At 41.2% G+C, this 72089-nt stretch overlaps 1 protein-coding gene across 1 annotated transcript; it reads right to left on the bottom strand.

Moving 5' to 3' along the window:
- Nucleotides 1-37591: 37591 nt before the first annotated feature.
- PDCD10 (programmed cell death 10) lies at nt 37592-51398 on the bottom strand. The gene is made up of 8 exons (XM_054385996.1): nt 51302-51398; nt 44755-44969; nt 44090-44143; nt 42632-42749; nt 41890-42016; nt 41466-41544; nt 41085-41167; nt 37592-37921 (listed from the first exon to the last, which is right to left on the bottom strand). Exons 2-8 carry the CDS (start codon nt 44848-44850, stop codon nt 37840-37842), a joined length of 639 nt encoding a protein of 212 aa, XP_054241971.1. The 5' UTR covers nt 44851-44969; nt 51302-51398; the 3' UTR covers nt 37592-37839.
- Between the last annotated feature and the right edge of the window lie 20691 nt (nt 51399-72089).

The raw sequence follows: 72089 nt of genomic DNA, 5'->3' as shown, positions 1-72089 counted from the left end.
TCCTCCAGTGGAGTAGTCGATGTTAGTTCTCATCTTCTGGGCTACAGTTTAGAGTGGGCCATAATTGCAGATTTCCAACTGGCACGTTGATCATTATGTATTAGGAGATAGTCTGTAAAGAATGTCAAACCAATGAAATTTTCTGGTTTTGAGGAGCCTCCAGGGTAGGGCTCTGCAAGAGTCTGTTCCATGAGCAGTTTGTGTTATTTATAGTTGAGAACTAAACAAGGCAGAAATTAAAGGGATGATCCTTGCTGAAGGTAATGGTATGAAAATCCTGATGTAGGTCTGTGACAGTAGACAGGAGCAATAGCCTTGAGAATATATTGAAAGTGTGGAGGTGAACAGAGTGATCATCACCTCAAGGCTCCTTTTTGTCACGCTGACAGGACAGAATCTGCCCCCCAAGCCTACACTCAATTACCAGTAAGTTAGTAGCACCCAGGATATTACATGTGCAGGAAAATATAGCATGGCACCTCCAGATCACAAACAAATCTCTTGGGTAAGTTGCCTTTTTTTCACCTGATTTGGATTGCAGAGGCTTTGGAGGGTTGGCTGAGCAGTAGTGGTGGGATTGCAAGCTCTGGGTGAGTGACTCCCTTGATGATATCAAAACTCTCTTCCAGCTTCAACAATTCTATGGTTCCATTGAAGTGCAGTTTAAGGTAGGCATTTGCCATATTGCTATTCCAAACAACTTTTCCACTATAGTTCCCTGAACTAAGTGACGCTGGCTTTAAATTAATCACCCCGTCTGGAGCCAAACTTGGAGAAAAACAGATTCTTACCAAACCTAATATATGAGGTGGTAGAACACTGGAACAGGTTACCCAGGGAGGTGGTGGAGGCCCCATCCCTGGAAACATTCAATTTCAGGCTTGACAAGGCTCTGAGCAATCTGATCTAACTGGGGATGTCCCTGCTTACTGCGGGGGAATCAGACTAGATAACCTTTGAAGGTCCCTTCCAACATAAACAGTTCCATGGTTCTATGATTCTAATGTATACCTGTGCTACACGAAAGTGCACTTTATAAAGGATAACAGAACTTGAAATCACAGCCTCACAGAATGGTGAGGATTGGAAGGGATCTCTGAAGATCAACCTCTCTGCTATAGGTGCAATGCTGGTCACAGAAGAAAAGAAGAAAAGGAGAGAAAAAAAAGGAAAAAAAGTGATTTTTATTAAGATCAGGCTATTAAAATATTTGCAGAGTTTTTCTAAGGATATGAGAAATGGGTCTTAAGGTCTTTGCTGTTCCCTATGTCACCAGCAACTCCCACTCCCCTACCACTTAACATCCTTGGAAAGGAAGTAGTTTCATTTCAGGTTCTCTCAGAAAGAGACCAGTCTGTCTTATTGAAGGGTAATGTAGAGCTGTGGCATGGATGTGAAGCTCTGCATTATGAGGTTTACCTTTGGGACCATCTCAGAAATGCTCCGTGCTGCCTGTAGACTGTGAACTAGTTTCCTGCCCAGATTGATTCTTTCAGTCTTTGAGATGGGAGGATGGGAGAGATGGTCAGGAGTGAAGCATTTGTCACTGCCCCATCAGGCCAGTAATAAGGTACATTCTCAAGGGCTTTCAGTCCTGCCTCCTTAAAGTCCAGATACGAGCTTTGGCTCATGCCTTCTTTCAGTGCTTGTGTAATTGCCAATTCTATTAGCAAAAAATTGAACTTGCAATCTTTGCTGTCAAAAAAAGCATCTAAATGAAAGACTGCAATGCTTTACCGTCTGTCTCTGCTACCCTGAGCTGCTAAAGAACACACACCAGCTCAGCCAGTGAGTTATTTCAACAGTGATTTAACTATACTGATGCAAAATGAAATCAATGAGGAGTAAAGATTACATAAAGCACTACATCTGAAATCTTTTTGGAACTCTTTGGTGTGTACATTGTACTTTCAAGCAATATTTGCCACATGGAAAATGTTACTTTGATGCCTGTAGGATGATGTGAACCCAACTGTCCTTTGAGTCAGTTGTAAATCACACACATCCAAACACACCTCTGAGGGGAAAAAAAAAAGGCAGCTTATATTTGTAAAACAAACTTGTCCACAGAACACAAACTCACTCTAAACATACATTTGTCCTTGATCTCCAAATGATTCAATTTGGTCACGTCTAGTGACTACAGCTTGGCCAGCAGCCAGCACCTTGGTCCTCCCACACAGTGATAGAAGAACCAGACTGGTGTGATAAGGAGGGCACATTCCCAGCTGATCTATGAGGCAATAAACATTCTGCTATCTGTAACAAGAGTACGTGGCAGCAAAATGCAGCATGGAGGGTACTGATACCAAGCCCCCCCTGCTTCCCCTTCTTCAGCTCACACAGAAAATTCGTTTGCCTTAGCAGGTGGAAGGCTGGAATTACCCTCATAAAAGATGCACAAATAAAGCAGTCACAAACCAAGTAATCTAGTCACACCTTACTATCACAGTGAGGTGCTTGGTCAGGATTGCCTTAAATATGATAATTATTTCTAATAGGTTGAGCTGAATTTTGAACTGCATTGCCATAAAAATACTTTCTGCTGACAAATCAGAGGATAAAGCAGTCCCTCGCAGGATTGAGCACTGCACCCAGCTTGCAGCAATACCAGCCCCATGGGACAGATGTTCCCATCAGCAGAAATGTCAATGCTGGTATGATGGTTACAGAGACCCAAATAGATATACTGTCATAGGAGTATCTCATAACATCTGTCACCAACAAAGCACAGTGACATCCACACCTCAAATCATGTTCAGACCTTCAACATGGGTATGCAGAGCTTACCATCTGAGGAAGGGCTGTGGATGCTTTCCTAATGATCAGTCTTAGGAAGACATCAGAACTTACACAGAATTTTGTGGAAGCCAAGGACATTTCAGTTAAGCATTTCACTGATAAAAATCACAGAATCATTTAGGTTGGAAAAGACCTTTAAGATCATTGAGTCCAACCATTAACTCAGAACTACCAGGTCACCACTAAACCGTGTTCCAAAGTGCTACATCTACACAGATTTTAAATCCCTCCAGGGATGGGGACTCCACCACTTCCCTGGGCAGCCTTTTCCAGAGTCTAATCAACCTTTTAAGCAAAGACAGTTTTCTCAATATCCATCCTGAATCTCCTCTGGCACAACTTGAAATCATTTCCTCTTGTCCTATCACTTGTTACCTGGGAGAAGAGACCAACCCCCACCTCATTCCAACCTACTTTAAGGTAGTTGTAGAGAGCAAGAAGCCTCCTTTTCTCCAGGCTGAACACCACCAGTTCCCTCATCTGCTCCACATCAGACTTGTTCTCCAGACTCTTCACTAGCTTGCTGACCTTCTCTGGACATGCTTCAGCATTTCAATGTCCTTCTTGGGGTGAGAAGCCCAAAACTGAACCCTTTTGATTTCCATTTATCTCTTGATTAAAAAGAGACAAACTGAATCAGACAGCAACATTTCTATCTCCTGAAGGGATCACAACAGCAAGGTTATACAGGTTACAGGTGGCCATGTCAGAGTTATAATCAGGGACATCAGACAGCTGTCCTTGTACCTATGGTAATTTAATAAGACTTTGACAGATAGAACTAGGGAAGTAGAAATAATCAGTCACAATAATCTTCTCTCTATTTCTACTATTTGCTTTAGGAAGAAAAAAACCTGCAAACCAGTCCAGTGATCCCAGATGAGAATTGGCTGGCTCAGAAGACTGGTAGGAAGAAAAGTAGACTGATCTCCCCCAAAATAGAGGCCTTTAGTCCTGTCTCATGTGCAGATTACAAAGAGAAGGTAGTCCATCTGCAACAACATCTCCCCTAGTACAGTGATGCTTGATGCCTGCAGATTAACATTGGCTTTCTACTCACCACACCAAATAAACTTTATTTAAAAGAACTGAAGCCATTGTGGGAAAAACAACTCCTTGAAAGGACACCATAGAATATAAACCAAACTCTTGTCACTCTAATTAGATCCTCATGTGCCTCATGTGCCTGTGGAATCATAGAATGGTTTGGAAGAGACCTTAAAGATCATCTATTTCCAATCCCCCTGCTATGGGCAGGGACAGCTCCCACCAGCCCAGGTTGCTCAAGGCCTCATCCAACCTAGCCTTGAACACCTCCAGGGAGGGGGCATCCACAACCTCCCTGGGCAATCTGTTCCAGTGTCTCACCACCCTCATGGCAGAAATGTCTTACTAATATCCAGTCTAAATCTCCCCTCTTCCAGTTTCAAACCATTCCCTCTTCTCCTATTACTATAAGTCCCTGTAAAAAGTCTATTCTCCAGCTTTCTTGTAAGGCCCCTTCAGGTGCTGGAAGGCTGCTCTAAGGTCTCCCCAGAGCCTTCTCCAGGCTGAACAGCTCCAACTTGCTCCAACCTCCCACAGGGGAGGTTCTGCAACCCTCTGATCATCTTCTTGGCTTCTTCTGGACTTGCTCCAACAGTCCGATGTCTTGTGTTGGGGACCCCAGAACTGGACACTACTCCAGTTGGGGTCCCATGGGAGCAGAGTAGAGGAGGAAAATCACCTCTTATTGTGCTGGTCATACTTCCTTTTGATGCAGCCCAGGATACAGTTGGCTTTCTGGGCTGCATTCTTTTCAAGTAGAAGTCACCTAGGACCTTGCCGCACACCATAAAGCCCAGGAGGACCGACTGGCTGCAGAGAGCTCAGGCAGAAACTCAGTACTCAAATGGTTCCAGAAAATATGCTGATAGCTAATTTGGATTCAGTTCAACATGGTAGTCACCTGTAGCTAAGCCAGTTTCCTAGGCTCTTCAGAGAGGAGTTCATCCCTTCTACGTACACAAGCTAAGAACATAGCCTATGCTGGGTGGAGACAAAACCTACCCTGGCTGGAGAAAAAAGCAAAGAGGAAAAAAACAAAAACCAAGACAAGCATTTAGAGGATTGAATTTGGGTGAGTTTACACCCAGGTGTCAATTGAAAACAATGTCATAACGAGCTTTATTCTTGCTTCATTGCAAACATCACGGACTCAGAGGTTCAAAGGGAGTTTTAGCTACTTAGGAGCCATGATTGCTTTGGAGGCATGTGTGAACAGCAGCAGTATGTTCTCACCTTGCAGCTGGGAGTTACAGCCTGAAAGCTGTAAGCACTGTAAATACACAATGCAAAACAGAGAGAGAGGCAGCCTGCACCCGTGGTACTCAAAGGCATTTTTCCCCATTTCCAGTGCATTGGCAATACATTTTATTGAGCATGCTTCTGCCCATAAATTGCTGGATTTATATCCTAAGAGGCACAGAGAAAGATTTGTTTTGAAAGTGTCAACGGAGAGAAAGACACAGAGGCAATTTATCCCTTTTTATTCCTCATCTCACAGTGAGCAACTGCTGTGTAAGTCACCTCTTTAGCTAAAGCAATGTCTGATTCTTTGAATTCCTGAGTTTACAAATTAAATGTTTCCAAATTTTGTCTCAACATTTTTCTTAATAATAGTAAGAAAATGTAGCAGAGAGCTGCATTTTGTAATTCTGTTTGCTCTGGTGAGACCTTGCCTGGAGTACTGTGTCCAGCTCTGGGGCTCCCAACACAAGAAGGTCATGGACCTGCTGGAGCAGGTCCAGAGGAGGGCCACAAAGATGATCAGAGGGCTAGAAGAGGGCTCTCCTATGATGACAGGCTGAAAGAATTTGGGTTATGCAGACTGGAGAAGAGAAGGCTCCAGGGAGACCTTACAATGTGTCCAGAGAAGAGCAATGAGACTTGTGAAGGGCCTTGAGCACGTCCTAAGAGGAGTGCCTGAGGGAGCTGGGCTTGTTCAGTCTGGAGGAGGCTGAGGGGAGGGCAAGTGACAGGACCAGAGGATTACAAGGGTTACAAACTGTGCCAGGGGAGGTTTAGGCTGGATATTAGGAAGTATTTCTTCACTGAAAGGGTTGCCAAATGTTGGAATGGTCTGCCCAGGGCAGTGGTGGAGTCACCATCCCTGGAGGTGTTTAAGTGGTGTGTGGACCTGGCACCTAGGAACATTGTTTAGTGTTGACCCTTCAGTGCTGGGTCGAAGGTTGGACTGGATGATCTTGATGGTCTCTTCCAACCAGATGTAGTCTGTGATTCTGTGATTTGATTGTGATGTTGACAGGACAAGAGGCAATGGCCTAAAGTTGCACCATGGGAAGTTTAGGTTGGACATTAGGAAAAAATTCTTCCCCAAAAGGTTTGTCAAGCCCTGGAGAAAGCTGACCAGCAAAATGTTGGAGTCACCATGCCTGGAGGGATTTAAAAAGCATGTAGATGTGGTGCTGAGGGAGATGGTTTAGTGGTGGTGACCTGGCAGTGCTGGGCTAATAGTTGAACTCAATCTTAAAGGTCTTTCCAACCAAAATGATTCAATGAGTTATTTTTTCCCCATGTATAATTGCACTAGTCCAACATCCAGCTCCAACCCAAGAAGCTAAGGTCTGTACATTGTCACACACCAATATGTGTTTTCCCTGCACTGATATTCATTAATTTACAGCCTGGCTTCTACAGAGGACAAGAGTTTTTGAAAAGATGCAGTTTGGGGAAATATTGGTAGGGCATCTCATTTTAAAGGCAATGTAAATTGTGCAGTGATCATTTCTATTGAGAGTCATTTCAACTGAGATGTGTTTGCCATTGAAGCTGAAGAACTTTGCATATTTCATGTCAGGAATCTATTTCAAAGGTGTTGCATACCTTCATTTTAAGTAAGTGAGACTCAGGGAGGCTTCACCTTCAATTCCTACTTACAAGATAGGGAAACTGAAATGAGGCATTCCCTTCCTATATCACCCCTGCTGGGACCACAGCCTCAGGACACTCATTTAAAAAACTCTTGACTCTTCTTAAAACTTGGACTTTCCCTGCTTTATTCTTTGAAGAGCACCACCACTACACCTGTTTTGGTTTGGGTTGATTTCCTTGCATATTTTTTTCTTTTCTTATTAGAACTGTTTAAAATAGGGCTCTGGTTTTGTAATGCTACTTCTTGAAAGTCAAACTAGAAGGCAAGGATCATACACAGAAGACCTGATAGTCCTGATGTTCCAAGACAACTTTTGTATTTAGACAAATCCTAATGTAACATTAAGAGGAGCCTCTTTTCCGGTAAATGCCTATTATTATTACTACTTATTAGGGCTTCCCACTTCTCTGTAGTAACCTTTTGTCTGAGAGCACTTCTTCTTAGAGAGAGCCAAGAATTTAATTCACATTAACCTCAGCATCAGCATTCTGGATAATGGGAAAAGGCACAAGGGCATAAGCAGCATCTTTGTTACAAGATCGAGTTCAAGGCAGCAAGAACATAACATTTAAAAGACTTTGCCATTGTACAGAGAAGTTTCTGCCTGTGAGGTACCTCCAGATAGCAGAAATACTTTGAGCAGGTACATTTGGTTTAGACAGCTGTGTTTCCCACAGCTGTACAGCAAACACCCCACTGTCAGTGAGTTTGTGGTAGACTTCAGTCAGTCCTTTTTTAGCAGCAGCATCTGCTGATGTGTGTGATGTGCTTTATTACAGAGCTCTGCTGGGGTGTATCAGTGTGAAATCCCCCACACTGACAATGGGCTTTAACCCCAGCCAGCAACTGAGCACCATGCAGCTGCTTGCTCACTCCTCCTATCTTCCCAGTGGGATGGGAAGGAGCACCCAAAAAAAAAAGGTAAAAGGCATGGGCTGAGAGGTGAACAGTTTAATAAAAACAACAACAAAAAACATAACAACAACAACAACAACAATAAAATATAATAATAGCCAAGCAAAGACAGGTGATGCACAATGCAGTTGCTTACCACCCACTGACTGATGCCTCAGCACTTCCCAGACAGCATTCCCAATTTATATACTGGGGATGACATTCTATGGTGTAAAATATCCCTCTGGCTAGTTCAGGTCAGCTGTCCTGACCATGCTCCCTGCCAGCTTCTTGTGCACCTCTTCACTGTCAGAGCACGAGAAAGTGAGAAGTCCTTAACTTAGGGTAAGCACTAGTTAGCACCAACTCAAAGATCCATGTCATGTCAGCATTATTCATAGAATCATAGAATTGTTTCAGATGGAGAAGACTTCCAAGACCATCTAGTCCAACTCTCAACCTAACACCACCATGCCCACTAAATTATGTCCTGAACCTCCATGTCTACATGGTTTTCTGAACACCTTCAGGGATGGTGACTCCACCACCTCCCTGGGCAGCTTGTTCCAGTGCCTCATCACTCTTTCAGTAAAGAAAATATTCCTGATGTTCAATCTAAACCTCCTGTGGTGCAATTTGAGGCCATTTCCTCTCTTTCTATCACTTGATACTACGGAGAAGAGACTGACCCCCACCTCACTATGACCTCTGTTTAACTAGTTGTAGGGAGCAATGGGGTTTCCCCTTAGTCTCCTGCTCTCTTTTTATGTCTTGTGCTGCCTTGCTTCACCTCTGCTGATGACTCTGAAAGAGCAAGTCTGCTGTTATCCCAGCAGCTTTACTAGTGTGGAAGCAGAAATGTTTTTAATGAATTGAAAAGGGAGTGGGATAAAAAAAATCAGTGCCAAGCGCTTTGCCATTTGCATTTCAGATTTTACTGTAAGTCCAAAGCACACATATATGAGATTATTGTAATGAAGATGTGCATAGCCAGACTTCCTATTTCCTCACAGCTTCTGCTTTCCCCTAGGTAATTAGCTCCAACACAGGATCTACTGTTATCTTCTTGCTGACTGACAGTGGGCAGAAAATCAGACCATTTACTGGTTGTCATGGGGATGCTGAGTTTGAGCAATGTGGCACTGGATGCAAGTGAGATGAGGCTTTTCCCTTGGAACACAAGTGGAATGGTAAAGGCGTAGGGAAGCCCATCCTTCTCCTTTAGCCTCTTGAGGTATTGGCTTCTCTCACAGCTTTACCCAAATACAAAATGTCAAAATGATAGCACGTTGCTTTCACTGCCTTGCTAAGAAAGATGCTGAAGCCATAATGCTGTTAGGGAAAATGGAGTTTGATTTCATTGCTCATCTGAAACCCTCGACGTACACAGAGACCGTGACAAGTAATCCTTGCTTCAAGGACTGTGCAACATATGGTAGAAACCCTGCTTTTCGTATTCAGTTACTTCAAATCAGCTAAATGAAAGAGGCTCTATCAGAAACCTTACAAGGATCTGATCGCAGTAGGTTTTGCTGCCCTTTCATGCATCTTTCTGCATCATCTTTTTGTCCAGAGAAGAGCAATGAAGCTGGTGAAGGATCAAGAGCTCAGGTCTTATGAGGAGCAGCTGAGGGAACTGAGGTTGCTTGTCCTGCAGAAAAGGAGGCAATGGGGAGATCTTCTCACTCTCTACAACTTCCTGAAAGGAGGCTGGAGCAAGATGGGGGTCGGTCTCTTCTCCCAGCTAACAAGCAGTAGGACAAGAGGAAATGCTCTCAAGTTGTACCAGGTGAGGTTTAGGCTGGACATAAGGAAAAATTTCTTCCCCAAAAGGGTTATCAAGGTTGTTTAGGTTGGATATTAGGAAAAATTTCTTTACTGAAAGAGTGGTCAGGCATTGGAACAGGCTGCCCAGGGAGGTGGTGGAAACATTGTTCTTGGAGATGTTAAAAAGTACTCAGGACAGGGTTTAATGGCTTTGGTGGTATTAGATCAACCATCAATGATCTTAGGACTTTACTAACCAAAACACTTCTACACTTCTATGAAAGCCACACCCCAAGGGCTGTGGGGCATAAAGGCTCTGACTAAGACTTGCTCCTGTGCAGACCAAGGGCACTGCCACATCTTGTGCACCACCTTGGGGTACAGGAAGCCATAAGTGGTGCCTGCAGGGACCATCAGACAGGACAGGTGACCCTCAGCTTACCACCAAGCGATTCCATCCCATGGACGGCATGATAAAGGATAAGCAGGGCAAAGCAGAGGGATCACCAGGGTCCAGCCTCTTCTTCAATGGCTGGTGTGCCAGGAGGACTCCTCTGTTGTCTCTTGGATTCTGATCCATGTGTTCCCGAATCCAGTTCCAGAATCCAGCTCCTGAATCCAGTTCCCATCTGCCATTGAGTCCCATCTGGGACTTGCCAGCATTAGTGTTGACAATGGTGATCTCATTGCCATCAGGGTTGGCTTCTATATTGGTTCGTATCTCCTTGTCTCTGTTTGATTGGATTGTTCTCATTTCCATCCCAGCTGGTTTAGTTTCTTTCCCAACCCATCAGCCTCTCTCTCTTCTTCCCTTTCAGGAAGACAGAGGGGTTCACAGAGGGCCTCTGTCACTCCCCTGGTGGCCAGTCCAGCCCCAGCCCTGGACACTTAGAGCATAAACTAATGTTTGGTCTTAACACCTAATATAATACTAACCTACTGCAGCAACAACTGGTCAAAATGATCAGAAATGTTTCCCTCTGTGCTTGTAAGAAAATTTCACCAAATGAAACCCATGTGAAGCTGTCCTTTAGAAGGTCTTATTTAATTACCTAAACCTACTTGAGAAGCAATATGCTTCATAATTTCCAAATTACGAAGGCTACTTCTCCCCTTAAAGACATCTCAAGCAGAACAAAAAGCTAAACTCAAAGTATAACCACATTTCTTTTTTTTTTAGGAAAAATGTTGGTATTTTCTTATGCATTCTAAGACCCCTGATGAGTATTGAAGGATACTGGGAGGATACAGATTGCTCAGAAAGAAAAGGAAGAGAGAAGAAAAAAAGGAGAAATATTATCTCATCCATTTTAAAAATCATGTACTTTCTCAAAAAATATGCTGAAAGGGCAGAACAGATCATGGCTTACCACAGATCACTAATTCCAGAAGGTTTTATATGTAGATGCAGATATATATGTATATAGTGCTTTATGAGCAACTCACAGAATTAAGAGCAGTGAAGAGAACAATCACATAAAAAAAAGGTAAAGGATAAAATAAAATAGATTTTAACATAAAAAGGTTTTAAAAAAATACAAGGCACAAACAGTGAGAAGTAACTTGCCAGTGTCAAAGAGAAGAGGAAAAGCAGGGGAAAAGCTGGACCAGATGATCCCCAGAGGTCCCTTCCAACCCCCACCACTCTGTGATTCTGTGAAAAATATTGGTTCATTAGAGATTAAGATTTTGGCAAAGCCCAAAGTATTCAATGCATTATTTAATTAGCCTTATTAAAGATGTCAGGCAGAGAGTTAACACCAATGACAGAAGGGTAAGAGATCTCCACGAAGCAGCTCTGGTCATAATCAGACAAGACGGATGTTTACCAAGTCTGACCAGTGAACATCCCAGTCTGAACAGTTCCTCACTGAGGAATCATGGAAAAAAGCATGATAGCAGGAAAGTTTAAATGCAGTTTTTCTCCTTGTCTGCTAAAAAGAAAAAGGAGAAAAGATATAAGAAAACAAAGAAAAAACTAAGAGAGCATTACTCCCATCCCATTAAAAAACCAATCAGGACTAATATCATTGCTAAGCAGCAAAGGGTAACAAGAGGTGAGCAGTGGCCACCAGTCACTCCTCAAGAACAAAGCACATCCCACTGCCTTTCACACCACCACTGCAGGAAGCAGCGGTTAATGTCATATGTCTTGGTATTAGGCAGACATTCTCCTCATTAGTTGTCAAGATGAAACTGTTCTAGGAGAGAAACAAAGTGGGTAGATAGTCATTGTGATTCACTGCCTGAGTGGGAGGCTGTGCTGTGTGTCAAAGGTGGGCAGAGGTCTGGCAGCCTTTGGTGGCTTCATTTACCCTTTGGTTGATGGAAAGGATCTGGTGACATGGATCTGGGAGGTTCACTACCTGCCAGGGGACACAGAATTAGAAATCATGATCATTTAGATGGTTATTCTCTTACAAAATGCAGCAGCTACTGATATATTGACCTATCTGCAAGACTTGTGAGGTAGTATCATAAAATCTCCTGGCTGGAAAACACCTTAAAATAATTGAGTCCAACCAGACCCTAACATCTCTCTGTACACAACTGTTAGACCATGTCTGTAAGTATTAGTGAGGCTTCCACCATAACACCAGTCCAGTGCTGAAGTCTAGAAACTATGTGGATCAAGGAAAGCAAATATATGATTATTTTAGCATAGTGGGCCACGAGGATCATCAGAGGGCTGGAGCACTTCCCCTGTGGGGACAGGTTGTGAGAGTTGGGGCTGCTCAGCCTGGAGAAGAGAAGGCTCCAGGGAGACCATATAGTTGCATTCCAGCACCTGAAGGGTGCCCTACAAGAAAGCCAGGAAGAAATTTTTTCACTAGGTCTTGTAGTGATAGGATGAGAGGGAACGGTGTGAAGCTTGAGAAGGGGAGATGTTAGACTGGATGTTAGAAAGCAATTCTTTATGGTGAGGGTGGTGAGACACTGAAACAGGTTGCCTGGGAAAGTCACGGATTCCCCTTCCTGGAGGTGTTCAAGGCCAGGTTGGATGAGGCCTTGAACAACCTGGTTTAGTCCCTGCCCATGGTGGGGGATTGGAACTGGATGATTTTTGAGGTCCCTTCCAGCCCAAACCATTCTATGAATCTATGAATCAAATTATGGGAAGGAAAATCTAATCAGATGTTTTAAAAAGGCTCTTTAAAAGCTTTTCTTTTTACTTTTGCCTTTTTTTTCTTTTCAGGAGAATGTAAGTCTAGGATAAATTATTTGAGGAATTAATGGAGAAGAGCTTCTAATGACATAGGGCATCTTCCAAGACCCCACTTCTCTGTGGCCAGCGTCCAGCAGGCAGAGGCTTATGGTCAGACTCACCCAAGGTAATTTAAACAGGGACTGTGAGAGAGAAGTACCTATCTAGTGATAAAGAAATGGGGGAAAAAGATAAACTGAAAGAACTGACACCAAGAAATGTAAGCTCTGTTGCTGATTATGTCACAGTTGTCAGATAAAAGGCACAACAGACCCAGAAAAGCTGGTTGTACCTCAATAAGAAAGTCAGACAGGTGAAATAGGTATAGGTCTGGGCAGTTATGATTACAGCTCCAGACAACTTCTAGAAACTAAAGTTTCATGGTTGCTCTTGGGAGATTTGATTATAAAAGCTGTAAAATTCAAGATTTACTTGAACCTAACAAGCATTTTGTAGCAAAGTTAGCAGACCAGTTACTTCTCTGAAGGTTTACCTGTCCAAGCTTACCCATGGCCAGTGTGGGAGCAGTGCAGGATGTGATGGCTCAGGCTGCAGAAGGTAGCATTGAATTCAGCATTAAATTCTACACCTCGCTTTCTAGCTTTTGCAAAGACTAATTTTTTTTTTTCCTGGCTGAGAGATTATAAGAGGTTCTTTTCCTCTCTTTGAAACAATTTCAGATAGGTATTTTTATTCATACATTTACTGGTAATTACAGTTTTCAGCATATGGCTGCATAGCTAAATGTTGCCTCTGAAATCAGCTAGAGAATATCCCAACTGTACATGCTGGTGGAAACAGAGCTGATTGCCCGGCTTTGGCTGACCCACCCCATGCACTGGCGTTCTTCCAGCATGATGAGAAATCAACTTTCAGATAACACAATTCTATGTCTATCAATGGATGATGCTGACCATGCCAAACTCAATACTGGAAGACAAACACTGCTCAGTTCAAGAGAATCGGCATCTAAAACTGAATGAGTGGAAGACTAAATAGGAGAGGGGAAAAGAATATGTAGGGCAGGGAATACCAGAGGCCCATCAACCACTGTAAGTGAAGATGTACATTTACAGGCCAGAAAACACACATTTCACAGGTACCTGCCCTGAATATACTTATCATCACATCCAGGCACAGCTCCAGATACTAAAAAGCAAAATTAGCTTTAGTAATAAAACCCACAAGCCACAGGGTGAGAAATTAGGTTTAAATCTAGACACTAATTACTCTAAATATCTGAGGGAAATAAATCTGCAATCTAGATCATAGCCATTTATAGAGGGGAGACAGATTTGCTCTCTGGTAGAGGCTGATTCATCTAAATGGACTACTAGGCTTGCATTTTAAGCTTGTCGGGGAGGATTCTGTTCTCCTTCACATGGGTATTATACTTTATTACAAGTTTTCTTGAAGAAGTGCCTGATTTCAGAAAAATGAACTGATCCATGATGCTCACTGCAGCCAGAGTGAGCTGTGCTATTTAAGCATCTATTCCCAAATCACCATGCAGCAACATCTCACCTTGCTCCTCTGAGCCTTCCCTGTAGTGATGCGAAGTGCTGGATGCCAAAATAATGGAGAGACTAATGAATGGTAGACAGCAAGCAAAAAAAAAAAAAAAAAAAGATTGTTAACAATCACTAACCACCATTTTTTCCCCAACTTCAAATGGTGAATTCTTCAAATGATAAATTTAGGCTTAATTTCACAAGGAAATATTCTTGATAGAAAGCTTGGACTATCTGAGCAGGAGCTGTTGCCATTCCAGGGCAGGATTTTTACCCTGAGTTTTGTATAGAGTGATAATTTGGAACGCTGAAGGAAAAAGTACTCTTTCTCCTGGTGACAGCTCTCCAGCTCTCTGTTACTCTTGCTTTAAGCGTGACACAGATTAAGAGGCCCAAAGAAGCAGATGGTCTAAAGAAGTTGAGATGGAGGACCATTACCCTCAGAAGTGAAAAAAACACTCTCCGAGCTTTGGGTATTTAACTTTTCAGTGTTACACACATCAGAACAAATAGATCATCCAAATTCAGGCATTCATCTCACTTTTGAATATCACTATGAAAAAAATGTTTCTAGATGGTTTTGTCCCCCAGATAAAAGCATCATCCTCTCCTTTTGATTCTGGTTCTGTGGATCACAGAACCTTCGATTTCAACAGCTAAACTGAAAACATATGTACCTGGAAAACAGCCTTCTTCTTGCTAAGTAATGTTTTATTTATAACAAAATTAATTTTATACTTAATATTATAAATCCCCTTGAAGTTTTAATCAGAAAACATCCAGGACTTGGTCCATTGCCCAGAAAACTTTTGCCTCCTCCATGGTAATTGCATCTATATGTTTTACAGTATTAGGGTAGGAAGGAAGAACTCTTGGTCAATTAAAAATGGAATTGGACTTGTACTGCCAAAATACAACAGCCACAACTGAAAACCAGGTACCAATGCTAGAGACTCAGCTTTCTCAGAATCCTCTCCATCCACTGAGTTGGGCTGACCCAGCAGAAATGAAAATCTTTCCCTTCAGTAGCCCAGTTATTCCAGCATCAGATCCAAGTCATGCATGTCCTTCTCTGCTCAAACACCAACTTGATCTGTATATGCCTTCCTCTAAGGTCTCACAGAAGGTTGCCATTACCTCGTCTGGTTCTCAGCCTGCACCATTGCTTTTGTTATGGCATGATGCATCTACCCTGAGCTAGAGACAATTTTCCACTTCCATGCTGGCAAGTGATATTTTGATTCAGCTTCTTGAGACAGGAAAAACTCTCAAACAGTGATTTCGCCTTCGGAGCCTGATCCAAATACAGCTACATTTGAAGATGATAGATTTCAAGTGCACCAAAAGCTATTTGGGAAGGAAAATTCAGCCTACAATTTACCAGCATGAGCTCCAAGGAGTCTAAAAGCTGTTTTAGCACTTAGTGATGGCTGACAAAAACATATTGTGAAGGAATAATTGCTAACCATATAGGCTCCTAAGAAGAGGTTGCATTAGTGTCTCCATTAATGAAACAGCAAAGAAACTTTTGTAAACAGAGTTTAAAACAATCTTAACTTCACTTAAAGCTTTAGGAGACATGTTTAAGGATTTATTTCTGTAACCTGAAATGTCTGTCCAGAGGGAGAGGATTGTGAATTGTGCTTTCAGGCAGGTGGGCACAGATAGATGGCTTTGACAGCAAACTAGATCCCTGGCTGCTTTTCTTTGGGGTATTTTTTTTTCCTTCGTCTTTTAAAATCAAATTGTAGCACTGCTGCCTCGCTGTAAACATTCATCTGCACCAAACAAAGTAATGAAAAAAAGTCCTGATACCCTGTCTCAGAACACAATATGCTCTGAGGTTTGCATCTCAAGCAGTAGATAAAAGATGCTGTTTGGGCTGAGCTCTAGAAAATGTTATCAGAGGCGTTCCCCTCTCTAGCAACCATGGCTCTTCATTGAGATGCAGGTAGTGCTTCAATACCAAAGACTGCAGTGCATCATTAAAGTACTGTGAAGACAAACAACACTCATGCTGCATACCAAGTGGTTTTACATTTAACTGAATTATTTTAGTATGAATACATCCAGGTCTGCCACCCTAAGCCACTTGTGTATAACATGCTGGCAGAAATGGGACTGCACTAATTACATTTCATGCATATTTCAGAATTAACCTCAGGGATACAGAAAGGTGGCAATAAAGAAGATTTTATAACCAAGTTCATTTGCAATTGGCAGCCACATGAAGACTAGTTTTCCTCAGAGATAACCCTAGAACATCTCAGATGAGGAGTTTTATTTCTCTTATGGTTGTTTCGGTGAAGCACAGGACACATGGAGATTTTGTATCTCTTTGAAACACCAAACCTGCATCAGAAACTAAGCCCTTTTCAAAAATGAAAGGCTGGAGGACTTCAGCTAGTGTGCCAGCTCTACTAAAATTCAGGAGAAGCAAAATACTCATATTTCTCACCAGGGAGTGGCACAAAACGTCACAATTAGCCTACATCAATACAAGATAATTTCCTATCCAAAGTAAAAGCTTGTCTCTTTTTCATCCGTCTGAACTTTCCGAAATCTCTTCCAAGGACACACTTTCAAGTTGTTTTTTTTTCACCAGGGAAATGCAGCAAAGTCAGTTTGCCTTTTCCCTTTACCTCTTTCAAGACCAAACTGCACAGGACAAAACACTTTTCCTGCTGCCTCTGACCCTTCTACTAGTTTCTGCTCCATTTCCAGTAATATCAGTTCATTATTAAGCAAGATAAAGGAGCATCTCAGAGCTCTATTAAAACAGAGAGAAAAATGGGATTTCAGATCTTTGGACACATGCCAACAATCTTTTGGATGCACAGCTGATGTTGAATGCCCTAGATCCTCAACACCTAGGAACACAACAGAGAAATCACCAATTATCTCCAGTTTTTGCTTCAGAACAGAGTTCAGAAATGAATAACTTGCACTGCAGAAGGTCTGCCTTGCTTATTATTTTCCTCATCTAACACTAAACACATTTTGCTTTGCTTTGCTTTGCTTTCTAAAGAGTTGTCAACCACCTTTTCCCATTATTATTTGCTTTGTGTCAATAGCCAGGGCCCTGGCGCACTATTATTGCCTCCACAATACAATATGTTCCAGTGATACCCTGATCCTGCCAGGGCATGTTACATTTTGTGGCTTTCACAAAAGCTCTTACATTTGTCAAATAAAGCGGCAGAGAGGTTTGTGACTTGTGATACGCATGGTTGTGAGGACACCTGGAACAAAACATCTAGTGCAGAGGTGCTTGTAATTGCAGGGGCATCATCTTCATGATCCTTGTTAGTCCTTCTAGTCATCTATTTTAAGACAGTCTTTGTCTAGACAGTCTTATCTACTGCATGTTCAAAGGGAAGGGAAAAAAAGAAAAAGCAAACAGGTGATTTATCCAAGGTCATGAAGTAGGTAAAGGGCAGAGTTTGCCATCAGTTCTGTTTCTGATCTCAGCACAATGTCTCAGCTAATGAATCATGCTCGTTTTCTTCTTCACAGCTTATGCCTTTCTCATTTGATGTGTCTGCATTGAAACATATTTGTTTTATAATCAGGCAAATGAGGAGGCAAAGCCATTATGTCTAAAACCTCTTGCTCTTGCACATAAAGAAATTTGAGTTGTCAGAAAAAAAAGCTGAAACATCAGCACTGGCAGAACTACATTTCAGAAGGGTCTCCCAGGATCTGGAAATATTATACATGAGCTCTGCAGCCAGCAAGGTGTGTTAGGTAAAAATCTCTGGTGGAATTGTACAGAGGCTGATGCAATAGACTGGCAGCTTAGACAGAAATATCCTGGCTTGTTGTGCACATAAATGAACAGGCAATTCTAAACCAGTATTGACTTGGTGCCTTGTAAAGGGCTTTCAGTAAGTGCATGGCAGCACCTGTTCCAGATCCTAGGAAACTGCCTATCCTGCAGGGACAACAAGGTGGGGGCGGCCATTCTTTGTAGCACTCCTGAAAATATACAGCTGCACAACATCAATAACCAAATGCAGACATGGCTCCTGCAAAGGGGGTTCACCATGCATTGTCCTTGGATCCCTCTCTGCAAGAGGCACTCCAGGAGAGACAGATTTTAGCTAATGAACGATCCTGTTGCTCAGAAAATTGGTGGATGGCACTAGTTCTCATGCTTCAGTTCAAGACTGCTTACATGTTTAGGTGTGTTTGTGGAGACCCACCAAGGGTTCTTAGCATATATTAGGTGACTCTGTAGAGAGCAGACATGACTTGACAAGGTGCTGGATAATGTACATTTAATCCTGTGAGATACTACACAGAATCACAGGTTGATAGGGGTTGGAAGGGACCTCTGAAGATCATCTGGGCCAATAGCCCTGCTAGAGCAGCTTCACCTAGAGCAGGTTGCACAGGACAGTAATCCAAGCAGAGATAAAGGCTCCACCGCCTCTCTGGGCAGCCTGTTCCAGTGCTCCACCACCCTCATTGTAAAGAAGCTCTTCCTTATGTTTAGATGTAACTTCCTCTGTTCCAGTTTGTGCCTGTTACCTCTTGTCACTGGCCGTGACCCTTACAGGCTCAAAGTTGCAGGAGATCTTCTGTTTCAGAATGGGCCAAGAAAGGAATCTGCTGTGGTGAAACCCTGTGCTGCTGTGTATAATATGTGGATTGTATAGTTAGAATCCATGTAGAAAGTGAATGACTGTGATCCACTACTTCTAAACCATTGCCATTTATTTCTAAACACAGTTCTGAAGTGATTTCTCTTAAGTGATCTCAATTTTGTCCATGCTACTAGGCTATTCATCCTTCACTCAAAGCACAACTGATACCTGATATTTACATTACACTCTAATTGTCCTTCCAGGCTTACTCTCCAATATGGTGATGGGATCAAACCAACTACCTGAGAAATCTCCAAGTTATTTTTTTTTCTAGTTAAAACCCAAATGTATTTTTAATTTTTGCTCTGCAGTCCACACAGAAGGACAGCTGAGGAGATTTCAGAGCTTGATTGCTTCTGAAGGACTTGAATCTGCAAGGTTGCAAATGGCATTCGTGAGAAGTTGTGTTTCACGAGCTTGGTAATTTGCAGTTTGTTATAGAGACATAAACTCATTTCTGACTAAATTGTATTGTAAGTCATGCTCCTCAGAGAATGCCTGACTAAAAGGTGATGTTAAAGTAATTTCCATAACATCAAACTCTACGACAAGCTAAAATCTTCATAGAGGACAGAACTGGGGAAAAGGTGCAGGCTGAGCTGGAGTGAATTGCTTTATGGTGGTGCTCGAAAGGGGAAAAGTCAGAGATTGCTCTGAAAACTGCAATGCTAAATCTGTCTTAAAAAGCACAGCATTTGATTTTCAGCTGTTTGACAGTGACTGATTTCATTCTTAGACATCATTTTTCAGCAGCATCCAGACACTTAAAACCTCCTCCAAGGAGCAGGCTCCTGGCAGGAACACACCAGCACAGCCATAACATGCTTTAGAGTTTCATGGCAGAGGCATCTGGCCCCCAATGCTCTTTACAGATGGCGTTGGGTTGGAAGGGACCCTCAAAAGTCATCTTGTCCAACACCCCTGCTGTCAGCCCAGACACCTCCAAGTAGGTCAGGCTGCCAAGGGCCACATCAAGTCTGATCTTGAATGTCTCCAGGGATGGGGTCTCAGCCACATCTTTGGGCAACCTGTTCCAGTATTTTACCACTGTCATTGTAAAGAACTTCCTCCTTCTGTCCAACCCAAATCTACCCAGATGCAGTTTCGTATCGTTGCCCCTTATCCTATCACTGCGAGCCCTGCTCCAGCCTTTCTGTGGGTCCTCTTCAGATATTGAAATGTAATTACAAGGTCTCCCCAGAGCCTTCTCCTCTTCAGGCTGAACAGCCCCAATTTCAGCCTGTCTTCATAGCAGAGGTGCTCCAGCCCTCTGATCATCTTGGTGGCCCTCCTCTGGACTCACTCTCTTACAATATGCAAGAAATATATCTCTGAATCATAAGATGCTGGGAATTATAACAAGAAAAAAATCCCCTCTCATGTCATTTAGTCCACTTTAAGTAAAGGATTGAACCTGCATGTGCTCCAGCAATCATAACTGCTCACTGCAATAACGTGACATTTGGAAGGGAAAAATATTTGATCATTCAATAAAACAAAAAACCCTGCTTCCTTCCTCTTCTGAAGAACTAACTGATCATTTGAATGAGGAAACCAGAGCAGTGAAGACAATAACTCACTCCTGCCAAAGACCAACCTAACTTTGAAGAGGAGGGGAACAAAAAAAAAAAAAAAAAAAAAAAAAAAAAAAAAAAAAAGAAAGATTATGTCAACCTTGAAATGTCAAATCGAGACGTTTATCAAGGCAGCTGCACCAACTGCAGCATGGAGATCCTGTGCTATTAACAATCCCTGTCTGGCAGGTCTTTAATATCACTGCTGAGGCTATTTTCCTTAATGAGGGAGGAGGGGGTTTTCTTGTGAGAGAGGCCTAGGTGTGTACCACTTGGGTACGTGACAAATAAGGGGGTGACAAACTGAGAGGCAATGAAGGCAGCCAGCATAAATAGAGAAATCCCTGTTTAATACAGTACAGTGATTATAAATGTGAGGAATGGTTATGCAGCAAAGATGAGGGCAATTTATCCCCAGTATTGGAAAGAGCTCCAACAATGAGACTGAATTCATGTTCTGAGCTGTCAAGGCAAGGGACTAAATGACATGAGAGGGGCTTTTTTTTCCTCCTGCAATTTCCACCATCTTATGATTCAGTGATGTATTTCCTTCCTACCTTTGCATTTCATTCAGGGCAGGTATAGAATCACAGAATTGTCAGGGTTGGAAGGGACCTCAAAGATCATCCAATCCCAACCCTCCTGCCATAGGCAGGGACACCTCACACTAAATCAGGTTGCCCAAAAACACAGCCAGCCTGGCCTTAAAAACTTCCAGATACTAGAACAAACCTCCTTAGCCAGTGGGTCAAAACCTGTGGTTCTGTGAGCAAAGTCTTTTCAAAAGCTTCATAGTCTCCCAGTTAAATGCAGTAATGCCAGTTTCTTATTTGATAGTTTGTGTTTTCTTCTTGCAGTTCCCACTGGACAGCTGCACTAAAGCTAGCTGCCCTAATGGTAATTGCATGCCTAAATCATTTGAGGCCAGTTTATAGATGGTCTTGTGCCAGTACTGTCCTTTCACCTGACTTCATCTTTGCTCATCCATTTATTACCTTAAAATATAGATGAATGTCATGGCAACCTCCCTCAGCCAAAAAAAAACCCAAACAAACAAACCCTGTTTACAAAAAGCCACATGCTTTCTGCAAAAGATGATGAAGAGAAGAATGAGGAGCCTGCCTTCTCATTTACTCAGTGAGATACTTCTCATTTGCTCAATGAGATGCTTTCCATTTTAAATTTAATTTAATGTATGGAACTTTTATCCAAATACAATTATGACATTGTGTTTCAAGTGCTAATGAGAGGCTGAACATTAGTACTGCCAAATGTTAGAATGACTTCATGCTGATCATAAGCTCTATATCAAAGCAGTAGCAGTGCTCCTGGACAAGCACTCCTGGACAGTCTGTATTGGGAAGAGTTCTTGATAGAATTTGGGGTAGAGAAGCAAATCTGTTTAGGTAGAAGAGTCACCACAAAGGAAAAAGAAGCATTCAAGAACTTTGTCATGGTTTAACCCCAGCCCCACGTGATTCAGCCCCACGCAGCTGCTCACTTACTGCCCTCCAGTGGGATGGGGATGAGAACTGGAGGATTAAAAGTGAGAAGACTCACAGGTTGAGAGAAGAACAGTTTTACAAGTAAAGCAAAAGCTGCTCTCACAAGCCAAGCAGAACAAGGAATTTATTCACCATTTCCCACAGGCAGGCAGGTGTTCAGCCAGGAGAGCAGAGCTCCATCATGCAGATGGGAAGACAACTATCATCATTCTGAATCTCCTCTTCTTCCTCCTTCTTCCACCAGCTTTATATGCAGAGCATGACATCATATGGTCTGGAACATCCCTTTGGCAACTTGGGGTCAGTTGTCCAAACTGTGCCCCCTCCCAAATTTTTGTGCATGCTTTCTGCTCCCTGGGGGGGTGAGGAGCAGAGAAGTCCTTGACTCTCTGTAAGCACTGCCCAGCAATAAAGAAAACATCCCAGAATTACACCAGCAGTCCTGATCTCTCCACACAAATACTGACAGGCTGTGCCAATGTGAAGTAATGATCCAGTAGAAAAAACAAACAAACAAACAAACAAAGGCACATTTATTTTTGAACCTTAGATGGAATTGATAGTTCTGAAAACTTGCCTGACATAAGTATCCACTGTAAGGGATGAAACATACATGCTACCACTTGCTCTAACCTACAACTGTAGGGACAGGAGTGGATTTCATACACTGTTTACTCACCAAAAAGATAATTCCAATACTTTTCAATTCCCTGGGGATATACAGTGGCATTGCCTTCTCTGTGGGCCAGTCACTCTGCTGAGACTCCACAAGGTGTAAATTAATTCCAGTTCTAAACTTATTTCAGATGATCTATTGAGTAGCTGTCAGGTGATAACGATTTTTGGGTGCTGTGCTCAACCTGATCTGGTGAAATTGGCTGGAAGCTTCTGTATTGTATTAGTAATCTCCCAAGCAATTACCCCTCCTGCACACATTTTACCTTGATTTCTTCAGTGGTCCTCTATTAACAAGAAATACGCACTATGGGCAGGGGGTAAGGGGAGGGCAGTGAAGAATGAATTCAGGAATACAATCCCATCTCTTCCTGGGAAATTCCTGTCCTGTACCAGTAAATACTCTCATTTTGATGTTAAATAAAAATCTGAGAAATAAAAGTAAAATCCAGATTCATAATCCTTGCATAGAAAAAATCATAACTAATTCTTGATTCAATCCTATTAATATTTTCTTACTGCTATTTCTGCTAGTCTGTGTTTGACATTACCATGGTTGTCTAGATTGCAAATGCCACACTTGGAGAAGGACTTAATTTCACTCATGAGAATGAGGATCTCTGCTTTATGAAATGCAAATATACCCTGATTTTCTAAGGGCCTAAGCAATCCATAAGAAATGCTTTGCCAGGAGGTCAGCAAGTGCAAAGAAAGAATAACTCATGTTGTGTCTTGGTAGATGAAATCTGAAGTCAAAAGAAAACAAACCCACAAAAAATCATTTTAGTTGAAAAAGACCTTCAAGATCATCAAGTCCAACCATTCTCTAACTCTGCCAAATCTGGTGTTAAACCATGTCCCTCAGCACCACATCTCTGCATCTTTTAAACACCTCCAGGAACGGGGATTCAACTACCTCCCCAGAGAGCCTGTTCCACTGTTTGAGAAGCCTTTCAGTAAAGAAGTTTCTTCTAACATCCAAACTAAACTCCCCTGGGGCAACTTGACATATAAAAAGCCTTCATGCTGAATCATGAGTGGTTTTTGTCCTAGAAATGTTTTAATTCAGACTTAAAAAAAATGAATCAATGCCTAAAAATTAAAGTCCTAAATGTAACTTCTTTTTTTCAAGGGTAAAACTTTTTGCAAGTGTTGAGCTAAGTCATCTTGATTCTTTTTTTTTTTTTTTAACTAATATTCCTTCTCCCTTAGCTACACGTTTTTATTTTGCTAGTTAAGTACAAGCTTGGATCCATTTTTACAGCTAGTTTCAATGAATCCAAAGGAGCACTTTTTATTACAAAGGATTTTGTGGTTGAAGAAGCTCACTTAGCTTTACACCAGACTGGAGCTTCAGTTCATCCATTCAATATATCACCACACACTCCAGGTCACAACCTACTTCCAAGCAATTTACAGTTTGTAAGAACTCTATAGAATGATAAAGGGAATTGCCCTTATCTTATATCCCTGTAGTACATCATACACACACAATGAGTTTACACTAGCCAGGTGCTGAGGCATTTATGCCACCAGGACAATCAGCTTTATCTCTAGCTGGCTGCAGCCAAATTATTCCATCAGGACATGAGGAAAAAAGCCAAACATCCTCTCTGCTACACCACACCCCCCCCCCCCAGAACCAGCAAACCAACCAACCAAAAACCCCCCCAAATTGGAACTCCAGTATTCAAGGAAGGGGAGGAAACTGGCCCAAAACAGTGATGAGCAAAAGCATGTGATGAGTACAGTGCAAGTGCTTGTGTGGGAAGCAGTCACTCCATAGCCTTTAACCCTCTGCCCTTAGGTACAGATAAAGCCTCAGGTATTTATAGCCTTTATCTAATTTCCTGTCCCCAGGCTCTCCTGCTCAGTTACACAATGTCTTCCAAGAACTCAAATTCCACCTTAAGGCCATTAATGTTCTTTTGCCTTATAAGATGCACAGAAGAACACACAACTTTCCTCAGGTGAGGAGGGAACTCTACTTGTAGTAGCTAACAACTGTAGTCATACTAGCATTGCTTGATCATATAATCTTGTCAGCTTCTAGCTGAAGCAATTATCTTTTTATCTATCCCAAATACCTAAGAAGAGATTCATAATCTCTTTTCTGACCTTGATTAGATTTTGAACAAGCCAAACTCTTAATCTCTCTTCATAAAAAGATTAATCAGTTCTGCTGATCTTCTTAACTGCCCTTTTCTGGTTCTGTTTCCATCCAAGGCAATCTGAACAGAAGTAGCCAGAATCATACATGTGCTTCTCCAAGTCATCTTACCTCTGCCCATTATAACTCTAAAATACTTCCCTGAGTCTAAAAGTGTTGGGGATGCTTCATCTAATCATGGGATGCTCTCACACTGATGACCACAATAGTTCTTCAATCAAGATATAGCCCTGAAGTGTTCTGCATATAACCTGTGTGAGATACGAATAAATAAAATCAATCTATCTGCCTTTCCCAGCATAGGACTCTCAAAATGTCATCTTCAGGTCTACCAGAGGTCAGGCTACTTAGAAGTGTTACTTTGTAGTCAAAAGAAAAAAAAGGAAGTAATTAGTTATTCCATGTATACTATATGAAGACAATGCAATGATTTCCCAAGACAGGCACCAGAGTTTCATTTTTATTTTCAATAGACACAGGATTTAAGCCTTGATTAGGCAAAACCAAAGAACTTGACATACTGAAAGCACAGAATTAACCAGGAAGACAGTATGTGCCAAACCATCTTCAGAGCTGGATCCCCAAGTCTAACCTACAAGGGTGCTTAAGTTAAAATACTTTCTCCTATCTGTTCTGACACCATCACCTTTCTCTCATTGCCCTCTTTTCCCCTTCCGTACTGCTTTGGACTAAATATGTCTCCAAAAAGACAACTTGTCTCAATTACAAAATGAAATCTTTAATGAATTTGCACAGCAGCATTGTTGCTATCTCCTGTGAACAGCCTCTAAAGCAAAAGGTTAGATATTTTATACTAACACAGCCAATTTGCCCTGCTCTCCACTGTTTTCCACCTGCTATCAGCTTGTAATGAGAGCTAAAGATTAGGAAGAGGCAGAATGAATAACCAGACTGCAACTTGAAGTCAAAGGTCAGTCTGTTCCCTACCACCACCTCACATCAAGGGATTTGTTAAAGTTATTTTTATTAGACATGATACTGCAACTTCTATTCCTTTTGTGTGATTTTTCTGTGACATTCTGTCTCAGCACTCTTTATCAGTGTCAGAGGATAGGGCTGGGCTGGCCACTAGACAAGTGAGAAATGCTCTCTATGAACCCCTCTGCCTTCCAAAAAGGGAATATGGGCTGGAAAAGAAAACTAAACCAGCTTCAATGAAAGTAAGAACAATAACATTGAAGAGATACAAAAGATACAAACCAGTAGAGAATCCAACCCCCCAACAGCAATTATGTCACCATTGCCACTGATGCTGGGGGCAAGCACTGGGGAAGTCTCAGTAGCAGATGGGAGACAGTTTCAGGAGCTGGATTCTGGAACTGGACTGAGGAACACATAGATCAGGATCAGAGGCAGAACAGAGTCCTTCTTGGATGCCAGCCATTGTTGAAGAAGCTTGACACAGGTGATCCCTCAGCTCTGTACTATTTATGGAATGGAATCCCTTGGTCAGTTGAGAGTGACCTGTCCTGTCTGCTCCTCCCCACAGGTGCCACCTCTGACTGCCTGCACCCCAAGGTAGGGCACAAGATTCAGAGATTGCATCACCTTCAAAGGTCACCCTGTCCAACCCCCTGCAGTCAGCCCAGACACCTCCAACTACATCAGGCTGCCCAGGGCCACATTGAGTCTGATCTCAAACGTCTCCAGGGACAAGGCTTCAACCACCAACCTGGGCAACCTGTTCCAGTATTTTACCACTCTCATTGTAAAGAACTTCTTCCATATGTCACACTTAAATGTGGCAGTGCCCTTGGTCTGCACAGGAGCAAGTCTAAGCCAGAGTCTTTCTGCCCCAGCCCTTGGCAGGAGCTGTCCCGATCATTATTCTCACTGCTAGAAGCAGCCCCTGGCAATGCAAACTTGCCCTGTACTTCACATAGTGCAGAGACTGAGCTGGGAAGTCAAATCCCTGACCAGAATTGGTTCTTATCTAGCTCAAAGCAGTACAATCACTGAAATCAAACAATAAGGCATTTTCCCCCTTGAAGAGGCAGGTTAGTCTATAAAGGACTGATATAATTCAGTCTTTTGGACAAAGGAAAGCTGGATTCTCCTTATGTGATGCCAGTAATCTTCAGCAAAACTTTCCTTTCCTGCTCTGTGAGTCATACTGTTCTGAACTCCAAGCTCTTTCAACCCCAATTTGTCTTGTATCTCTGCACGAAATGAAGCATAACAAGACCCTACTCTGAACTGACAAGGTGCAGTATCACAAACCCATAAATAATGCTGTATTTCTGGAGGAAGCTGAAAATAGAGACCACCTAGGAAGAAATTTTCAGGAAGATTAAAAGCTCCTGCTTTAGTCTTAAAAGAAATATAAACAATAATTTAAAAGATGCTAAAGATCACATTTTGTTCAGGTCCTGATCTTTAGAAAAAATGATGAACCCCAAGAATTCTGCCTGTGACATAAATAAAACCTATTTAACCATATAGAGAGGGAGGGTAAGACTACCTTTTTGGCAGAAGGAAGCTAGCACATTATGGAGCAACCCCAGAAGCCTCGTGTCTGGATTAAAGCAGTCATCACAGCCAGCATTGTCTTGGAGGACAATCCACATTAAGGTACTTCCAGATGCCACTGTTTGAAGCCTGGGGAGGAAAAGGCCATGTTGGCAGTAGCAACAGGGGGGCTGCAAGATGTCCAAATAATGTCACGGCCCAGAGAGCATCAGGGAAGCATAGATCAGTTCCACCTGGCACCTCTGCAGGTGCTGCAGTCAGGAAGGAACAGTTTGAGACATCTTGGCATTTTCCTGCTCTGGGAAGAAAACATGCAGTAGACATTTTAATGAGATAGTAAAGATCTTTCACCTTCCACACGACCATTTTCTACAAACTATGACTACTCTCCAGTTTTTGCTTCTCTGATTTTCTTCTGGCAACATAATCCATGCAGAAAATTATCTGAGTTCTTTAACTGAGAGATACTGACTTACTTAGTTTCCCTCAATTCTGAAATATTTAGAGGATACCATCGAGTTTTTTGTGTGTTCCCACACTGTGATTTGCTGCTGTTGCTCACATAAAAACATTTCTCATTTGAAAGACTATGCAGCACTCTCAAATGTGACAGACTCATTGGCTTGCAAATCTTTCCTTTATGCTTGGGAAATTTTATTATTATTACAGTAATGTAGCTGAAATCAGGGCCCCATTGTGTGTGCTCCTTAAATAACGAACAGGGAACTGAGGCACAGAGAAATTAAGTGCATTGATCAAGGTCAGACAAAGGTTAGGATCACTGGAACTGCAGGGTCACCCTTGTTCTCTGCCAGTCCTTGGGGTGGTGTCAAAATGCCCTTGAAACCAGAGAGAAAACAGCTGATCCATCACTTTTAAGGAGGGACCACTCGTGCCAGTCATACAACAGAAATAAAAGCCAGACAAATGCATGCACACAGCCACTACAGACTAGATACACTCAGTGCCACATCCCTGCTCTCCTGGGCTCTGTCCCAGCTCTTTATCATGCCACAACAGGTACGAAACCAAGCTGCCCACTGGGTCAAAGAGATGCTGGCTGGCAATTCACAGCAGACATTTCCAGTTGCATCACATGGAACATAACAAGAGATGACCTCATTCATATAAAATGGGAAGTAAATCTCGTGCTTACACCAATTTGCTGGCAGTGTCTCAAAAAAAAAAAGTTTGGGTTTGTCCTTGAGAAGAGTGAGGAACAGGGATTAGTTATCAGTGGGTGGTTAAAAGATATTAAAGGGGTTTTAATATTTATTTTTACAAGTGTTACACTGATGGCAGTTTTGACTTGGGCACTGAATACTGTAGCACAAAGGAGGGATTTGTCATGCTAAAATAACTGGTACCCCACAGGAGTAATCCATGGAAAGGGGAAACTGAATCCTCTTTGCACCTGCAAATGACACTGGATTTGATTCTCCTTTTCAGCTTTGAGTTACCTATTGAGTGATGTTCTACACAATGGGAAAAGTTGATGTATTTTGGATACACAGTTATACGGTGTTGGCAAAACAAAGATCTAGCTTTATTAACTACAGGCATACCAACATCACACTAAGGTTAGGAAGCAGTTGTGGGATGTGATGAAGCAACAGCAGGAGTTAGTCATACTAAAGCCAGTGCAGATTTCCCTACACACCAAGACTTCCCTACACACCAAGACTTCCCTACAGAAACAGGCTCCTGATACTGCCATGCCTGGGAATCTTCTAACACTGACAAAAGGCAGCTCTCAGGAATAACGTTCCACTGTCACTTTTCATAAGAAAAACGTCAATTTTTATTTTAATACTTAATTATGGAATTTCAAACTTAGTACTTCTAATTTTCAAGTTCCACTCTCCAACGCATGAATTCTGGCCGACTTTGAGTTCTTCCACTGAGGTGTATCAGCAGAAAAATCAGCCTTTCACTGCAGAGACTGAAAAACAGCGTTTTAGCTGATTCATCTGTGAGAGATGGAGATGAATTGGCTTTTTGAACTCTGATAGCTCAGGGACAAAATTGATATCTCTTTGCTTTCTGTTGTTAATTCATCTACAAGAATCTGAGCTATGCAGCAGCTTTTACAACTCCTTTGCTTCATGGGAAGGAGAGATATTTCAGCACAGCAGAGACAGTCTTGTAGTTGCTTCTAAACTTACCCACCCAGAACATGTAAAATCCCCACACATTAAACTGTGCTCACACACTGTAATCTACCCTGTTTATACCTTATTGTTAAACTCTACCAACAGTACAGTAAAAGGCAATTACAAAAGAAGCAACAGCATTCCAACAGCCAGTAAACATAGAGTATATACAACTAAAAACATTATCCAGCTTCTACTGTGGCAAGTAGCCACACATTCATGAATTCAGGAGGGGAAAAAAAAAAATCTTTAAACATTAAAAGTATAACTAACTTGTAATGATCATCCCCTGACCTCCAGAAAAAACAAACCCCAACCAGCCAAGACTAACACTTACCAATATGAATGGTTTGCAGAGATGGAGAAGACAATGTGAAAGCCAGGAGTTTTTGTTCATTTGTACCCCACCGCCCTTCTCCAAAGAGAGAAGTGATGAGAAGCTTTGCCTTCAAAGCACAAATGTAGCAGAAGGTACAGGTTTTGAATTAGCTTTTAAGTAGTCAGAAAATCCACAAAGCTGCCAACTCCTAAAATTTAGTTCCAGGCACTTGATTCAGAGAGACAGACAATCTAGAGATGAACAGAAGCAACAGCAGTGTGCAGCTGGACCATTCCCCTAGTAAAATCAATTTACTTTAGGCATTTTTGATGATGAACTTTTCCCACTTGTTCCTAAAGTTAGGCTGAAAGGACAGTGACTAATAGCTTGGAGAAGAACTGAAATTGGAGCTTGCAGTCTGAACACAGGAAACCAAGCCCAATGACTGCTGCTACGAAAATAAATGGCAGTGTGGAGGTGTACCTTGCACAAATGAACTCCATCCATTTTAAGCAGCCTCAAAGGCTACAGCAGCAGAAGAGGCTAGAAACAAATAAGAAGTCTGGGGTGAAAGTGATGCCCCTAAGCTAAGGCTGCTGCCCTGCACAGAACAGGTGGGGGCAGAGCAGAGACCTCTAGCCCACCTCCCCTCAAGCATAGACCCAGAGACCCCTGGTGCTTCTCTAAACCCAAGAGCCCTACTGAGAGAGAAATTTGTGGCCTGTGGGAATAAAGAATGCTTTTGTACTAAGATAATAAAGAAAGTCACAAAGGTTTGCACTTGATTATTCTTAGAGTTCCAAATTGCAATATCTAAGTGGAGGATGAGGTAGTAGATGCTCATCGACTGTTTCAAGAATTGAGTGGAAAAAGCCCAACATCAGCTCAGTGTGGGAAGAGGCTGTTGATTCCCTCCCCTAGTAAAGACAGCATGAGAAAACCAAGCATGTCCTGTTGGACTGAATGTCCTTGCAGATGAAGCTCTGGTACAAGGTTACACATCATACTTGACACCTCAGTAAATGAGAATTGGCCAAATGGCAGCTTTGATCTCTAATTATTCCAGCGCATCAGCTTTGCTAGTTAATTTGTGTCTAGCAGACACAATTACAGCGAGTTTTTTTTGTGCCTCAGCTGTAATTTTTTCTTATGCATTACTCTGCTAATGCAAGTTGCTCCCTTATATTGGCAGAGAATTACTGAAGCATTATTGCATGTTCATGAGAAAAAGCCCCTGATAGAAAGAGGTCAACAGGTTGAACTTCACTTACTTTGGCATCGTCAGTGATTGTCATTGCTTGTATTTCATGACAGAAAGGTCTCTTATGCTGGAAGGGAAAAAAAACAACACCAAAAAGCATAGAGTTTTTTGGTCTTGGTAATGTGGACATTTTGTTTTGGTAAAGGAAACAGACTGAGAGTTGGGGCTGTTTAGCCTGAAGAAGAGAAAGCTCTGAGGAGACCTTATTTTGGCCTTCCAGTATCTGAAGGGGGCCTACAAGAAGGCTGGGGAGGGACTTTTTAGGGTGTCAGGCAGGGATAGGACCAGGGGGAATGGAGCAAATCTAGAAGTGGGTAGACTCAGATTGGATGTTAGGAAGAAGTTTTTCCCCATGAGGGTGGTGAGACACTGGAACAGGTTGCCCGGGGAGATGGTGGAAGCCTCACTACTGCAGGTTTTTAAGGCCAGGCTGGATGTGGCTGTGAGCAACCTGATCTAGTGTGAGGTCTCCCTGCCCATGGCAGGGGGGTTGGAAGTGGCTGAGCCTTGAGGTCCCTTCCAGCCCTGACGATTCTGTGATTCTATGACATTTATTTTCTCTTTGAAAAGAACATTCAGGTATTTCTGAGAGAAGATATTCACTTGCACAAGGTTTTACTGCTCAGGCTTGGGGCTCATTGAAAGTTTATTAATTTATATTTTAAATTTTACAATTGAGTATTTTTAAATACAGGTAATAGATCTAAGAGTTTTCTTTTACCCCTTTAACATCTTAATTCATATTGACTAGAAGCAGACAGAATTTTTCCTCCCATTACCTGCAGCAGCCAAGGCTCTGTGTGTGGCTTCAGACAAACTTGGATTAAATCCGAGGTTGACAAGGCTCAGATTAGCAGCAGAGCTTCCTGTTTAGAATAATCATTATTTTGCTTTCTTACATCCAATTGTGATTTATTTACATTCTTTTACTTTTCTGCTCAAACTCTGTGAAAAGAAATTAAAGACATAGCCTTAAAACTACCACACTTCCTAAATACAATATGCCTCACACTGCAGCATCACATGCATGGGAGCTCTACTTAGGTTACAGCTATAGCAGACAATGTCTAGATTCAAAGGAAGCTTACAGCTAGGATCGAGTTTTGCTTCTTAACCTTCACAGGCAATATTTATGAACCTCCAACAGGAGTTTCTCATCTCCCACTCAAAACCACTTCAGAAAATTCTGGCTGTCACTCATTAAAGTGCTCTAGAAAACCACACAAAATTGTTAACACCACATGGCTATGCAAAGAGCAGTGAAAAAATGGTGTTACCATGTTTTCCTCATTAAGCAAGGCAAAATCTTCCCAGTTAACATTTTAACTAGACAATTCACTTACCATGAAAGTGTCCTGCATTTTCTTAAAGGTCATAACTCAGTCTCCTTTCAAATTCCTCCACAGCATTTTTCACTGTGGCTCTATCAGAGATTAGACACCCAGCAGCAAAAAGGGAGTTTAAGTGAATTATACTTTCAGCTCATTACTTTATTCTCTTTAAAACTTCAGGCACTCAGGCTTCTCTTTCACCTGTCACTTGTCCTTGGAGACTAAGGCAGCTTGGGGGGGAAAAAATAGGCAATTACCTACTGTGAAAAGTTTAGTAGTTACAATTATGAAATAACAGAATGTCAAAAGCATCTAATTTAGATCCAGGGGTTCAAACTTCTTAGCTTAGTGAAATAATACAAAATATTATCTAAAAATCAATATCTCCTTCAGGTACAATGAGCCCTTTGTGATACCAAATGCAAATTCACAAACACTTATACAGCCTACCTGAGTGTGCATGAGAAATCAGCAATTGAAAAAAATATCTGGTTTGCTTCCTTTGTCTCCAATAATGGAGGTACAGCACACACACACAAAAAAGTATCTCCTTCCTGAGTACTCTCAGTAAATAGAAGATTTTTTCTCTCTAGAGTAAGAAAGGTTTAAACACTCACAGCACTCAGTCTTTGCTTCCTTTCCCCTTGGTGCTCACAAGTGTCACACTCCCTGCAACAACTCAACGTTCCTCCATGGCCACCTTGGTTACTACTTCAATAGCGCAAACCAAATTCCAAAGGAACAGCAAAGCCTAACCAAAGATACTTTGAACTGAAAACATCTGACCAAACTAATCTTTACCCAACAATGCATTTTCTGGAGCACTATGCTCCTAAATTGCAGATTTTTACTGCACGTGCTGCCAAGTGAAGTCTCACTGATCTTAACAGTTGGACCTGTGATAAGCAGCACTGCAAGATGGCAGGAAACAGAGATTAAACCCTTTATCATATAATCCTGTACTGAGAGTGTCCAGGTAGCCTTCCACCACAGCCTGAGCTTTTTATGATGACTGCAGTGCAGGCAACGAATAATTCTTGTACCTCAAATGTTGCTGAGCTGCGTCCCTCACCCTTACAGGAAACATTAGCAAAAGCCAAGCACCTGCACCGATCTGGCAAAAATAGCTGTGAGGATGGCATGCAATACATGCTGAGAAGAGATGTGGTGCTAAGGGACTTGGTTTAGTGGTGACCTGACAGCATTGGGTTAACAGCTGGACTTGATGGTCTTAAAGGTCTCTTCCAACCCAAACAATTCCATCATCCTGTGATCCTGCAAACAATTGCTGTGCACTGTGCCTAGTCAGAGGCATTTTCAGTTGTCTCAGAAATCAAGCACTACATCTACAAAATCACAACCAAGTTGGGAGGCAGGAAAGAGGGACAGAGAAGCTGAGACATCATCTCCACAGAAATCTCTAGATGAGTCAAACCCTCCTCCTCTGCCTTGCAGGCACCACTGCCAACGAATTTTGTTGCAAAATTCAAGTTTGCACGACAAGCAGGAGGACAAATTGTTTTGTCTGAGCCTCAAAGGACCAAAGTAAGCATTTCCCAGTATCTCTGCTGCTTTCAGAGGGACCAAAAACTTGGGCTTGTGGATCTTTAAGAAATGAAGCTCAAGAGAGTATAAAATTCATCCCAAGACTAAGTGAAGAAGAAAGGAAGAGAAAAATCCATTGTGGACAAGGTTAGTGAATTCTTCATCATAAATTAAATTTATGCAGCATATTAAATTTCAATATTTGAAGGTAGGTTTTTCTTCTTTCAGCCTGTTTTAAAATGACATCTAACAAGAGGAATGAGGACAAAAGCTACTTTCAAAAATGGAACTTGACAGATTTATGACCAACATTATGGTACTTTTTAACTTCTGCAACAAGAAGCCAAATTTGGTGACCTGGGAGCATCTTTACAGTGCTATGTTTTAAGTTTGCTGTAAGGAAGTTATTCTGTTCCTGAATTACATTTCCTGCTAGCCTCTTCTCAAAGAATCACCTGCCCAGAGGAGTATGAAGAAAACCAAAACAGTGAAGTGAAAAATGACAAAGTGAACAAATGCACTGAATCATTATGCAAAGCTGGAAGAGCTCCCACAGCTCCCAAGAAGAAACTTCCTGTAAAACCTTTTTCAGAAAGCACTGGTTAGTGCTGTGGGAAGATGAGCCACGCTGAGCATGGCAAAGCAATGTTCTCAAGCAGAACTATCAGTGCCTACTCCAAAGGTGAGTGATAATCGCTGCTGTACCAAATCCAATTAATACTCCACACACTGTTATATTCATTTTATCTCTCTTCCCTAACAGAACAATCTAAAGCTTGGCTTTGTGGCAAGCTTGTCCAGATAACCTTCTTTACACTCCCCAGCCAATTCAGAGAAGCATACCCAGTCTCTTTGTGAAAGACAGCAGATCACACCTGCACAATAAACAAGGCCTATCTTCTCCTCACACAGAGAAAGAGCTCAAAAGTGCATTAAGGAGGAACACTTCAGTGGTAATTGAGATTAGATTGTATGAAGAGATAATGCTTAGTTCTAGACTGATACTATCTCCTCTTACAGTCTGGATAAATGGAAGTTCTGATATCAGAACACTGAAATTTCATACTTACCACTCTGTGTCAACTCAAGATAAAACTTACAACAAGCTGAGCACCTGCCATAACCTACAGACTTTTAAACAAACCTCTTTCTTAGTATTAAGCCACAAAGTTTCTAACCAGAAATAAGTCAGTCAATCTAAGCTGTTATTAATTTCTTTATAGGCTAAGAAAGATCAAAACAAGTGATTAAGACATGGCTTTGCTTCATTAACAAATATACAAAGTTTTATTTTATTAGATTGGTTTTCTGTATGTTAACATTATCATATCAGTTTATAACCCACATTCACAGCAGAAATTCTCTAATAGTATTTTGCAACGCTAGCTGCTGCAGTAGAAATCCTCGAGAGAAACTTCAGCTACTCAGTAACTTGAATAAAGTGCAAAACCACAATAAAATTTGACAGACATATACTCCAGCTCATACTCAGTGGAAATTAAAGTCTGTAAGACTACTAGATATGGATTCACTGCACACAACAGAAGAGTGTGACCTGAAGACATCAGTTTTCAAGTTTTTCCCATTACCAGACATCAATTACAATGAATAATTTTCCATTACTTTTAAAAGGTAACAAAAAGAAATCACAACAAGGTTACAAATAAAACAGAACATATTGGCCAGACTACCTGAAGCTTAGCCCAATACTTGGTACCTTTCACCCAATAGAGGGTTTAGGAAGAACTGAAGAACAGGAACAGTTTATTTCTGGATACCCTTTAATTTTAACTTCAAGGAATCAACTTGCAGGACATAACACAACATCTTGTTTGGGACTCAAGTCAATACTTTATTTTACTGTATCTGCAGAAAGAAAAATGGTATCATTCAACCAATGACTGCCAACACTAGCTACTGTTCCTCTCAACACAAGAAGATAGAAAAAGCAACGTTTTATTGGAATTAAGTCCAATTCACAAAGCCTAACCCAAGCCACTGGTACACTCTCACTAGATCTAAGCATTCTTTTCATCAAGACAAACGAAGTACCAGAAACTTTGGGTGCCTTCCTCTTTCTTCTGCCTTAGTCTTCATTAAGCCCTTTGGTGCTACAACTGAAGTAACATCATCCACAAGGAGAACTACTTCACTTCGTCACTTGCAGAGTTCAAAGATACAAATTAAATGTTATCCACTAAATTTATTCAGACTGCCTGCTCAGTAGCTGCTAACATTCTCTACTGCCACTTTCCAAGTAGTGACAGCTTAGCATGCCAAGCTTTAATGACTAACCAAGTTTTCCCTATAGATTGTATATGCATCCTTTTGCCATGTTCCTAAGCTCAATTTGCTGGTAAACACAAAACACCACTGTCACAACAGAAAACAGCCTGAACAACCAGCTTTAAGGACCACATCCTATTTTATAGCTTTATGTAACCAAGAAATTCAAAACATACATTCCCAAGAAGTAATTTTTTTACATCATACTCTCCTTCCCATTTGTTACATTTCACTATTTCAGTGCTTTCACCAAGGAAACATTTCCATACAGAAAGATGGCAGAACACCAGTGCTGTTTTGGAGGGCTGCAGACAGCATTTCCCCCCTTTGCACCATTTAAGCAGATAACCAAATTCTAGGATGCAGCTGTACTCTGGATAAGGCACTTGCCCTGAGTGAGCAATACAGCACCAGACCAGTGTGCAAAAATAGTCTGGATGTGCCTTTTCTTCACCATTTATACTTGAACAAGGAACAGTTCCATAGCAAGAGTACTCTTTCAGTCTGAAGTGATCTTGCTGCAAACTTGTGCAGCTTTATAAACTGCTTCACATTCTTTCCTAAACTTACTAGTTATGGCCACATAAATATTTTGAAAACTTTCAGAGGTTTGTTCTATAAAAAGTATATTTCAAAATAAACAAGGTGCACTTCAAAGGGGCATGCAAGGTATTAATCAGAGCTTGTGAAACAAAACCATGAAATCACAAGTTTGAATCTGTCCACCAGCAGTTCTTAACCATCTACACAGAGACATTTTTTCAGTTGAGGCCTTACATGATTTCAGTCCCTGAAGAATAAAAAGAGTTGCCTTATGGCATGCATAGTATAGACATCACTAGTGCTACCTGGAAAAGTTCTATCTTCTCTGCTCCTCCCTCCCAAAAAGGGTACCAAGATCAACCCCCTTTATCTTAATATTTTAAATTCACCCTTTGCTGCATAGTCAGCTGCATATATTTAAAGCAATCCTCTGCTCAAAACCGTGGAGTAGCCTAGAGAGTAACACCTGTTAACTCACCAAACAGAAGATTAAGAAAGAAGTGAGATTTAGTTTCTATCAAAACCAAAAAGCATATCTCACTTCTGGGATTCTTTACTATTTTGTCAAATACCTTTTAATAGAATGATTATGGTCTAGTACTAGATCACAGCCAAAAAATCTCAACTTCTGAGGAAAATCCCTCATTCTACTATGTTGTTTTGAACTGCCAGGAGCTCTAAGCACCCAAGTAATTTTAATTTATGTTTTTTTTTTCCTACTTAATGAATGTTCTGCAGTTCTAGCAAGATGAGTTATGCATTTTTGTTGACATACAAAAAGACAGTCTAACAGATGTAAACTATTTATTGAATATTTGCCACCAATATTGTTAAATACATAATCTTGCAGTTTTGTTTTGTTTTCTCCCCCCCCCCCCCGCCCCGCCCCACTTTCAAGTTAAAATGTCAGAAACAGAACACCAAATATTTACAATTCTTATAAGGAATGTTACATAATGACACATTAAGGCGTAAATTCTTTTGGCTTATAATTCTGAAAAGAATGATAATAGCAAAAAAGTGATGCAAAATCTTCCTTGTGAGATTATGATTAAGCTACAATGTTTTACAAAAATATGGTGTAAGATGGCAATAATCCCATTCAAAATCCTGCATTGGGGCCCCTCACCAGGGGCTGATAATTTATACAGTCAAAACTTTAAAATTTACATATAAAGGTACCCTATCCACCATTGAAAAGTACAACTCTCCACATATACAGTTTTCAGGCCACAGTTTTGAAGGTCTGGAGTATCAAGTTGGTTTGATGAATTAGTCGGTTGGCACTTATGAACACGTTTATTGCCCTGGTGAAAGAGAAAAAGATTGCTTCAGACACTTGCAGGGAAATGCCCTTCAATAAATTCAGCATTACATTTGGACAGCTAAACACATTGGCATCTAGGCTCTGCAAACTGGAAGTATATCAATGCTTGGTACCAATGCAGGCTGGGGGGATGGTGAAATTGAGAGCAGGCCTGCAAAAAAGGAGCTGACAGTACCAGTGGATGAGAAGCTGGACATGAGCTAGCAGTGTGCACTTGCAGCCTAGAAGGCCAATGGCATCCTGGGCTGTAACAAAAGAAGCATGGCTAGCAGGTTGAGAGAGGTGATTGTGGCCCTCTGCTCTGATCAGACCTCATCTGGAGGTCTATGTCCAGCTATGAGACTCCCAATACAAGAGAGACATGGACCTGCTGGAGTCCAGAGGAAGGCCACCAAGATGACCAGAGGGCTGTCTCCTATGAAGACAGGCTGAAAGAGTTGGGGCTGCTGTTCAGCCCAGAGAACAGAAGGCTCCAGGAAGATCTTAGAACAGTATTTCAATATCTGAAGGGGGCCTACATGAAGGTTGGGGAGGGACTGTTTAGAAGGGCTTGCAGTGATAGGATGAGGGGCAAAGGTTTTAAACTGGAGCACAAATTTAGGTTGGACATTAGGAAGTTCTGCACAATGAGGGTGGTGAAATACTGGAACAGGTTGCACTGGGACATGGTCAAGGTCCTGTCCCTGGAGACATTCAAGATCAGACTTGATGCAGCCCTGGGCAGCCTGACCTAGTTGGAGATATCCCTGCTGACTGCAGGGGTATTGGACAAGGTGACCTTTGAAGGTCCCTTTCAACCAAATGCAATCTTTAAGCCTGTGAATATTGATGTCTGCCCCATCATGATCTACCTGAAGCTTACTGCTGGCAAACAGTATCCTAGAAAGATTGCTTATTGGCAGGAACGTAAAGATTTTGGCTCTCAATCACCATCGGCATCTCAATCATTTAATTCTGGGGTTTTAGTTAGCTAAAAAAAAAAAAGAGTGAAGCAGATGATTGTTAAATGCCTTTTCCTTTCAGAGCTGAACACTTCATCCCCTAGTAATTTTGGAGTTTGCTATTTTTTCCTCAAGAAATGCTAAGCACAGAAGCACATGAAAGGAACAGGCTACTTTAGTTATCTTTATTTGTTAAAGACTTGTGGGGTCACTGAGTTTTCCAGCTCAGCAATGACATCTGAGCCTTCTGGAATTTGAAGGGGGCTACAGGAAAGCTGGTGAGGGACATTTTGCAAAGGCATGGAGTGATAGGATAAGGGGGAACAGGCTGCCCAGAGAAGTTGTGAATGCTCCAACCATGAAAGTATTCACAAGGCCAGGTTGGATGGAACCTTAAGCAACCTGGTCTAGTAGGAGGTGTCCCTGCCTATGGCATGGGGGTTGGAACTAGATGATCTTTGAGGTCCTTTCCAACCCATTCTATGATTCTACAACTATTTTGTTCAGTGCTGTTACCTTCTGGTGGGAACAGGGTGCATTAATTCAACATGGAGTTCACAAATGACTTCTGATTCCACAAGGAATCAGAACCTTAGTGTGGGTTTCTTGCAGTGCTGATAATATCCAACACTTTTAGCTCATGCTTACAGTATGCAGCACAGCATTCACTTCACAAACCAGATCTGTTCAGCTCTCTCTGCATCATTGGGGTACATGCACAACACATCCAATCCTTTCCCTGTTTTTTCAGTCAAACAGTTTTCTAATCAACCGAGACAGTTTACAAAATCCCAGCATGGTATGGAGTTAGAAGGGACCTCTGGAGATCATCTAGTCCACACTCCTACAAAAGCAGGGTCACCCAGACCAGGCTGCCCAGGATCACATCCAGACAAGTCCTGAATCTCTCTAGAGAAGCAGACTCCACAACCTCTCTGGGCTGCCTGGTTCAGTGCTCTGCCACCCTCAAAGGAAAGAGGTTTTTCCTTACATTTAGGTAGAATTTCATATGCTCTAGTTTGTGCCCCTTGCCCTATCACAGGGCACCACTGAAAAGAGTCTGGCCCTATCCTCTTCCCCCTGCCCTTTAAATGCTGATAAGCATTGATATGATCCTCTCTCCGTCTGCTCTTCTCCAGGCTAAACAGCCCCAAATCTCTCAGCCTTTCCTCCTCAGGGATGCTCCAGTCCCTCAGAATCTTTGAACCCTCCACTGGACTCTCTCCAGCAGTTCCCTGTGTTGAACCGGGAAGCAAACCCAGAACATCACACAATTCCAGATGTGGCTTCAGCAGGGCAGAGTAGAAGGGGAGGAGAACCTCCCTCAACCTGCTGGCCACACTCTCCTTACTGCACCCCAGGATACCAGTGGCCTTCTTGGCCACAAGAGCATATTGCTGGCTCATTGTGGACTTTCAAGAGTCCTAGCTCATGTGATAACTTACCTATACATCACAGCTATCATTACCAAGTTGAGTTTCAATGTCAATAGAGAAAAAAAGAATGCTTTGATAAAAGCAAGGTAGTATTCACAGCTGCTCTCAACTTATCTCTTAGTAGACATGAAAGTTAGTTCTCATCTTTAAAATAGTAGCACATAGAACACTTTGGCACTATCAAAATCTGAGGGTGCACTCATCCAAAACAGTTACTACAGTGAAATACAGAAGAATAGTGACTTCAAAACCCAATGTCAGTTGAAAAAAGCCTCAGTTTGAAGTCTAAAATGTTCAAATATGAAAGGATTAATCATCCTACAAGCACTATAAGGAGCTATAAAGAAAGGACAACAAAAATGCAAATCAGTGAAAACACTGCACAGATATTTAGTGTTTGCATGACATTTCAAGTTGGTAGATTACATTTTTCAATAAAGCACTCTGTTTTTTTTTTTTTGTCCTCATAGATACACCAAGAAAAGCCACACAGAGCCATGAAATTTAGCTTCACCTATTCAAGTTTGAAGTTGGTACTGTGTATGATTATTGTATGGTGATGCATTTTACAGATTTTCTTTTCCTCAAATGCATTACAAAGAGTAAGAGCATTTTAAAGCAGTCATGACAGTCTGAAAATGCAGGTGAGGAAAAAATTGAGTAGCCCTGAAGAAGGTAGCTTACAGCCCAAAGCTTATCCTATTTTCCCCTGCTAGTCACCAAAGCCTTTCATTATCTACAATGTTAGGACAAAAATGATACTTACTTTCCATCTTTAAAATAGGTTTTCAGAGTATCACTGAAACTTTTGGAGTATTTTACAAACTCTTTCTTTTGGTGCTCAAGTGCCTAAGAAAACAAATACTAGGATCAGGTCTTAGTTCACATTTTGTTGAGTACAGTGAGAATCTGGAGGTTAAGCTGATAGAAACTCAGCAAGCATTACGTTAGCAAAAATGGGGTATTTTAGAAGACACAGAAATCATCCTCTCCCTAGAAAACTGCTGAGATCTACAATACAACAACAATCCCATTATTAAAGTATTATGTCATTGACCAGTTAAGCTCTCCTATTCATCCTTGGATCAAAAGGACATGCTTCCTCTCAGACTGCTGAAAGTGCTGTATGAAGAGGTAGGGCACATACCCGCCGGTTCTGGTACTGGTATTTCTTGAAGACATTATTTACTGTGTCAAGAAGCTCCTTTATTGCACTCGCGATGTCCCTGTTTGGCAAGGAAAAGACAGATGTAATATCCTTTACCTATCCTATTTACATGTTGGAATGTAATCCCCTTCTAATAGTCAAATAATTCTTTAAAGTCTCTATGGAATAAGCGTCAGGCAGGATTGCAGCAACACTAAATGCTAAGAGCTAGACCAGGGACATAGGATTTCCAAAGTAGGAATCAGCAAGTTAAGCTTGGTCTAGTAACATGGGACTCTTGTGAGAGATCTTAAGCTGTCCACTCATTTATGAGTGAGGAGCAGACTCCTCAATCATCTCAACATTCAAATTGAAATAAGTTTGACCCCACAACCCACAAGAAAGTAGATAGCACAGTACTTACTTGATTGTCTGAAGAAACCTCACTCTGTCATTGATCTCATCAGGAATCTTACTAAGAATCTGTTTAAGTGCCCGTGCCTTTTCATTAAGATCTTGGAATTCTGGTTCTGGTCTTTCAATCATATACTCTAACAAGAAGAATATATTTAAAAATACCATTAGTTTTTACTCAAGTCTCTAGTGGCAGCTTGAAGCTACTTCAGAAGTTCAGCAGTATTTCCACATCACATTTGAACAGCATGAAAAGAAGGCCACAGCCAGAAAAGGGTAGTGAATGCTGTCTGAGTAAGAGACAGTGCAACAATAATCTTTATTACTATAAGATGGGCTCTTTTTCCTGCTTGAAGTGAGGCACTGAAGACACTCAACTGTAGTATTAAAATAACTTAAAGCCTACTCTATACTTCCTTTTCTGACAATATAACTGCTGCTTTTACATTGAATCACAGAAAAGGAAGGTGAATATTGTACTCCACAGATATTTTTTTCTGGTGTTAGCATTGCCAAAGGTGAACATAAAGTTCTAAACACACATTTTTCTATTGGTCAAGTATGTTTTTTGGGAAGATTTAACTGCTCCAAAAGATGTATTCAGAAAACAAATATTATTCTACCATGCTGAAAAAAATAAATCTATTAAGAAACAAATAACCTCTTCTGAAATCAGGCACAGAGAAATGCATGTTCCTGGTGACAGTATAATTAGAAAATACAATTATTCAACCTAAGAGACAAGATACTACCTTCTACATCATCAGCTGCCATACGCAGAAGAGACTCTGTGAAGTTCACATCCACACTTTTCTTCTCCAAAATTTTCATAATGATGTCCTGTGTAAGACCTGGATTTTCCTTCTCAGCCTGCATGGTAAAGAACATTATTATTCTTAAACATGCAAGAGCAGAATATTGCTAACAAAGGCAGATTTTCATGTAACTTGCTTCAAATACTGCAAGAGTTGGCTAAAAACTTGAAAAGTCTGATGGCTTTCAAGTAATAATTATATTGAAAACCATTCTTCCACAACACCCAGTTTTCCTGGATTACATCAGTGGCTTTGTATGAAAAACTCTTCCAATAAGCTTCTCCACTCAGTTCAATTTGTAGAATTTAATGAAAAACTTTCCTACTCAATCTGTTGTATTTCCATAAGCAGCAAGCCTTGAGACAAAGATGTTGTATCCGTTGGAATTCAATTCACTCAAACACTGGTGCTATTTCCTCATCTGCAAGATGACATTTTCTAAGCATGCCTCTTATCAATCACATCATATGTTCAAACTTCATCTTGGAATTGCTTTTTCATGGGGGGAGAACCACCAACCAAAAACCACAAACAACTTTTGATTGATGACAAATCAAAGTAAAGCTAAGCTAAGCTAAACTACCATGGGAGGTATTCACGCTACCTGTGCTGCTGTCAAAAAAATGATGCTCTGCTGAAAAAGAATGAGGGTATGTGGGCTTTTATCTTGCACTACCATTTCCAACAGTATCTCAGTTTTCACATTTACGTTCAGCTTAGCTCCTTACTACCAGTCATAAAAACATTTAGTTTATAGGAGGGCATCTAGGTGCACTTAGATTTAAGTATAGAAATTAGTAGAAAGGATTAGTTGTACAGCTAACATATTAAGATACATCATGTCTACAGTTATTTTTGTTTAAAGAATTCAAGAACATCACAACTTTGGTGAAGCAGCATATCAAGGACTATCTGCATTTTCATTTTTAAGGAATATGAAAGTCAGAAGAATCTTTTTTTTTTTCATCTACTGCTGGATGCAAATGCAAAAACCCTGAACTTAGCTACAAAAAAAAAAAAATCCCATTACCATTCACTTTGTAAACTATTCTGAAAGTGTGCTGTATGACTTTTCCTCATGAGCACCTATTCTACACAATCTTGTCATATTTTAACTAAGTTTATAATCTTATTACCTTCACTGGTTCCTCATTTAAGCTTTGTACTACATGGACAAGATTTTTAAAAATTGCTCAAGAAGCTTGTATCACTCAGATTCCTACTTACAACATTTGCAGATAGCTTAAACATAGTCCGTGCAATTGCCCACTTGATTTTTAGACTATCAGATCAAGGATGCAGTCTTCAAAGACAAAGAAACATGACAGCTGACTTTTTAACTCCATCATAAACAGTATACCTTTAAATGATCATTCAGTACAAGTTAATTCTCACCTTAATAAAAGCTGCTCTCAGTGTCTGAGCTGCAGATAGATTTACTCTTTCTAGCTGCAATAAAAGTTTAGAATTATTAGCAATTCTAATGTTATCAGAACGAAACAAGTCAAGTACACATGGCTTGCCTTAGCATAATGAAAAAGGAAATGGACAGAAGCGTTCAAGTTGCTAGTCTCATCAGAGGAAGAGATACTATAAAGTTTAATCCCAAAGGAAAGACTTCACCCCAAAATAAAAACAAAAACCAAACACATTGCTGGAAATTGCATTTGTCAGAAGAAATCTGACAGAAGCTTTTGAGCACATTTTGGGAACCTGATTACTCACAGAAAAAACCTAAATATTCCATTAGCAGTAAAATGAAAATCTATATAGCTGTTCACAAGTACGTGTTCAATTGTACATTACCTTCTGCCATAGAATGATAGACCTAATGTTTCTTACCTTTTACCTCTGCAAAAAGTAACAAAAAAGGCCAGTGCCATGACAACTAGCAGGCTTTGATGAGCATGAAACTGTATTCACAGAAAGAAGGATAAAACAATGCACAAAAAGATGGTGTTAGGCACAAAGCTTCCTCAATCGAGATAAGCAACCTGTTACTGTGATTGCACTTCCCAGTGTAAAGGGGTTTATTACATTCTACACAAAATGTAGCTTACCTCATTAAAAACAGGGTACATAACAGCATAGAGAGGCATGGAAACCATAGAAGTGGTCTCTGCTTCATTCTTCATCTCTTCCATTGTCATCCTCATTCAAAGACCCACTTCTCAAGGAAAACACTATAGAAGCAAAAAACTCCTCATTCACTGAAATGTTTCTTCTTTTTCCTCGTTGTGCAAGAATATTTGAAGAAATTGGAAAGTATCTTGTCCTTAAGTTGTGTGAGAAAAAAAACACACATAAAACACAATTATGATTGCTTGTGAGTAACACATTCCCAAAATGAAAAGGCACAGATCATTGGTTTGTTAATACCCAGACGTTAGGAATTACTTCTGCAATGAACTGAGTAAATATGGAATGACTACTTCATGTAACTTGAAAACCCTAACTGGAATCTACTAAGTGAACAGGTATTTTAAAGAGTAAAGGACTACAAAAAGATATTTCACTTCAAGTCCTTATGGAATTTTATTTTCTCATGGAACTGATTTATTTGCTACGTATTACAAAAATCTTGGACCACTCATAAGCAGTTCTGACAACTCACAGAAAGAGCTTTAATAGCATTGCCTATTGCAAACCCAAGCCCCATACAATGCAGTATGACCAGTAACATTAGGATTACCTATAAATACTCCACATTTCTGCACAGGCATCAAGCTGTGATTCTGCTGGAGATCAATACCTCCTTTCTGCTCATCTGAATTCCAAACACTACATCTTTGGCCTTATATAAGCAAAAGTCTTAAGTCATGTTTCCACTCAGGGTGTGTCAACAGCTAAGTTAACTCAATGGAAAATTATTGTTCCAGTAACTGAACCCAGGTTTTGGAAGTTCTCCACCCAGTCCAGCTCAGCATACCCAACATGGAGTGATCATTGCTCAGACCGAGAAGCTACATGGAAAATAAAACCCATCACCCTACAGTTAATGAAGAATCCTTGTTACAGCTTCCTATATTTTCTGTTTGTAAGATTCGTTTAAAATACATTTCTGTAACATAATTGAGTTTTAAAGAGCTAAAGTCCAAATTAGGAATAAAGATACACAGAAAGAGATTAACAGTTCAGTACTTAATGACCTAGAAGAGGTTTTTACCTCCTAACACCCTCCACACATCAGGCATTTATATGTTCATGTAACGATTTTATTGATATTTTAGTAAGAAGTGAAAAAAAGTGGAAATTTTGAGAAACAGAAGCTACTACAGTAATCAATCTCACCTCCCAATAGTTTGAAGAGATTAAAAGAAATGCCAAGATATTTCTTCAAGCTATATTCCTCATTATGCTCTGCACTGGCTAAAAATCTCCAGGCTGTTTAAACAAAGGAACAGATTATTTTTCTTTTCCCAGGGCAGGTATATAGTAGTTTAGCTATAATTATACAAGTCAAATTTGTTATTGATTAGTCAGCACAGACGACAAACGTCATGCATGTCTCGATTGAGATGTGATTAGGCAGTATCAATATACCCAAAAAGTGAGACAGGTGAAGAAATGGTCACACTCCAGAAACAGCCAATAGTTAAAAGCTGCTTTAGAGAAATTCAACATGACCACAGGAACAAGGAACAGCTCTTTATGCAAGCCTTCTGACATGGACTACTCAATGCAAAATCTCACCTTTGTTTTACTGTCCCAACCCCTCAAATCATGATATACATGAGCAGATTCCTACCAGCCACAGCACAGGATTACTAAGACTCTAGGAGTCTCTATATGTCCACATGGGTGGAACAGCAAAAATCAGGACTCTCACTTTTTTAATCACCTACCCATAGATATTTTACAGCTGTCAAGAACATGGAAGAATAGAAGTGAATATTCATCATTCCTAAAAAGTTGATTATCTTTAAAGAACTTGTTTCAGAGTTACATAAATTCATTCAAGGTCTAGTCAGGGGGGGGAAGGAACTTGTCTGAACAAGTTTTCACTCACAACAGCAAGTACAAGCTGTTCCATTTATTATACATGCAGATTCCCTGCACTAAAGATGCTGGCATGTACAGGGCAGAGTGGATGGAGAGCTGTTTATTTTACTGTTTAATTCTGTGTTTCTGGAAGTTCGCTGAAAATACATATACACTCCTGCAAGATGCTACAGCAACACCACTGAGGGCAGCATTCCCAGATTGATTTACTGCAACTTTTTATCTAGACCACTGTATTCTCACAGTAGGTGTTTAACAGTTAAATGAGGTCATCAAATATTGTTTTAGTCTACCCAAAAGACTTTTAATCATAGGAAGAAAGGGAAAAAAAAAGACAAAAACACCATTAGATATAATTACTTTGGTTTTAAATTAGTGTCCACAAAGAAAAGGAAATACTAACTGAAATGATGGATTTCTATGATGAACACCTATTACATTGTGGACTACCATGAAGAACTCGTTATAATCTAGTGTTCCCAACCCACAGCACAGTTAAATCCCTCATATAAAAACAATTCTACTCTAGCCATTATTACCTCTTTACCAGACAGTGACACTCTTCAAACCAAATGCAGAACCTTGGATTTATATTAACACAAAGTATACAAGTGGCTGCAACTAGGAAGATGATGTAGATACTATGTCTTTGCAATCAGGGATCAACTGCACAAGTTAATTCTGATGTGCTGAAGCCTCTGCTAATGTTAAATAGCTGGGATAACTCCCACTTTTATTTGCATCACAGAAACCTGGTTTGTTATAACTGCACAAACCCACGTATTTAAGAACTTCTCGAACCTGGTTATGGACCAAAGCCCCATGAAAAATTAAGTTTCTTTTCTGTTATTTAAATCCATTACTAGAAAGTTCAGTAACCTATGAAATGGCCCAAAGTTTAATGTACATCATCATGCAGCAAGTAGGAGCTTTCAGTATTTCTGTTGGTATGTGATCAAAAGCAGCCATCTGCATAGCTGCCAAGCTTTATGGCAACACTGTCTTCCAAAAGCTTACCTTCATTTCACTACAATCTCAAAGAGTCTTTTATTTGAGACTAGTTCACCCTAGTTTCATCTGCCAACTGAGGGTTTTTTTATGTTCTCAAAGAAAAGATGGAATAAGATTCCAGGAGAAGGTGATCTATCAGAGCAGCGCAGAAAATCCTGGGAAATCACTGTAAAGTGCAAAAAAGGCGTTACTCTGCTGGCAAACCTGTTAACTGGACTGAGGGGCAAGGCAAAGAGAAGGTAGCAGGATACTGCCACATATTTATTTCTGCATGCAAGCCTGATCTTTCTTTGTTACAGTGAGATCATAGATTCAATTTTTTTCTGTGCAATTAAGAGTCATGCTTTGTGCTCCATCATGAAATCAACCATCAGAGATTGTACAGAATGACATGGGATTTGAAGAGAATCTAAATTTGAAAACTAAGATGCCAGTTAAAACAACCCTGCTGCTCAGTCTTAAGCCACTGAGCACATAAAACTGAATTTCAAGAGAGATACTAACACTATCAGCATAAATCTTACATTCTAACCTTGTTGTAGTTCCAGCACCACAACAGTATCCCAGTTAAAAATCGAGAGGACTGATATACTTTAGATAAGAAATAAATTTGAAAGGATTCCTCAATAGGCCTATATTCCCCCATATCCATCCAAAGGTATTTTAAACCATTCAACTGAACTTCATCAGTAGAATACCTTCATGAAGATAACCTCTCTGTGAGGCCAAACGGGCAAATAGCAAACCCCACCATACTTCCCAAAATGTACAGCTACTGCTATCAGTATCTAAGGTGATAATTTGCTTTCTCTAATCAGTGTCATATACCAATTGACTTTTGATCATGCACAAAAACAAAGTAGCAGAACTACAGAGCTGCTTCATGACACTATAGCCATCATAATACAATTACACAGCCCACATCTGCTCATTGGCCAGTGTGAAAACATGCAAAGCATCCATGAAAACTGTTTAACACTGTCTTTTGAATCAGTGTTTAAAGAGAAGAGAGCAGAGTTTCATGATTACAACCTTCAAAGAGTTTTAAACCAACAGAAATAAGAGGCATCAATTGGCAGAATTTCAATCTTCATTTGTCAGCAGTAGATCTACCTTTACACTGATGTCTCTATTCCCTTTTCCATCTACCTTGTATCTGGAAAGCTTTAAGCGCTCAGACATTAATGCTCTTTTTCAGAACAGTACTGAAGAGGAGCAAGGCCTGAGGCTGTGATCTACCAGAATCATTAGTTCAACAGTTGGCTTCAGCAAAAGTCACAGCTCTGTTCCTGCTAGGAAATGCTACCCTTACTGCCAGGAAGTTCTGCTCCACTTTTTGAAGTGAGCATTCAGGAGGTTTTACCTTTAACATGATCTGAGATCCCTAAGTTAAAAGAAGAAGTGACTTACATTCAGGAAGAGTCAGGGAAGGGAAACAGCAGCTTGGATTCATTCTTGAACTCAGAGGCAAAGAGCTTGGCTCCTATTTGTAAGGGCAATGTGCATGGGAGGAGGGAGTTTAGGTAATTCACTAATTATAGCTGCAAATTTTACAGAAGAAAAAAATTGCAGGGCATGCTTTTTTAAGTATATGCACACCCCACACATAGCTTGGCAACTGTTTGCTTTACCTTATTAATGGTCACATGGAAAAAAAAAAAATCAAGAAAATACTCTACTTTTCCTTGTCAGATGGTAGCTTACCTGCCAGTGCTGTATTTCTATTAGAGTTTGCAATTATTTCCCACTGTATAATGTACACTAGATAGTACATAGCTTAAAGGCTTTGTGCTTCAGATACAGAACTACTTTCCCCTTCTTAAAATTAGGGGACTTCATGGCAGTATGGCTGAACTCACTGGAACTGGCATACAGATCAACTGCTAAAATAATGTCTGTATTTTAAAGATCAGTATAGATAACAAGAAACTTTGAAAAAAAAAAACAAACACAACACCTCAAATCTACCACACTGATTCTATATTCCACTAACTCTCCATCAGTTTCACTGGAAAGTTAACAAAAGGAATGTCACCAAAAAACAGCATTGAAGTTTCAAAAGTATTTTTAAATGCTTTAGACCATAATAAGACAGTTTTCAAATGTCCACATGCATACATACATAATAGTCACACTTGACTTCACTCTGACAAAGCGTAACTGCTTATGCATTTTATTATTGTAAGAGTAGTTCACATGACTAAATCAGAAGCCACACAAACTTGCAATAAACCCAAAGTATCTATTTTTAGAATGATATCAACTTAAAACACCAAAACGCAAGCCTGCTCTGAAGTCAGGCTTACAATTAGTTCGTGTTCTCTTGCTTCAAAATGGAAGTAATTTAGCCTGTCCTAATAGACTTAGGTTTTGTGTCTGCCCACCACTATAGCCTCCTGCACTGTGTCCCAGTTTTGCTATTTAGCAACATTATTACACAGGATAACCAAAGCAAGCCATGGTTCTTAGCACTTATAATCACAGCATATCCCTGTTTCTTTCTTTCCCCCCCCCTTTAGGAGCATTAAAGTACAGCTATTACTCTATGAAACACCAAGGGGTAGGTCACTTTCAAACAGAGAAATACATTCCAACGAGTAAACAAATACCAGAGGGCAACTAGCTCCTCTGATAACAGGAACAGCACAAACCCGGCCCAAGGTTTCAGGCATCAGCCAGTGGCCCAGTATGTGCAAGCTACAGGGAAAGAACCAGCCAAGCTCACCAGTTAAGTGAGCAGCTTAATGGGACACTCAAGCACTGAGCGTCTCCCCAGACTGCTCAGTCACTAAAAGGTACACAGCCCAGGGTATTTGCTCTCCTTGCCAGGCACTTTCACTTCCCGCTCTGGCGGCGGGTGGCCCCAGAGCCTCTTGGCTTGCGAGAAGGAGTAGAGATGTCCTTTTCTCTCTCCCACCTGAGAAGGCACTGACCGCGCCGCTGCCGCAGCCACCTGACAGCGCTCCCTCCGCTCCGACGTTAGGACGAGCTAAAAATACTACACATCCGGGCCTACGCTTCCCAGGCCCGGGCGTGCCCCCCAGCCGCCCTCCCGGGACCCAACAGCCAGTGCGGGACGGCTCAGGCCGAGGGGCCTTTAACCGGGCAGCCCCTCCTCGGGCGCTCCCCCCGAGCCCAGTGAAGGGAGGGCCCCAAACCACGCGCTGGCGGAGGGGTACGGAAAAGGCAAGGGAAGGGCAAGCCCTCGTCCCGCTGCACCTTTGCCTCAAGGCGAGAGGAAACAGGTCCTCCGCTCGGCAGGGCCGGACCCTCTCCCCGGCAGGGAGGGGAATGGAAAGGACACCCTTCGCCTTGCCGACACGGCGAGGCCCGAGGCCGCGCTCACCTGCGGTGGGAGCTACCGGCGGCCCCCACCATTCCTCCGCCAACCTTGTCCTCCCCTCCCCGTCGCCCCTCAGCCAGGCCCCGATGCTTAAGAGTTTAACGCTCCTAAGGCGGCACAGCCCTGAAGGGCGAGGCAGGCCCTACGCAAACACACCAGCGGACTCTCCCCACCCTCCGTCCGCCCTCGTTTCTCCGCGGGCATACGCCAAGGAAGAAGGGGCAGTGGTGAGGCACGACATAGCACCTCACCTCCCGCCGACCCACGGAGCCCTCGAAGCTCTCGAGGGGGCTTCGCCGCTGCGCCGGAAGCGCCTGCGAGAAGGAAGCGTTCGCCGCTGTTACCACACTCCAGGCGTTGTCCGGAACTAACCGGCAGCCGCGCGGGGCCCTGGACTTTGTAGTCCTTCAGCCTCGACTACAACGCCGACAATGCACCGCGACGCCGGGATGAAGGGCGGAGACGGGCGGGGGAGAAGGCGGCGGGAACCCCAATCGGAGCGCGGGGCTGGCGGAGCCTCGACGGGGCGGGGCTCGGCTCAGAGACTAGCCAGGCGTTGGCGGCGGGAGGAGCCCACACCCGCGGCGGAACGCGAAGCGGCGGGTGCAGCAGCGGGCGGGGGCGTGGCGGCGGCTCCGGGCCGGTGAGTGCTGCTCGTCCCTTCGCTGCAGGTGTGTGTTCTGGGCGGCGGCTCCGGTTCGTCCCTTAATTGGAGAGAAGCTTTTTCACTGCTCTATTCCGACACGCGTGTGCGGCTGGAGGGAGCGGCGATGTGGGGGCCGCCAGCTCGTGCCGTGGCGTTCCGTTAGCGCCTGAGGGGCGGCAGGCTGCGCCCGCCTGAGGGGAGAGGCGGCGGTGGGCAGCTGGGGTGTTTCTCCTTCGGTCACAGAACTTAAGGAGGTGGGGAAACCCAAGTGCAGAACCTCTGCAGGTGTGTTGGGTCAGCTCTTGTCCCTCCACTTGCGTGTGCGGGGAAAGAGGCGGCTGGCGCGTCCCTCAGCCCCGCTCCCCGCCAGCTGCGCCTCACCACGAGCAGTTTGTTTTTAAGTTGGGCTGCGGTAAGCGTGGCAGCAGCGGTAGTTCCGAAAAACCTTTCCATGCCGGAGAGGCGGATATCGTGCAGGTCGGTGTGGCTTTTCTCGTCGCTACTCTACCGGAGCTGTCTTTCTGAAGCCCATTTTGAGAGGCTGCCCCCGTCAGTGACTAACTGGTTCCTTTAATTTTTTTTTCAGTGCTCTGCAGACTGGATACGTATACGGAGTATTTTGCCTTTTGGCTACTAAAAAATTAAGTAAACTTGTGTTTGTCGAGGTAGTTGTGTTACTGGAAAGCTGTACGAGTTAAATGATCTTTAAGATTAACCGTACGTTGAAGTGCTAAGTCAGTTTTGGATTCGTATCTGCGTTTCTGACGCACCAGTATGAAAACTTGCCTTTAAAAATACCCTGGTTAGCTTTACCTGTGTTAGCAGGGCACACGGATTCCTGTGTGAGCAGCTGAATAAATAGGTAAATTATTAAAACTTGTCAGATGTGCACTCCTTGCAGCTGCGAGGTAGCCGAGTGGGAAGACTTGGATGTCTGTCTGGGAACAGATAGATCCCACGTATCCTTGTGTGTTACTGCTCCCGGTCACCTTCATGAGGGTGAGCAAGAAAACGGAGTGACCAAAAAAAACCCAAAACAAAACCCCCCCCTGAACTGTTACATTTTTATTAGTGGATTGAATTGTCTTGTTCCCATGCCACTTTGCGTTGTTTTCATCCCATCTCTCAGGTATCAAATACTCCACACATCTTGGTATTAAAGGGTTGCTTAAAACTTTCCTGGTACGTATGAGTTGTGTGTTATTAATCACCTGCTATCTCTGATTCACCCATTCTTGTCTCTTTGTTTTGGGTGATCAGTACTTTAATCTGACGGTAAATGATGCTGTTCTGCTTAGGTGAGACATGTTTGCCAAAATAGCATAGCACGGATTGAGCCATATCTGTGGTAGTGTGGTAGTTTATCCTTCCAAAGAAATTAATGTGTTTTCAAGTAAAGCTACAAAGTTGCAGTCCTACAGGTCCTGAAACTTAGAGTATGCAATCATCAATTTTGTGATAGTTTTTCAGATTCTGTCTGTTTTTTGTCCTTTTTCCAATGCAATGAATTCTTGGATTGGATTCATGCTTTCATATCTAAACCCATTGTATTTTTCAGAATTATTGTGGCTTGGTGAATTGCTATGAAGGGTAATGGCTGTGGGAGGGAGGGAAGAGTAATGATTGTGGGGTTTTTCTTTAAGGTGTGGGTCATCTACACAATTACACAGCTAATTTAAGAGCTGATACAAGGTGATGGTGTGTGGCAATACTAAGGTTGCTAATAAAGGCAGTCATGAGTTCCAAAATTCATTTTCACAGGACTATCTTATACATTGACATTCTCAAGCTGAGTTCAAGACTGTTTTTAAATTTGCTTTGACTCTGTTTCTTCATCATCCATGTTCAGTGAATTTGTTCATATGTATGTGAAAGTATTCATGAAGTTGTCACTCATCTACTGTCACACTTGTTGAAACCACAGAACATGCTCTGTGTCTGTTGGCCCACTGAATGGTTTAACTACAGCACTGCTGGCTGAAGTCGATTCCAAAAATGGCCTAGGGTTAATGCACCTCTGAGCTGCCAAGTGACTTGTTCCCTGCAGGAGTGTGCTGGAGTGGTGAGGTTTTGTATTCTTCCTTAAGACTTGGGTCTCTTCTTGGTTCCTCCCCTCTCTTCCTCTGAAATGGAAGATGTGTGGTCTAGCACAGGTAGTCTAGCAGAATTCTAGGAATGCGATATTGTTATAGCTCTTTTGAAATTTATTCTGTAAATGTGTTTATGAATAGCTTAATTCAAAATTTAATCTTATGCATGATAAAATGTACTGGTGTAGAGGGTTTAGTGCTGTTAGGACTCTTCACATTGAGATCTAACTCCTCTGAACTCTTTAGAGTCCTTTTCAACTAACACATCTAATGTTTTGGTTTTGTGTCTTTTTTTTTATCCTTAAAATTTCAAATTTGTTTTTGGGCTGCTCATCAGCCATGAAGACACATTTTAGGCATGGCTGAATGCCTCTTAAAATAGTTTCTGACAATCCATGTTCTGCATAGGCAATACATTATTCTATCTTTGCTAAGCACAGGCTTAATAAGAATTGATATAGGGTCCATCTGTCCTGTACTCAGGACTCATCTAATTAGGCTGTGTGTTCAAAAGAATATTAAAAATAAGTGTGTAAACATGGCTTTAAAAATAAATATCTATTTATCTTTGTTTTCTCTGGCTACAGGTCACTGTAGTGATGGTAGGGAGAGATAGCTGTATAGCCAGCTGTGATCAGTGACAACTTTCTGTTTTTCCTCAAATACTTGAAACACCAGAGTAGTTAAAATTGGAAATATCGTTTCAGTTCTTGGGTTTAAATCTCATCTTTTGAGCGCTGCTAGTCTTGTGAACTGAATGACAAAAGGTTATAGGAACTTAGTGGTGGTAGGCAATAATGTAACAAGTATTTTTGCAGGAGGAAAGGAAATGCTTTCTTAATCTTAAATTACTTGACGGAACAACACCTTTTCCTTAAACTTCTTTGAAAATTGTGCTGCAGATGATGAAGCTAAGCAGTGAAAGACAACAAATTAATCCCACAATTCAATAATAACTGTGAAGTTTGGGACTTAAAATTTATCTTTGCACTTGGTATTTAAAGCATTACACAATGCTAGGGATGTAAGTAAACTGCATCAATCACATAAGGAATATATTTTTTTATAGTGTAAATACCTTAGTACAGTTATTAGAAAGGAGGATTATGCTGGAGAAGGTCTCTAACAACACAAAATTCAAGTAGGATGGGTTCCTGTATGAAAAAAATATCTTCAATTTCCAGATGTCACTGTAAGAATGCCAGGTCATCTCTTTTACTTTCCTTCCCCCTAAAAAGATAACTGCTTATTATACTAAACATAAATGTGGATAAATGATCTATGCTAATAAGAAAAGCTACACTACACTATTATTTTAAACCAAAAAGCTTCAGTTTCTTTTGTCTGTTAGTCTGGTACACATGCACACATTCTGCTGCTTGTTGATCCCTCAGCCTGGGCAAAGTGAGAGGTGCATACATGTTGGGAGTCGTCTGGTGATTCTGCATTTAAAAGCAGGAACCCTCCTGGTGGTGTGGTCACTGTCTAGCTTCCCTGGGCTGTGCAGCACTGGTGTTCATTTCTGCCTGTTTGTGTTTTGAGCGGTTCTGAATAGCATCTCCTTTGGTGGCATTAAAAAGTATGTATGATAAAAAATTGGTTTTATGTGGTGTGATTAAAGTATCAACTGTAAGGTCATGTCCTGCTTTGTTTAATACACTTCAAAGCTAATGATTATGCAAACTGCAGACTGTGGCTAATGTGATAAAAGCTGCATGAGTTATCTGCATCCTTCTTGGTCTTTTAGAGTCATTGCAAAGCAGCTGGAGCCGTGAGATGGGAAAGGAGAAAATTTCTTACTGATACAAACTAATAAGTTAAATATGTGTCTGGCTTTTGGGTTAATAAGATTTGACCTCCTGGCTTGCAAAGGATTTTTGGTTTAGTTGAGTGTTTAAATATTATGATAATTCTTGAGAATTATGTTTTCAGACCTTGAGACTATTTTTGCAGGAAGAATCAATAATGACAAGTAATACACCGTCTGGAAGAAGGAAGTTAAACCCATGGGGTTGTATTTGGTTTTAACCAAGCAGCCAGCCTGTTAATCAGAAGATGTCTTTCCATTCATTTATGTACTTCAGCCCTGCAGTCTTTCACCATTACCGTTACATCTGAACAAATAATTGCTTAATAATGTAAGCTGTTTCCAATCTGCTCTGTGTGTCTGACAACTCTAAACCCATGATGACTTGATGGAGCTTCTACTAGAAAGATGTATTCTGTCAGAATTTAAATTGAAACTGTACCACGTGTGCAGTGGGATTTCTTATATCTACCAGACCAAGCACTTTTTAGCTAAGACAGCTCTCTCCAAACCTTGGAAGAGCTTCAGTTCCTCTGCTCTTCTGCTTTCATCTATTTTTGTCATCCATGTTGCTGTATTCACAGTGCCTTTGGGGGACTTCCTCATCTGAGAAGTGTGAACTGTCACTTCCTTTCTAACTTTTTTTTTGAACAGCATTTTTAAGGTTTTGTTTTACATTTGGAATTCTGACTGAATTCTGAGAGCTTTGCTTAAACACCAGAGGAAAGCAAACACTTTAATTGCCTTTGCACTAAGATAGTCCACCCAAACGCTTCCTCACTAGTTGAGTTTTGCATCTGTTACTTTTTGAGCAGCAATGCCATTCCCTTGATTCTCCTGGAGAAGTTTGGAGTAAGTTGGAGAACTTGGACATGTACTTTTCAACATGATTTTTTTTTTTAACTGACTGTCATGTCAAGGTAGGGTTAGGAGCGTGGGTACTTTGCCAAAGACAGCCTGTCTGAACTCCTCATGATCACTTAGCCACTGGAGGTTGCCTCCTTCCTTGACAGAATAGCAAAATGTTGTTTCTCAGTAACTATTCCTAACTCTGAGGTAAGGTTTGCTGCCCCAGTTTTCCCCATACGTTTCAGTTATGTAAGTTGTAGTTATAAAGAAAACAGGTTCAAAGATTTAAGACATCTATTTTAATTGGTACACTGAATCTGCCCTTTTCAAATGCTTTTCTTTCCACGTTTAAATTAAAGCAGTTCTTGGAGCATTTAATGATTGTGTACTTCACATAGCAATTTGAGTTCACTGAGGCAACTCATGTTTTCTTTCTCAGCTATCTTTTTTCTGAAGAAGCATTTGCTCTAGTTTCTAAACTATTTAAAGCTATTAATCAAAGCCTAAGATCAACGTGAACAGCTTACTGTAATATCAGGTCTGCAACTTGAGATCCTCTTGATGTAAAGGAAAGATGCTGAGGTCCCTTACCCAAATTGCTCTAAGTATCCGTAAAGCCTATAGGTGAACAAGATAACCTTTTCATCTGCACAGAGAAACATAAGAAGTGGGAGGAAGAAGAGAGGGGAGCCAAGTTATTTTTACTGTAAATATGTCAATTTATTGACTTGTTAATTTCAGATTTATTCAAAAATGCAGGAGGAAGAAACAGTAATGTCTGCCAAGCCCAAAGTGATTAGTGGGAGTTGGAAGATACGTAATGATTCTTACAAGTACTAGAGAGAAATAAACTAGTCTCTCATTAAACTGCATATGGACTTTTAAAACACAGTAGTAATTCTGTTTTGCCTTTAAAAGCATGTGCAGTTACATATGGTGAATAAACCTCTCTTTATTAAAGTAACATTATTTATTCAGGGTGTGATGGTTTGAAACTGTCTTTTTAATTTTTTCCTTGCAAAGTTCAAGACAGAGAAAGTGAAAGAGTGTAAGTAAGTCACTATTGGGTATAAGAAAGCAAAATACTGATTGCTCTAAACACTTCCATTGGATAGATAGAAATGTTTAAGAACTATTACCCAGAACAAAGTAGGCATTCTGCACATTCTGCGTTCTGCAGTGGGGGCAGTTGCTGGGCTGTCTGGCTGCTGTTTCTTCTTCTCTTCTGGCTGAAGATAACACACACTGACCTTGGCAGCTAAGTTAACAACTTTCTGCTTAACAAACTCTGCTTCTCTGTCCAGGGGGGTCTGGGGGGGAAGCTCCTGGGAGAGAGAGAGGCCCCTTTGGGAGGGTCCCCTTGGGGGGAAGCAAAGGGAGATCGGTTGTGCTTTTCTGTTGATTGTATATATTTGTTGTGAATTTTGTATATTTGTACATATTCATTGCATTTCATCGTAGATTGTAGACTCTGCTTGTAAATACAGCCTTCATTTGCTTCCAGACTGGGCTAGCCTGGTTACTTGGTGGTGGTGGGGGAGTTTCAGCTCACACCGACACATCAGGGTAACATTGTGCAGGCAGCAGGTGTTTCTGGTATTTAAGAAAAACCCAAACCCCCCATATCTGGCTCTGCAGTTCTAAAATGAAGATTCAGATAATATTTGACAAAGCTGATGATGAAGATGACAGAAGAGACTTCTAGTTTAATATTTAATGTGCCTGCTGCACTTCTTGGTCTAGCATGAAAAGCAAGGTCTTGCTTCACAACTGGATGTGTGATGGGCTGTCTTCTTTTTTAACCCTTGTGCTGTGGCTCCGGCTCTGATTAGTCCAGTCACAGAATTCATAAACACATCCATTCTCATAGTTCTCTCTATCCAAAGAAGCTATTAGCGGAGGGCTGCAAATTCAGGAGCTGGGAAGAGGAGGACAGAATCTTTCAAGCAAGGTGTTTGGAATAGCAACCATCTAGTGCTTAAGCTGCAGACATAGAAGACGCAGAGCTGAACCCTTCCCGTTCTACACGGTTTTGGTCTTTGCTTGCTATGATCCCATTTTCATTCTGCCTGTCACAGGGTAGGGATTATGTGTTGTCTGTCTGTAACTGAGAGTAGTAAAAGTCTGGAAGGGGTGGTTCGACTTTGACTTAGGTCATTCATCTGCATCTGTACTGGGCCTTCCCTCTTCATCTGTTTGCCTGTTTTATTGGTCTCTCTTGGTGCCCATGCCTAACTGTAGAGAAGGATGATGCCTGGTAGGACTAAGCAGTCTGAAACTGTGGTGCTTTGTAGATGTAAACGTTCTCATACTTTCTGGGGACAGGTTCTGAAGTCTCACATGCCTTGCATGCCTGAATGCAGCTCCTCAATTTACTATCTCCTGTGTGGTCACTGCATGCTACTACCATGCTGCTTCTCCATTTCCAGAAAGAGAGTGCCATCGATAGGCTTCCTTGGCATCTCTGAGGCACAGAAAATGTCATGATAGCACAAAAACCTATGTGGATTTTGGAGCTTTTGGAGTCTCTCTTTGCACAGAAGTTACTTGGCATCATCTATATCTAGCAGTTCCCATCTGCTCTGAGTTGAAATACCAGAGAAAGCAAGATATTGGATCTGAAGAGATACCAAGAAAAGCAAATATCAGGAAAATGAGCAAGCAGAAAAGTCTAATTTTGAGGGATGTGGAGCAGCAGGGGCTACAGTGAAAATACCCATGAAAGTGAGTAAGAAACAAACTGACTGTAAGTAGATTTATTTTGAGGGGATGATATGCATGAAGCAAAAAAATGCCATTGGTAATTTCTCATATACGAATGTGAGAGAAGAAAACATACACACAATATCAAAACACAACACACTTGTGAATTTGGCATAACTGATGCTGGATCCTCATATATGAAGTGACAGCAAAATACCCCTTAGCTTGAAGAGAGCTAGCTTTCACTCAGCCACAAAGCAAATAAATTCTTGAAGAGGTTGAAGCATATTTATCAACAAGAGCACTATGAAATCTTGTATTTGGAAGGAGAGAAATCAACACAAACTCAAATCTGCATCTCAGGGTTGTTACACAGAGGTAGGCTGAACAGGGTATTATCCTTGCCTGTAGTGAAAGCCCTTTAGAGGCAAATTTAGGATGTGTTTCCACTTGTCATTTCAGGCTTGATAGAAACTAGAGGCTTGGAGAGAGGAGTGGCTGGAAAAGCTGCCCAGCAGGAAAGGGCCTGGGAGTACTGATCAACAGCTGGCTGAATTTGAGCCAGCAGTGTGCCCAGATGGCCAAGAAGGCAAACAGCATCTGGCCCTGTATCAGAAATAGTGTGGTCAGCAGGACAAGAGCAGTGATTGTCCTCCTGTATTCTGCACTGATGAGGCCACACCTCAAATACTGGGTTCAGTTTTGGGCCCCTTGCTACAAGAAGGACATTGAGGTGCTGGAGTGTGTCCAGAGAAAGGCAGCAAAGCTGGTGAAGAGTCTGAAGAACAGAAGCTGCCTGGAGACAAGGAGGCTGAGGCAGGAACTTCTCCCTCTACAACTCTCTGAAAGGAGATTTTAGTGAGGTGGGGATCAGTCTCTTCTTCCAGGTAACAAGTGATGGAATGAGAGGAAATGGCCTCAGATTGTACTGGAGGAGGTTTATATTGGCCATTAGGAAAAAATCTTCCCTGAAAGAATGGTTAAGCCCTATAACAGGCTGCCCAGGGAGGGCACGGAATTGCTGTCCCTGCAGGTGTTCAAAAAACTTGTAGACAAGGCACTTAGGGACATGTCTTAGTAGTACACTTGGCACCATTTGCTTATCAGTTGGACTCTATGATCTTGGAGATCTTTTCCAGCCCAAATGATTCTACAATCTTATGATTCTAGTTGGATTGATATTCACCATCCTTTCCTAATCCTTATCTATGTAACTATCATACCTTTGAATTATTACTTAATTCCTTATGAATTGTAAGGCTTTAGGAGAATCCCCAGAAATACTGCCGAAGCACCAAGCGAGCAAGGACAAAATTAAATTTTGCTCTTGAAGACTCTAAGGATTGTTTTGGGAGCTCAGAGAAGATAACACAACTGGATAGGATCATTTTAAAGGAAGAAGAAAAAGAGCTTACTTCTTTTTAGATCCTTTGGTAGTGAAGTCATTTAATCTATACTTAACCTGTGCCTCTCCAATATAAAATGAAAACAGATTCTTCCTACTCGTAAAATACAATCCAGTAATGAGTGTGAGACATCAGGGTATTAGTTTATGAAAAGGTAAAGGTCTATTTGAATGTGATTAATACTTTTAACAACCTTAATGTATTGTATATAAGCCATGTAAGCAACTAAGGTGGTCATATAATTCATCAGGCTTGGCAGTCTTTGCTGTCCTAGAGCAGCTTGTATAGATTTTTAGAGATATTAGATCATTCATTTTACTTACTGTAAGGATAAATGGTAACATTTATCATGGACTTTCCATTCTTATTTTGTAAATCTTTCAATACAATGATTGAATAACACTTTGAAAGCTAACAATGGTAAATCATAGAGGTTGTGTGAATTGTGGAGGTATTTTTGCACTGTCCTGATCAGAGTAACAAATGTCATCAAGAGCCTTACACAACATATAAATATTACCTACGTTCAAGGAGGCTGTTAGGGTGCAGCATTCATTTACAAAATGTTTGAGATAATAACACATCATTCACTCAGAAAAATTCAGTGGTGAGTTGAATTTCACTCAAGGATGTGAAAATACTTGATATCCTTTTGAAAGGAGAAATTGTGCCATCACTGGAGTCTTGCAAGGATGTGCATACGACAGGAAACAGCATATTAACATGAAATTTCCACATTTTTCATGCTTAAATGAAATAGATCTGAAATCAGTTCATTCAACAAAATAGCAATTTGGAACTGCTTCACAAAACTCACTTGAGACAACGTCCTCTTGCTGGTTCACTTCAAATATGGATTATGAAGATTGCTGAAGGTTACTTTTTTCGTATTTAAATTACCACACATTTTATTTTCTTACACTTTACCTGGTTGACTAGAGAAACAATGTTTTTTCCCGTGTTGTGTCTTATACAAAATAGAGTTAATTAAGACATGCTATACTTTCTCCCAAGAGTCAAAGTGTAATGTTCAGCTGGCCAACTTGCATGAATAATCCATCACTATGAATCATTAATTCAGAAGACAAGCTATTGTAATTGATGTCTTTATGCAAGTTATGGAAATGCTTTGGGAAATCACTTTTTTATTCTTGTTGTTGGTACATTTGTTAATTTGTTTTTGAATATTTCTAGGCCTGGGCAGTGTTGGGCTGCAGCCTCTGAAATGCGTTCACCTGGAGTTGACTGTTTCAGTGGGAATCTGATCTTTTTCATGGTCTTGAGTAAAAATTTGCATACTTTTATTCTGGAGAAAAAAAAAAATTAAATCATAAGGCGATCCAAGGACTGGAACACCTCAGCTAGGATGATGTTCAGCCTAGAGAAGAGAAGACTTGAGAGGGACCTTAGAACTGCTTTCTAAAACATGAAGAAATCCTACAGGAAGGCTGTAGAGGGATTTTTCAGAAGGGTGTCTAGCAGTAGGAGAGGGAAAATGGTTTGAGGCTGAGGAAGAATAGGGTTAGATTGGATCTTAGGGAGAAGCTTTTCAGTGTGAGGATGGTGAGGCTCTGGAATATGTTGCCCAGGGAAGCTGTGGATGCCTCCTTCCTGGGGGAGTTCAAGGGCTGGTTGGATGAGGCTTTGAGCAGCTGAGTCTAGTTGAGAGGTGTCCCTGCCCATGGTGGGGAGAGTGGAGTAGATGATCTCTAAGGCCTCTTCCAACCTCAGCCATTCTATGACTTCTTTGGCTGAGCTTGTGTGCATAAACTGGATGAAGCACTGTTTAAGTTCTGGAATTTTCTTTTTAAAAGTCCTGGCATAGTGATATTTAGCAGTAGCCATTATGTGCTATAAAAATCATGACGTTACTCTATCTGGCAATGCAAGCAGGGACTGCAAGCACTAATGCATATTGTGTAAGCTGGTATTTAGACCTTCTTGTATGCCCATATGTTGGAGATGATTACCTGATGAGTTACAGCACGTTTCTGCATCCAGCCAAGCACATCAAATGCTGAAGATATGTAAATTTGTTGGACTATATGAAGGCAAATTAGTGCACAATTCATATAGCTTCCTTATGTGTTAAAATCTACTATAGCCATCATGTCTTTATGGCATGAAAAGTGACCAGTTTTTGTTCCTTTGTAGGAATCTCTTCACTTTCCTTCATAACTGAAATATTAGACTTTCTAGTCTCCAGCAGTAAGTACCAAGGGACAGTTATTTTCTCTGCTTTCAAAACAAGAAAGAGGCAGAGAGTGGGAGCCCACAGCTTGGTGGCGTCTCAGTAGCAGAGCACTGGTAGCCTGTAACAAAGCATCAGGTTACTGAGGTAAAAACACCAAGTGCCAATGCTTTTTGTGTTATTACAGATCAAAGCAGTTTTGGTGTGGTATTTTTTCTTTTATTGCTGGTTTCTTATGTTTGAAAGTAAAATGTCTGTGCTATCTCTAAGTTCCTCCTGTAGCAGCAGCCAAAGATGTTTTTGTCTTCAGTTTGAGTCTTTTAGCTTTGTGCATTGTATTGCAGCTGCAGAAAGGTTTTGTCCTCCTCCTCAAATAGACTTAGATTTTTCATTACCGGAAAAAAAAAATCTATTTATGAACTTAGGAAAGATTTTTCATGTGTGCACACAGATTTCATATATGCAAAACATGAGATAACTGAAGTCTTTCGATTCTTTAATGAGTTTTGGATTAAAAATCCATGGTACTGTGATATTTTCTGTTCCATAGAGGAAACTTCTTAAATACTTCTTATGTGTTCTGTAAGTGAAATGCAAAGTAGACCATTCCTGCATATAATTTTTAACTTGTAGTGATTCTGAAAGCAAGTAGTCATACTTTTTTGGTGGTGTTTGTCTTTTGGTGGTGGTTGGTTGTTTGGGGTTTTAGGTGTGTTTTCATTGTGGTGGTGTTTTGTTTTGTTTTGGTTTTTTTTTAACTCTAGAATATTTATCTCACATTTAGACTCCAAAATAGAGGCTTGTTTTATCTCACGTGCTCAACTGTACCCATTTCTTTTCAGCTGAGCCCTGGTGTGTGTGCTGCACTCTCAGAAATTCAGCCCTGAATTTTGACATTGTATATAGGAAGAGAAACAGAACATGTTCAGAATAAACTGACATCTGAGCTAAATTCAAGTAGGTTTAGCCATTTTTGGCTCAATTTCATAAGGCATGAGAAATATCAGATTGCTGATACTTCAGTTACGGAAAAATGATAAACACAACTTTTACAAAGTGAGATAAACCCTGATCATTCATGCCTCCTGTGGACAAACAGTGACTTGGCCTGGGGGCATTAAATGCCTAATTGGATCGTGTAATTAACTTTTTTCCCCTTATGGCTGAACACACAAAAATTTCTGAGTAGCTCAAAATGTTTTTGTATAGTAGTTGAAGCCAAGGGGAAAAAAAGAGTAATTTTTCTGGTCTTATGAGTAAAATCAAAGATACAAAGTGAACAGAACTTGGATCCTAATGAGGCTTACAAGCTAGCAATAAACCTCACAGTGACTACTGTGTTACCATACCTGGCACAGAACAGGCATTTGAACCTTTCCTGCTTGTCTTGCCAAAAAATTCTGGAATCATTGCACCAAAAGAGACTTTGAGCTCTTTCTTAGTTTTCTCTTAACAGTTGTTTCATTTTGCTTAGAGCATAGATCCAGGAGCAGGTTCGTATTTCTTGCAATTTTTTTTTTCTTGCTTTCCCTCTCATGCATCTTCCATATGAGCTCACTATTCATTAGGTAGATAAAGTCCTTTGCAGCACTTGTTCATAGTTTTGTTTCTTAAACTGGGGTCATAGAATGTATATAGGTGGAGACGTACATGTAGACATAGATGTTTTTATCATTTCCAGTATGTGGAGGATGACAAAAATGCACAAGGAACTTTGAAACTCACCCCTTATTTATCTACTTTCCCAAGTCACTGTTGACTTCTGATCTGTTTCTTTAACCTTCTTAAAGGCATCTAGTGAATCTGAGTAGATCTAGAGAACCTCCCCAGGCAACCTGCTCCAAAGCTTCCTTGTCTTTGTCAGTAAAAAGCTGCTGTAAAGTCCAACCTGATGTTTTGTTAGTACAGTCTGAGATTCTTTTTGTCCCATCCACTATGTGTACACAGAGTAGTATCTTAATCATCTTCTTTAGTATTTTTCTGTGATTGATATCAAAGTGATACTAAAATAAAACATCCCAAAACTGGCAAAATTTGACCTTTTAAATCCATATTACTGTCATACTTGGCTACCTCAGTTGGCATCATTGTTAGTCCAGTTGACAAATAAGCACCGTAAGGAATTCTTAGCTAGACTGGTGTCACAATCAGGCTTAGGAGAAAATTACTTAGTGAAAATACTTCTGGTTTTGACAGGCACTGCTTGAGAATTTAAGCTTTTATTTCAAAGTAAGCAGCTTGACCTCTTTGAAAATTCATTAAGAATATCATAACCCAAATACACTGAGACACCCACAGTTTGATCAGTACATTACAGTGAAAAATACCTGGTCTGGATTCCTGGAACTAGTCATCTCAGCAGTTGTTAGAGGCAGTGGTGATGTCAAACCATAGCTGAATGGGACTGAAGTTCCCTTACTGAAACAATTCAGCACAAAGGCAGTGGTGAGACCTATGAAAATCTGAACAACCTGAGGACTTTGAGGTAGTTAGTGCTCTAATTTTGCAGTGTCTTGGTCTGAGTTTATATAAACAGGTTAAACTAGTAGAACCTTCACAACAGGTACAAGGAAATGCTTGTTTAATAAGGCCACAGTACATTTTTTTTTTCTTCGTCATGCAGACTGAGGGAGTGTTTGTGGTTAGGGATCAGCTGTGGCCACTTGGGTTTGTAATTACAGCTGTGATAAGTGTATTTTCAAGTGTTGCTGTACTGAGGGTTTTCTTAATCCAGTATTTTACTAGGCCTTCCATTGCCCCTCCTAGTACTTTGTAACAATTCCTGAAACTCCATGAATCATGGGAAAGCAAATGTCAGACCATTAATTTCTGGCTCTTTAGAGGCGTAAGTCTTACTTAGGCAAGTGTGTGGTCATGTCTGACATCATTAGTACTGTATTTAGCAAGCTGCAGTCAGCACACAAATAGTACAACTCCACATGCAGCAAGAAGTGGCTTGTTGCAAGTCTAGCTTTTTAGTTTAGCACTGGGGAGGGAAAAAAAGCGTAGTAACCTTTTAGTCCATTATTATTAATTGGCTCTGTTACTCCCAGCTTTGGGAGCTAGAGAAGACATGTCTCCTGTTGAAGGTTGGATGTTTGCTGCAATTGGCTTTCCTGTATTTTTATGAAAACAAGCACAAAGCTGCTGTCTGGCTGATTACTGTTTGCTCTTTAAGCCATGCAGAAATCCATGCTGTTGAATGTCAAACAGGATGGGACACCTAATATACTTGAGCTGCTTCCACCTGTACCCAGGCAGTTTACTGCTTAAAACAACAGATGTTTGAGCTTTTTCCTCTGCCTTGGATGACTTTGAACAATGAAGAAATATGCTTAAAAAGAACTTTAGGTGCATAATTTCATACCATGAGTAATGTTCCCCATTTAAATTCTACCACTATGTCTGCTTTGCTTCTTCTAAGAGGAGGCCTAGGTGTAATTTTAAACAGTATCTCATGTATCACAGTGATAAACTTTATCTGATGATGAGACAGAGGTGGTCCAGTTTCCACCAGGAGTACAGTTGATCTGTGTCCCTCTTCAAGGATTAATGGATTCTTTGTATGATTGCAGAAGAGCTTTTCCCCGTTTACACCTTGGAGTATATTTACATCCACTAGAATAGCTGTTCTGTGGTGAATAACTGAAAAAACTCTGCATGCTTTAGGCTACACTTTGCATACAGCTGCACCAGCTCCAGGAGGTCTGTGTGAGGCAGTGCATGAGGCACACACATTCTGGTTGATTATTGCCTAATGAGTTTGCTGCTGAAATATATTGATTGAAAGTAGCTTTTCTGCTGTGGCCTTGTTAATGGAACCGGTTGGCACAAACTGGGTCTAAAATGCTTTCTTTTAGGTACAGCTGTCCACCTTGCCTACTTAACAACTTAATTTAGACTTAGCAATCAGAATCATAGAATGTTAGGGTTTGAGAGGGACCTCTAGAGATCATCTAGTTCAACCCTCCTGCCAAAGCAGGATCACCTAAGGCAGGTCACGCAGGAAATGCATCAAGGCAGGTTCTGAAAGTCTCCAGAGGAGAAGGCTCCATAACCTCTCTGGGCAGCCTGTTCCAATGCTCTGCCACCCTCACAGTAAAGAAGTTTCTGTTTGGGTTGAGGTGGAACCTGCTGTCTTCTAGCTTGTGCCCATTGCTCCTTGTCCTTTTACTGGGTATCACCAGAAAGAGAATGGCACCTTCAGCTTTTATAGATATTTATAGACATTAATAAGATCCCTTCTCAGCTGCCTTTTCTCAGGACTACACAGCCCCAGTTCTTTCAGTCTTTGTTCATAGGAGAGGTCAAGTCCCTTAATCATCTGTGTAGCTCTCCATTGGACTCTCTCCCATAGATCCCAGTTTCTCTTGAATTGAGGAGCCCAAACTGGACACAGTATTTCAGGTGTGGGCAGAGTAGAGGGGGAGAAGAACCTCTCTAGACCTGTTGGACACACTTTTCTTAACGCACCCTAGAATGCCATTGGCTCTCTTGGCCACAAGGGTACATTGCTGTGGAAAGATTGAAAATCTGGGTCTTATATATACAGGAGAAAACTTCAGGTTATCCTATTTAGCTTGCAAGCCATGCTAATTAAAAAAGCTTAACCTATTTTTTAGTAAGAGTGTGTGTATTAACCATTGATGCAAACTCTTAGACGCTTATGAATCATAGCATAGTACCAAAAATGGGAGTGGTATAGTCCGATAAAAGCTACAATTAACATTAACCTGCCATAGGAAATCCAGGAATAAGCACCTACAACTACCTGAAAGGAGGTTGTAGTGAGGGTGGAGGGTCAGTGATAGCATAAGAGAAAATGGCCTTGAGTTGCCCCAGGGGAGGTTTAGGTTGGCTATTAAAAGAGGCTTATTCATGAAAAGGTTTCTCAAACACTGGAACAGGCTGCTGAGGGAGGTCGTTTAAACACCTCCATGGACAGGGATTCAAAGATGCAGAGATGTGGTGCTGAGGGACATGGTTCAGCACCAGACTTGGTGGAGTTAGGGAATGGTTGGACTTGATAATCCTAAAGGCCTTTTCCAATCAAAATGATTCTGTGATTCTATGAACTGCAGGAAAACAGGGAGTCTGGTTTTGGGAAGGGGAGGCAGTGAGCTTTCAAGCCTCATTTTTCATTTTGGCTGTTGGAAACAATAACTTTCTGTAAGGTATTAGGGATTCTGAATTATAAAACCTCACTTCAAAATCTTAAGGAACAAAACACAAACAAAACAAAAACAAACCCACACAACCCCCAAAGGAACCAACTTAAAACAACCCAAACACCTTCTGTACAATATGCCACGAATGTGTTCCTAACAGCCACAGGGAGAGTGCATAGATCTGAGCCAGTGAGCAACAGACATGGGTTGTTCTTCAGTGCTTCGTGATTGCTCTTGTTCATCTGAATTGCTTTAGCATTTAGAATCAGATGTAACGTGATACAAACCTCTCTGTGTGGGAGAATAAGCAAGATTAAGACAAATTCGGCTCCCTGCATGTGTTGTTTAAATGGTTCATCACAGAGAGGCTACTTGGAACAGCATCACTTCTCATAAACACAAACCAATGAGGCTTGAACAGTGATCCACAGAAGTGCACTTCAAGGCCAGATTCCCCCTTCCAGGCGCAGCTTGAATACTGGACTCTGAGCTGTTCTGCCCATGGTGAGCCAAGAGGGGATGTATCAGCAGCTATAAGTCTCCAAGGCCAGGATAAACAAAACTATTAGAACAAAATTGTGAATAGTTCTTTTTTCTTTCTTTCTCGTTTTTCCCCCAAGTAAAGAGAACCTTCTTTTTTGTCTGCCTGAAGAAGTTGTACTACTTTGGTTGCTGTATATCTTCTGTTGTAGATACCTGCACAGCAGGGAATGTTTTTTGTTGGTGGTCTTTTTCTTGTTTGGTTTGGTTTTATTTCCCTTTCTCTTTCTGTTTCTAACTTTCCCATTTATCTCTTGAAACTTCTGCTGTTCCAGATATTCTCTCTGAACAATTTCAGTAACACATGCAGGGTGCTGAATTTACTTCTTTTCTTCATACCCTGCCAGCTCACCCAGTTTGAACAGAGACCACTACTGTTTCCTTTTGGTGTTTGATTGATTTTTTTTTTTTTTTCTTACTGGTAAATTCATGGATACTTACTAGGAAACAAGAGACAGGAAGGACTTGAATGATGAGGTCAAGAAAAAAGTGAGACTTCTGCTTGCAATTTTGTCCACCATGCCATGCTAGCTGTTTTTTTCCTCCTGTCTGGATAGTCAGAGAGTTGATCAGTTGCCTGTATTGGTGTCTGTAATTGGGCAGATGCCCTGGTTGCTTTCCCAGAGCTGCTCTCAAGTGGCAGCAATATAAAATTGGAGTTCTGGAGTTGAAGAAATTGCGGAGATAAGTGGGGAAAATGAAACTATTTGAAAATATATGAAAACTACTAGCAGAGCAGATAGCAATGATGCTGAAGTCTAAGAGGCAAGAGTTGGAATTGGCCTTAGGGTAAAAGGAAGAAGTTTAATTTTCTTCTGTACATGGGCTTTCCATGCTTCTCATTCCTTTGGGAAGATCAGTGATCAGCATCCTTCACATCAAAAAGAAATTCTTGTCATATGCCTTATTTAGAGCTTTCCACTGTGTGAAATAGAGTGAAAAATCCTGCTACTTGCTGAATTTTGACTCCAGATTATTCTGCAATGTTTAGAAAAACATCTCTCTTGTAACAGATGTTATGTTATCTTAGAGAAATATTTGCAGTGCTGAAGCTTACACAGTAGTGCTAAAATTTTATCTCGGTTACTGAATTTGATGAGATGTACTTTTTAATTGACTCCATTTTGCTCATTCAGAAGTAAACACCCTCTGAGTGACTCTCTCTCATCCTTTTGTCTCTGAAGTTTTTGTGCAAGACCAGCTTTACAGGCTGTTTCCATTTTGATTTTTGTATCAGCTGAGGCTCTGTTGGTCAGACTTGCCAAAACAGCTCTTTCAACTGGTTTTAAAAACAGTCTTTCAGATATTCTGTCCAGCTTCAGCTGCTGTGCCAGGACAGCTCTATTAGCTGGCTGGTGATGGCCTGACCACCTCTGCCAGCACGCTCCCCTGGCTTGCTGCAGAGCAGCTGCCAGCACGGAAGGTGCCAGGGCTGCCGGGGTGGCTGGGGAGCTCTGCTGGCACGCTGCTCTGCTGGAGAGCTGGTGCGGGCCAGCGTTTCGTACCACGCTGTTGCTGGCTGTCAGGACTGTGGCTGTCATGACAGACTGTCTGATGTATGCAGTTGCTTCTGAGAGTAATTGGAACTGGCTGCAAGCTCACCAGTGGCTACGGCTGCTGCAGTCTTGCTCCTGCTGTATAGAAATGGACTATGAAGCTGAGAGACGTTAGAGAAACGATGCCTGTGCATTATAAACAATAATCTTTGTAATGGTGAATTGCCATTTGCCATTAATCAGGGTATAATAAAAAATTTCCTCACTAAAAATTTCTTCACTGAAAGTGTTGTCAAGCCCTGGAGTGGGCTGGCCAGGGAAGCAGTTGAATCATCATCCCTTGGAGGGATTTAAAAGACTCATAGACAGGGTGCTTGGGGATATGGTTTAGCAGTGGACTTGGTAGTGTTGGGTTAATGGTTGGACTCGATGCTATTACAGATCTTTTCCAGCCTAAACGGTTCTATGATTTTGTATCTACTTTTAATGCCAGGGTTAATTGTTTGGGTTTTTTTTTCCTAAAGCAATCTCTATACCATACTACTGTAAGAAATATACCATATTACTGTAAGAAACTAATTCTGATCTAAGTAATGTTAACATAAGTGGATAATAACTCTCCTGGCAATAACAACATTACCTACATATAAGTGGAGCCCAATGCTGAGTGCAAGTCTGAAGCCAGAGTTGTTTAGTAGGAAAGCAAGGTGGTTTGTCACACTTGCATTCAGTTTCTGAAATGATGGACTGTTCTGAAATCCTGATGCAACTGGATTAACTTTCTTCATCTTCTTGACAGCTATATCCATAGCCTGATCTTTTTCCTTCTGAGTGAAGAAGTTCTTCCTTCTTGTGAAGGAAGCAGAACAATGTAGTGAGGAGTTAACTCTTGCTTTGAACTTGGAACCACTGTTTCACAGCTAATATATACCATGACCTGTTACTTGGAGATTATTTAAAGACCATCATTCTTCATTGTATTTTGTTAAGAGACATTTAAAAACCTTCCCGAGTTGTCTGGTAGGCTTTTGAAATGCATTCAGCAAGTCTCCTCCAAAGAGAAATGACTTTAAGGTACTTTGGCTGCAGTATTCCCTATTCACTGAATAGTGAAGAGCTCCTGTTCTATTTTTGTTTATCCCTAATCCTTCAGTCCTCCAACTGCTGAAGGTTTAAAATGGACTGAGAGTGCTTGTATAATGCCAGGCAAAGGATCTAGTCTAATGTAACATATCTTAAGTGACTTTATGCATAAATACAGAATTGCAAAAAAACCTGCATGGCTCTCCAAACATTGTAACCTTCCCTTGCTGTAAATGCTTTCACAAAATCTATTATTAATAGTTTTTTATTCTACTGAAACTGTAGTATCATAATGCATTATGGCACTGTCTGTGACATAAGTGACAGCTTTCATCATGTATAAAACTGCGCTCCAGTACATGCAGTAATGTCGCCTTTAGACCTAAACTGCAGTGATTGCATCTGGCAGTTGCATATGGTGAAACTTAGCTACTGCCCTTTTAATTAAATTATAGTTGGAAGCCTCCTTCTGGGAGCTTGTTGATCAACTGCATTTCACAGTAAAATAATAGAAAAGTGACTTCTTGTAAGGAAGGGAATTTGCGGTACATCCAAGAGCAGGCAAGAAGTTGTTCTTGTATCTAAATTAACTGATTGCAGAGCTGTCTCTGTGCTTCTGATGGAAAATGACTACTGCAGAATTGGATCACACCCTTCCTGTCCTTTCCTTTCTCAAACAGCCCTAAAGAAATCTGGAGGAGGAAAAATCGTAGAATCATGGAACAGTTTGTTTTGGAGGGGCCCTTGAAGATCATCTAGTTCCAACTGCCCCAGCTACTGTCTCCTTTGAGGTCTCTTCCCTGTGTGGTTGACTTGTGTGTGGTATACTATGTATGCCTTTTCAGATAAACATACAAAAAGACCTCCAGAAGTGGAACTTGTCAGATTTTGTTCTTGAGAGCCTCTAAGACCCAACTTCATGTCATATGTCCAGGTCTTGTCCTGCCTTCCATAGTAACAACAGGGTGACAGCTCACCACAAGACCAAAATGCCTGAAAGTGACCTCATTTGGAGTAGTGGACAGGACTGACTACCCTCACTGAAACATTAGATGTGTTT

Source organism: Indicator indicator, chromosome 13 (genome assembly GCF_027791375.1).
Source record: "Indicator indicator isolate 239-I01 chromosome 13, UM_Iind_1.1, whole genome shotgun sequence".
Lineage (NCBI taxonomy): Eukaryota > Metazoa > Chordata > Aves > Piciformes > Indicatoridae > Indicator > Indicator indicator.
This window is presented reverse-complemented; position numbering and strand designations above follow the sequence as displayed.

What these genes read in the sequence shown, in the direction of transcription:
- PDCD10 (XM_054385996.1), bottom strand. Translation starts at nt 44,850, where the DNA reads ATGAGGATGACAATGGAAGAGATGAAGAATGAAGCAGAGACCACTTCT. An exon ending in TGAGAGCAGCTTTTATTAAG is followed by an intron (nt 42,750 to 44,089) that starts GTGAGAATTAAC and finishes TTTACCATGCAG; the next exon opens with GCTGAGAAGGAAAATCCAGG. An exon ending in GGCAGCTGATGATGTAGAAG is followed by an intron (nt 42,017 to 42,631) that starts GTAGTATCTTGT and finishes TCTTCTTGTTAG; the next exon opens with AGTATATGATTGAAAGACCA.